We start from the raw sequence: 72,089 nt of genomic DNA, 5'->3' as shown, positions 1-72,089 counted from the left end.
ATGTGTTAATTCCATTTGAAATTCATACTCCCCCTATGGAAGATAGTTCTAAATTCGGGTACACCCTGTTAGTCCAAAACACTGTCAGTCAGTCCGAATTTTTAGGGTTAGGGTTCCTAACCCTGACCTTAACCCTAAACTTAACCCTAACCCTAAAATTCGAACTAACGGTGGTTCGGATTGACAGTGTTTCAGACTGACGGGGAGACCGCCCCCACATTCTTCCACAGGGGTAGTGTGGATTTTTAAATGTAATAGCCCAATATGTGGATCCTGGGTTTGTCCTCTGAAAGTCAATTTGACCAAAATTCCTTCCCACAATTCAATGTGACCTTATGTGATCTTATCCAAATCAAGGACCAATAGAAAACCTAAGAAATTGAACATGTAAATATTTCACAAATAAAGTCACTAATCATATCTAAGGTTTTGACAGAACTGAAGTGGTATTATGCTGTGTCAACATAAGCCGATCATTTATTACAACTAAATTGTTAAACCATTTGATCATTTCAACTCACTTGACACAATCTGCTCCATGTCGAAAAAGGAGGCATTTTTGACAATTGAGTTACTATAATTATTACCTAAGATATAAACATTATAAGCTATCATGTACTAAAAACACTAAAGGTCTATATACATGGTTGTGTGATTGCGGTTTTTGTGATGTTTATTTTCTTATTTTTTACTTCTTATTTTTCCCTTCATCTCAATTTCAAATTTGCCGCCTTTGGCCTCCATGGACCAGATTGTGTCACAATTTAGAAAAATGCTGTTGAAATATTTGAATAGTAATTGCTTCAAAACTGGATTCCTACTATTTCACTCACCTTAGATCATGCAGGCCTTCCCCCGGGGCTTTCCTACAATGCATAAGTTTGTTTCCTGCATTCTACTATGGGCTACAGCATAACACCCACCTGAGCCCCAGTGCAGTGATGTGTACTAATGCTGGTTTCATACTTTCTGCCACTTGCCGCTGAGCAGCATGACTCTGAAAGCCACTGTTGCCGCTCAGCACTGCTCTAAAAGGGGTACCACTCCCAGTTGACTTGAATTCAACTCGCAGCTTGGGCAAAGCTGTGAAGTGATTTCTTATGGAGTCACCCATTCAGGTATAAACTTCATTTGAAATTCACACTCCCATAAGATCAAGGTCATGTCTTCAGTACTGGGTGGGTGGATTTCAATTGGAATAGCACATATTGAAAGTGCCACCCAACTGGTGTTTTTTCTCTTTTATTTAGTTTAACGCAGGTACCGTATTCATTCCATTAACCGCCCAGGGCTCTTTAAAAGTAATTTTGGGTGGGCACTTATTTTTTATATTGTGTACCTAATATATATGTAAAAAATGGCCCAGAATATGGACTTTGTGTGTAGATGGCTGTGTTTGATACATGCACATGGATCATGAGTAGTTAAGTCGCTGGGTGGGTGCTTATAGGGGCATGGGCATTTAATGGAACGAATATGGTAATCCAAATACCAGGCAGGTTATTTTGAGACCAGTAACCTTTTTGGAATTAAACAGTCTATACAATGATTCCACTTTGATGTTGCAACTATAATATTACGGGTAAATTGATATATGGATGTTAATACAATAAGCCAAAAAATTAAGGTACCAGTTGTGTTCACCCCTGTATATCCTAAATAAAGACAAATATGATTAAAACAAGCAGCCAATACCTGTACTCTTTAGCTCTGATTTAAGACCTTATTTGTTGAAATTGGTTGAGAATTAAAGAAACGGTGATCTAAAACCTAATGAAGAAACAAAATCAAAAGTTGCACTTTTGTGTTCTAATCAATGAAAGCACGACGCTAGATTGACCATGCTAATCATTGGAAGCACGGCGCTTGGCAAACGCATTGTGTATAAATCAATAGGGTATAATATGGAGCAAACTGCAGCTTTTAAATTGGCATCTTCCTTGATTTTTTGGATCGTCGTGTGTTTTATTTCTTGAACAATTTCAACAAATGGGGTCTTAAATTCGAGCTAAAAGATGTAGCTATTGGCTGCTGGTTCCAATTATGACATATCTGACTTTGTTTAGGATATACAAGGGGTGAACAAATAGATAGTGATACATTATTGTTATCTTAATATGTTTGTGCCATGTAGTATATGTTACTTGTTGAAGAATAGCGTCTGCGTAAATTGTCCAAACGCATCACGTCACACAATGCGATGATTACAAAGCATACTTATGTACTACGTCAGGAGGCATGGTCATACTTTATCAATAACTTGCATTTGCGTCTGCATTAGGTGCATATTTAAAATGCATTCTCTTTGATTGAATTAAACACTTCGTGTCTATTAATGAGGTCATGAATTCATGATAAATTTTAATTAAAACTATTGCATTTAGACATTCATATGCATTGAATACACAGACACATAAAATTTTATAAAATGCTATTTCATTTAGATTATGGTGCTGGTAGCAATAAAATCATGGTAGTTCCAATTGTGCAGAAATTCACTACAGGTCGAATTGTGGATCGCTATAAGAACTTTTTGATTTATTACAAAGAGGGCAATATCATGTACTGTATATGTGGGAATTTTTGCGCTTTTTGCAGTTTGAACAGGTAGCACCAAATTTGTTTACAATATTTATTTATACACATAGTACTTTATGTGAATATATTTGGAAACACAAATTAAACATCCACTAATATGTCCAGAATTGATCAAATCACAAAAAAGTTAACCCCAGCAAAAATATAACTTTATGCAGTATTGGACTATGATGTCTATATTTAATATGATGTTATATATAGATGTATGTATTATATTTTATAGATACAAAATTATATTATATTTCTTGTAGATATATTTTGTACAAGTACATCTCTGTTTCACTATAAACCATATTGTGCCTAATAAACACCCAGGGCATCATAAAATTTGTCAAAAGGCAGAATCAATTTTCAATGAAAAAGGCTTGGAAAAATTACATCAGCAAGTACATTTTTATGCAAGAATGTGATTTACTTAAATTAGTTTTTTATATACATTCTACTATATATATACAGTAAGCCAAATAATTAAGGTACCAGTTACGTTCACCCTCTGTATATCCTGAATAAAGGCAGATCTGTCATAATTGGACCAGCAGCCAATAGCTACATCTTTTAGCTCGAATTTAAGACCTCATTTGTTGAAATTGTTCAAGAAATAGAGACACAACGATCCAAAAACCCAAGGAAGATGCAAATGAAAAAGTTGCAGTTTGCCACATTGCATGCCCTATATTGATTTGTACACAAAGCGTTCCCAAACAAGAGAAGTAGCGCCGTGCTTTCATTGATTAGCACGAAAAACTAGCGTTGTGCTTTCATTGATTAAAACACACAAGTGCAACTTTTTATTTAGTATCTTCATTAGGTTTAAGATCACCGTTTCTTTAATTCTCAACCAATTTCAACAAATAAGGTCTTAATCAGAGTTAAAGAGTACAGGCATCGGTTGCTTGTTTTAATTTTGACACATTTGTCATTATTTAGGATATACAGGAGTGAACACAACTGGTACCTTAATTCTTTTGCTTACTGTAGTTTGGCAATGAACTGGATGTAAGTTGAGATTTTGTTATTGGACATGCCAATGCCAGTTTGAAGCTTAATACTCAAATATCTGCATTTCTGTCACTTTTTTATTTGGGTTTTTTATTAGGGCAGGGGCATTTATTAGGCATAATAATGAGGCATAATACAGTAGTCCGTCATACAGTATAATGTATCAGTCTATGTGTGTTGTAGAGAAAAAGTTTATTTAAATGAAAACTGAATTTGCTGTGATAAATTTGATCAAATATAAATAGTCAGCTGAACAAATTAGAGGGAAAAGAATGGGAAGAAAACAGAAAACCTTGATGCCTATGTACAAGATGTTGTACAGCCTCTTTCTCATAAAAATGGTACTGTTTTGCTGCAACTAGACGGGGTCCATTTCACTAAACTTTGTGAAGCTTCATAGGTCTCGAAATTGTTCGTAACCTACTACTACTGACAGTACCCTTCATAAGTAATACTATAATAGGGATTTATTACAGGGACTCTTCGTAAAGTTAATCTAGTATTAGGTATTTGTAACTTTATGAATGGTTACTTGAGCTATGAAGGGTTAAAGGTCAAGTGAAATGGACCCCAGACATATTTTGAACTATAATTGTATAGTATTTAGACTATCCATGAACAAGTCCCACCATTGATATGATCCTCAGGGAAGGTGTTTTTGGAATACATTTTGGTGGGTCTGTGTGTACATGTATGGCTATTCCAGTTAAATCCATACACCCCCTGTGGAAGACATGACCATAATCTACACAGGGAGTGTGAATTTTAAATGGGGTTACCTGAATGGGTGACTCCATTTGAAATCTACACACCCTGTGTGGCAGAATAAGGTCATGACTTTCATAAGGGGGGTAAGGTTTTCAACTTCAATAGCCCTTAAATCGAATACAAGAAGGTGTAAGTGTATAATCATGACAAAAGTGCATGTTACAGCTTCTTGCAGCCAAGTATCAAATAGTGACCCTTCCAGATGATCGAAGGTTGGTGAGAATAAAACCCTTGCAAAATGAATGCGAAGATAACCCATAATGTGATCCTATGGTGCTACTATACATGTATGTATATGACACTCTCAAGGCTAGGCCATAGTCTAGTGGGCATTTGTCTGTTGCGACAGACGCAGAAGCTTATTTCTGCCAGCGCCTTCCACAGCAGCTACAACATTTTCCGAAGCGTCGTCCGTCAGCCGCATAGATGTGGAAAAGACGAACAAAGATAATTACTTGAGAATCTGTGTGCTGAACTGAAAATGTGATGTCTGTTGCAACGAAAGAAACTATAGCCTGGCCTGTACAGTCCAACTTCTCTGATTTGGCCATGATGGGGCCAAGCTTTGGCCGGATAAGTGAAAAATCTGAAAAAGTGAATGATGAATGGCATCCCTTGAATTTAGTAGCCTCTGAGCACTATTGGGCTTTAGCCTGGCTTTGGCCAAATGTTATAAATAAATAAATAAAATATGTATGCAAGAAGTACTAACATTGAAACTGCAAATAATTACTCTAAATGGGGTCATAACACTAAAAGATAGTATATGAAAGTATAAGAAGCAGAATATATTTTTTCAGTCGTAAAAATCTCTGGTAATTATAGAACTATGCACAAAACATGATGACTAATAAATAATACATTTATGTGATTTGTTGGTGAAATATTAGTATCAGGTGTGACTGACTTTATTTCAGGTATTGTTATAATGGGCTATGCCAGTTGAAATCCATACATCCCTATAAAAGGCATGACTGTAATCTTTCACACACGGGGTGTGAATTTCAAATGGGTTTACAGGCTGGATTTACCTTTTGCTGGCCCCTGGGCACGTTCATGATTCCCCCCCACCCCCAGCTCTTCTGGAGAAATACCAATATATTTTGATTTGTGTAAATCAGATTACCGTATTGGTCCGAGTATAGTCCCACCCGTTTTTTATGTGAACATTTTTCACAATTGGGGGTGGGATTATACTCAATTTCAAAAAAAAAAAAAAAAAAAGTTTATTTTTTCCGGTTTGGGAGTGTCCTGGACCTAGACCTACATGCTAGGATCATTCATGGTTGACCTAAAAAAAAAAAAAAAAAAAAAAATCAAAAAAAAAAAAACACAATGTCCGACTATGATTTATTTCAAAAAAAACAATGCATAGAAAAAAAAAAAAAAAAGTTAAAAGGGGGTTAAAAATTTTTTTTTATAAATACAAAATATCTTGAATATTTTTTTTTTTTTTTTTTTTTTTTTTTTTTTTTTTTTTTTTTTTAGGTCAACCATGAATGATCCTAGCATCTAGGTCTAGGTCCAGGACACTCAAAGTCAAAAAAAAAAACTTTAAAATTTTTTTTTTTTTTTAATTCTGAAATTTTTCGAAAATGGGGTGGGATTATACTCGACGGGGACTATACTCGGACTAATCACGGTAATTCTTATTTTGTTCTTGATGCTTATTTCTGTAGTAAAAGCAATATATTGATTAAATTTATATAATAACTTTCAAAGAAATAAAGATATTACCGTACTGACGCGAGTATAGTCCCACCTTCGAGTAAAGTCCCACCCCAAATTTTCAAAAATTTCAGAAATTAAAAAATTCAAATTCAATGCATTTTGAAATCATTAATAGAGTATGACATGAATACAAATTATCAATTTTCATATTAAAAATACAAAACATCTTGATTTTTTATTTTTTTAGGTCAACCATGAATGATCCTAGCATTTAGGTCTAGCTCCTGGGACACTCCAAAGCCGAAAAAATAAATAACTTTTTTGTTGAAATTCGAGTATAGTCCCACCCCCCAATTTTGAAAAATGTTCACCCAAAAACGGAGTGGGACTATACTCGCGTTATTACTGGCAAATTGAAATGCAATAAGTGCATCAGGTTGGGAAACACACAAAACACATGTCCCATTGTCCCTAACCTTACGCCACCTCACCCACCGTGTAATCCCTATGGCGTTACTCAAAATATTGCCCCCCCCCCCTAAAGATCATGGCTCCTGGGCCTGGGCCTACTGCGTGCTAGCCCTGGTAACTCCACCCCTTGTGTGGGAGATAGTCATGTCTTTTATAAGGGGTGTATGGATTTTAACTGGAATAGCCCAGCCCAATACTATAGTGTCTTGGTCAAGTTTCCTGAAATAGACAACTTACATAATTTTGAAACTTTCTTGTTGCTATTATGACAAACCTTGTCTGGAAGTGAATTATAAGATGATTCTTATCATAACATTGAAATGTCTGGAATTTCTTTTATGCAGGTCTAAATAAATGCAAATCTGTGTTTTTATAACTCCCTCAGTGTGTTTGTTGCCAGACATACAGTGTTCGCACCATCATGGGGGCGGGGGCAAATGCAGCAATTTTGCGCACAATTTGTTGGGTTTTTTTTTCTGATGCTGCCATTATTTTGGGAGTGCCCATCCCACGCACACACACACTGGGCAGACATGATACCTGACTTAATATTCTTGTTTTTTTTTCTCCCTAAACTTGAAGACCTTATTTTTTTCTCAAGTCAGGCCTTATATTAAGTATGCCTGGACCAGGAGCTAAAATGAGCTTCTGGTCCCAAAGGTGGCTCCCGATCCTATAGTTTGTTGTAATATATTGGACACACCAGGAGCCAAAACTTGGCAACCATAGGGTAAAAAAAGCCTGGGTACCTGGTTAATATAAGCCTTGTCTCAAGTGCAATCTGTGCAGCAAATGCTGCAACATATTACTGCCTGGACATTATTACATAGTATCCGTCCAACCATTGGCGTAACCGGGACTTTTTCAGAGGGAGGGGCGAGGGGGGAAAGGCTACTTGAAGATGGGCAAAATTTGATGAAAGTTGTCAAAAATGAGCTACAGTATAAGGCATAAAAATCTTAAATATCACAGTGGCCAACATCTCATGGGGGACTTTTCACAGGGGCAAACTGTCACCTTCCACCCCCCCTTGCTATCCCATTGCATCCTACTGCCATCATCAACCCAATAGCAGCAATTTAGCCCCAGTTAAAATATATTTCCCTTGTATCTTCAGGTACTGAAAAAGGGAGTGTACCTTTAATCAGGGTTAACTCTCTCCATGCTGTGTGTCAACTCAGATGTTTCAAATTTTGTTTTTTAAATTTCGGAAATGTAAATTTTAAGACCATATTTGGAATTGGCATGAAAAATGCATCAAAATGAGTACAAACAAGCCTAGTATTGGTTCAGAGATTTTTGAGAGCTCTTGATATTTTGAGAAACTATATCAAAATTTGGACTTCATGTTGAAGCCTATGGCCAGCATGCAGAGCATTAAGTACATATTTGAAATCATTGCATGAGTCACTCGGTATAGTAATGTAGTTTCCGTTAACGAAATCTGTTATGTTACTAAACACTTGGTTTAGCTTCATATAGCGTAATTTCCTAAATTGGACCAACAAATTAATATGAGTATGCGAATGGCATTCAACCTTTTCAAACTGTCTCAATTTAATTATAATAGACATTTGCCAACTTTATGAAGCTACTTTCATGCACTGGCCCATTTTCATCAAACTCAAACCCTGTAAAGAAGCTGGAAGACCCCCCCACCACCACCACATCGCCCCACCCACCCAACAGGCACACAAGGTATGAATGTTCACTGTTGTATTGCATTTTACACAGAGAAGCGGCATTGTAAATATAGAAATAGGTCCTACAAAGACTCAACAAAGGCCCAAAACATGGTCATACCTAATTGTCACAAAGTCCCTGTTTTAAAGCACAAAAGGTCCCAGCCATTGGTGATCACAAGTACACATACAATAATGCACTCCCATCCACCCACTCCACAATGCCAAGGGAATGGCCTTTGGGGCTTGAGCCCCCAGGTTTCCCGGTGGTTTCAGTTTGTATTTAAAGGTATGACCGTTCCAGGATTTGAAAATGACCCCTATTTCACGGGGAATCGAGGACATTTGCAGCAATTTTACCCCCTATTTTGCGTGAAATCAAGGAAAATTTGCCCCCAAATTCCTCCACTATTTTTATCATTTTGAGGACGCATTTTCATTTCACCCACTTATCACGAGGAATCGAGGACATTTTTCCGAAATAAATACCCCTATTTTTACCATTTCAAGGACGCTTTTGAATTTTTTCCCCCTATTTCATGGTGAAATGAGGACAATTTTTATCGGAAAAAATATCCTATTAATTTTTGTGTGGAACTACTAAAAAAACAGACAGAAAAATACAAAAAAACAAAAAATGTAGCGGTAAAACGCGGACGAAAGTCCTACAAATACACCCTATTTTTCATTTCAAGGACAATTTTGCTCTAAAACACCCCAAATTTGGACAAACGTGAACTATTTTGTCCTCGAAAATTCCGCGGACATTTCTTGAAAAGTACCCCTAATTGGAACCATCATGCGTACACATCGTCAGTGAAGACTGAACCCACTGGGCCAGATTTATGCCAAAATCGTATAAAGACCAGCTTACTTTGGGGACATTTCAGCCACTTGGCCTCCTGGGGGGGGGGGGGGGGAAGGTTTGTGGTATGCCTAAGCACATGTATAAAGTCATTAAGAGCCTTTACAGAACTTGTCTATTCTTGGACCAGTTTAGAGCTTCACAGCTTATAAGATTATATAGGTTAAGGTTAAGGCTAGGTTTGCAGACGTATCTCAAACATTTCTTTAATAGCGATGTTATTTAAAAAAATTGTCAGGTTCACTATCAGATTCCTATATTGCTGCCACCCCCATAGTCGTGGTGCCAAGAATTTTTTTCAGGGGGGGCATTGGGGAAAAGTGAATTTCGGGGGCAAAATCAACAAATTTTGCTCAAAATTGCCGCAAAAAGTGGACATTTTCGTAAATTTTGGGTTATTACTGGGGATGCAAGAGTTCTGACTGGGGGAAATTTCTCCCCAATTTAGGCAATTTATAAACAATTTTAATTTTGTTACACTTCACTGGGATCACTGATTGTGCCTTTAAGTTGTATCTTCCCCCTGTAGCAATGTATCCAAGTTATAGTCTCCATTTAGCAGGAGTCTCCTTGCTAATTTCCTGTCATTTCTTGTCTTAAGTCGTCTAGCCCGGACTCAGGATATCATTAGCACTTGACGCATGACTGACTTCCTCTCACTGATATCTCAAAATATCATCTTCAACACAAAATTATAGAGAAATGATCACAGCAAAATTATGAATAATATGGTAGGCCTTATGCAAGTGTTGAAAATACCAGCTTGAAAAAAATATATCACACCTGTACATATCTCCCCCTTTGCCCTGTTGCCTCTCCCATACTAAAACCCCAAAATTACGAAAATGTAATCTTTTGCGGCAATTTTTCGCAACATTAGTTGATACTCCCTGAAATTCACTTTGCCCTCAATGCCCCCCCCCATAAAAAAAATCCTGGCACCACAACTGCCAATGCTGCATTTTGAGTCTTATTTTTAAAAAGTGAGTATATTTTCAAGTGAAACTAATGGTAATGGCAAATTAATGGATACCCTTGCTCAAGGATTTGTTGTTTAATCTTGAACTTGATAATTTTAATACCGGTACCAATGATTGAGACATTATGAGAGTCATAACGCAGTGTATTTATTTTCCACTTACTGGGTGAAAAATCAATAAAATAATGAAATGTCCAAAGCTAACATTAAATAGGGCACCTCCACCTTGAAAAATAGCTAAGGAAATATTTCACCTAAAAATGCACATGTAAAAGTTCCAAATCAGGTAGCACCCTCTAAATTTCATTCAAATGTTAAAACAGTTTGCATGTTTTTTTTCCACTAAAATGTACAAAATAAGGCCCTTAAAAATAAAACAAATTTTGTTCTCAGAATCAGCCTAATGCATGTGTATGTTCCATTTTGGTAAAATGTTTTTCCCAATAGGCCTATCTGGAGATCCTATTATGGTACAGTGATGTAAAGGGTAGAGCCAATTTCTCAACTTTATTTGATTTTTAGAGCAAAATACTAATTAAATAGCTGATTTGCATAATTTATGCATATGGTCAGGTTTTTATTTTTTCCTATGGGGGCTATCATTTTCATCAGAGGGGGGGGGGGGAGGAGGTCCCGGCATTAATAAAATTTCAACCCCTTTTTCACCAACAAAATTTGTATGACCCCCACCACTGATACACTACCCCTAAACAGGCTAAAATTGTATTGAAATCAGTCTTTTTGAATAAAATAAACACACTATCTGTGGTCATCTTGTGACTCCCTACATTTTGGTCATCAAAAATTTATGACCCCCTCCCCTTCTTCTTTCCAAAATATTTATGACCCCCCCCTCTATATTTGGAACCCCCTTCCACCTGGGGATCTGTATGTGGAACAATGACCTAATTTGAAAGGGGGTACGGTAGCAGGGCCAGAGGTCCTCAACCTAATTAGATTTTCAGAGCCACATATGCTAATTAAGTAGCATGATTTGCATGATTTATGCATATGGTTATGTTTTCTTTTTTCCCAATAACTGGAGAACTGTTTGGGATATAGTGACATAACCTGGTAGGGGGTATCAGATCTAGATATTCTCAACCTGATGAGCTTTTCAGAGGAAACTAGGCCAGGGGAAGAGTTATGACTGCTCCCCTACCCCGTGGCACTGACATGTCTGCACACCAATTGGTACTAGGATGAAAATGTACAAAACATGTATTAATAATAATTCTGGGTACGGGTGGAGAAAATCTGATTACTGTCCAAGCCCTGCTGTTACTGATGACATCAATATTAATTAATTTTATCCTGTGAATGTGGTCAAAGTGAGCGAATATCGTCAGAAATTGTTGTTTCCGATCAGTTTAATCTTCTTGGGGTACAAACCAGCTATACACTACTCAAAAAATATAAATTGAGGATCATCCAACACTGATGACTTCAATCCTAGTAATTGCATTCTTTCTTTTCTGTTCACACATGTTGACCAAAGTATTTTTCAGTGTCGTAGGACACACACATCCACACCAAACTGTGTGAGTGAGTTGCATTGGCAAATAATTTGTGTACACTTGGCTTTTCTCATGCAAGGAGCGAAAACAATTTATCTCCAGTGTCGTCAATCTGATCTATCTTGAAAAGGCTGAAAAGAACAAAATGGCTCATTTTGCCAAAAAAAGGAGGAGGACATAATTATACCAACTCATAGCTCGACCCATAAATATGGGCTCATGCAATCGATCCAATTTTATATCAAAATTGATTGCTTTTGAAAAAGAATTACTGGGCCACAATAAATAAATAATAAATTATGTATTTGGTGTATTTTGTCTGCTGAAAACCCACTCATCAATGTACCAAATTGGTTCGATACTCGTACATAACAGCAAACATTTTATTTAACATTTTGAACTTGCAACCTTTAAATAAAACCACAGTACAATCTTTAACGGAAATCCGAATTCAAATTCAATAAATCGTCCCACATTCTATAAATGCCATTTTGTGTGTAAGCAAACTGGCCCCAAGGATTCAAAAATGACAAAAATAGCAACTATTTGGCATCAAATGTAACTAATTTGGTTGTACATCCTCGGCTATATAATCCTGGAATTATGGAAAGCCTGCATGATGAGTGCTGCCAAATATGTACAAGCTTTTCAGTCAGGCCTGTATGCCGGATTTGTTTTGGCAAACTTCCAAAAAAATGGACCGTTTTTCAATAAAAATTGTGCTTGTACAGTTTTGTGAAAAAATTGGACCTTAAGTAGTTCTAAAAATTGCCCCTTTTTGTGACTTTTTGAATGCCTATCACCAAAAAGTGTACTTTTTTGTCAATTTAATATTTTCCCACTTTTGGACATTTTTATTGGAAAAATAGTGGAGCTTTTTCTTGGGGGGGGGGGGGTTGCCCCGCACCCCCCTTTCATACGGGCCTGGCTTCAGTCTAGGTTCTACTCTCTAAATGTAAAAGAGTGAAAATTTCACTCGGAACTTGGAGTGATTTCATTCTCACTCTATTCGAGTGGTTAGTCGCTCTTTTCGAGTGAAAAAAGCTTCTACTCGGTCAATCTAGATTCACTCCTTACAGAGTGATCCAAAATTACCGCTCAATTTCAGAGTGAAATCAGAATCACTCTTTGCGGAGTGAATCCACAGTTCGTACAGCCAATCAGGAAGCCGGATTTTCGCACGAAAACAATGTGATTATTCATTCGCTAATTAATCGTTGCAGCAATGGCGATGGAGTTGTCAGTAGTCAGGAATGGGCGAGGCAGTTTGGCGAAGAAATAGCCAATATTTTCGTCGGTAAGTATACTTTGAACTATTTTATTTATATGTTGAATCATTGCAGATTGTAATCGACAACTAAAATCTGATGTTACTGTCTCAAAGGTGATAATTGTACCCATGAAGCTTCTTCATTTGTTGAACACATTGATTCACATTGTCGGTCCGGCATTACGGTGGCACACTCATGGACTGCTATGCATACCTGGTACATGTATTACTTCATAAACCTGTAAATGATTGAGTGTACTTGTGTAATAATTGTAATGTTTGTTATACTGCGTCAGCCTTTTTATTGTTAGTATGTACCCGATCACATCTCCGAGTCCGATGAGCTAGTCATGCTATACATACCAGTAGCCACAGGATCACATGCAGCAAGGCCAGGCTATACCTAGCTAGGCTTAGGCCATAGGGCCAGGCCAAAGCATAGGCATGTTATCTCTGACCATGCAGTCTCTAATTTATCATGTTTATATACTGCAGCATGTTATATCTGCATGTGTGATGCCAAAAGTCACAGAGGACTATAGGCCTCTATGTCTGACCAGTCTCCAAAAGGCTTTACTATAGTACAGCACGCCTACCTGCATGTGTGATGCTAGGCCTATAGTCCCACGTCACTAAGCTTTTAAGCATGCCAAAATTACCATTTTAATCTTAATTAACATGTAAAAATACTTATTGTGTTGTAATTCCTTTGCTCACAAAAATACATGAATGAATGAACATTTTGTGCCTATTTCTGTGATTATTTTTTGTCAGTCTCATTCACTTCTTTATTTCAGAGCTATTAACTCAAAAAGAGTGGTTTTTCCACTCCTCTTTGGAGCTGTATGAGTGACCACTCCTTTTGGAGTGAAATTCACTCTCCCTAAAGAGTGATTTTATTCACTCTTTTTTTTTGACGAAGTGAATTTCACTCTAAAAGGAGTGGTCACTCATACAGCTCCAAGGAGGAGTGGAAAACCACTCTTTTTGAGCTGTTTTTCACTCTTTCACATTTAGAGAGTAATTGGGCTATTCTATTTAAAATCCAAACTACCCAGTGATGTTATTTTGCAAAGATCTTTCACAGGGGGAGTATGAATTTCAAATGGCATGAGCAAATTAGGCAACTTTCTTTGAAACTCACCTTCCCTCGGTAGAATATTTAGGTTAAATCTTTCTCAGAGGGTGTAAGAGATTCAAATAGAGCTACCTAATGTGTTCATCCCATTTCAAATTCATACTCCCCCTGTGGACGGTATTTCCAAAATCTTCCACAGGGGTAGTATGCATTTTAAATGGAATGGCCCATTGCCATCATTGGGCCAAAAAAAAAATTAATTTTAAGTGAAAAACATTGATTTTTTGAACAAATCTGTAAAAATCATCATTCAAAAAATAATTATTTCCTGATTTTTCAGGATTTAGGGTCGGTTGGTTGAGGGCAACACAACAATTTTTTTTTGGCCTTGTCTGCATGTGTAATACATTTACACCCACATATAACACTGGATGACAACAGCGCACAAATATCTAAAGATTGAAACAATATAAACCTATCAACAATTTACATATTTCTGATGGCAACACCAATTATTAAAATGTCATGGTTTGATGATGGAGTTAATTTGAACCACATTAGCGGAACAAGTTAGTTATTATTGATACCGTGTAGATTAATTTATAGGAAGTACATGTTATAAATGGGAGTAGCCAAACCTGTTTTGTAAACATGGTAATGGATGACATCACATTTTAATCCAATTTACTCCTTTATTTGGACAAAACATGTTTTCTTTTTAATCCGAAATATATTTTTAGTTTGTATCAGATTGTTTGGGGTGATAAATAATTTTTCCTTGGCATGAAGGACCATCTTTTAATTACTTGGTTATTTGTTTTTTTAGGCCTGCAATGGACTGTCTCGACTCAAGTTGAGAACACCTTGTTTGATTTTGCAGTGGCAGAATAGAATCGCGGCTTGCCTAATCACACGGGGTGTACACAACTGGGCGACTTCTTTGTACGCTGGTGACACAACCACCTAAATGCACTCAATTGAATCTGCCACTGCGAAATCAAACATATTTCATTAATCTCAACACACTATACCAATAGCATTCAACCTAACTTGGTGAACCAGGTAATTCTTGACCAAGCTTGAATATCTGTTGCGTTTATATAGCAAATAAACGAGGTAATTCTTGGCCAAGCTCTAACATATCTGTTGCGTTTTATTGTGGAGTGTGGAGCTATATGTACAAGTGTGCCCAGTAATCCAACTTAGCCATGAATTACCTACATGTATTATACATGGGTACGGCATGGGACCCGTACCCTTTTTAAGGCAGCCCATGGAGGGACAGTGAGTCACCCCTCCCCTTTCCATAGACTTGGGTGCAGTGCCCTGGGCAAGCACTGGGTATCCCCTTAGCCTCCCTGTCAGAGTTATGGCGAAGACCAACGACTGATCTAGCGAGCTAGCACAGCAGTTAGCATCGGTAGTGAAGGCGGATGAGTTACGACCTCCAAAGTCAACGGCAGTCCACTGGCGGATGAACAGAGGAGAAGGGAAATGGTGGTCATCCTTAGTCCACCATGTAGAAGGCTACAGTATTAGCCTAGAGGTAGAGGGTGGTCATGTAGTTTGGTGTGCTAGGCTCCCGGCTAGGCTATCGGTCGGAAGGTTGTAAGATCATGAGCTTTCTCCTCTATCCCACTCATTGTGGCCCTAAACGTGCAGACACCACAGCGGGTGCATAGCATGCCATGGTTCGGAGAGTCACGTAAAATGGTGGTCCCATGTACCAGAAGAGCAACATCTGGACATGTAGAAGTTGCAGGCCTTTTCGTAAAGAGCAGGGTATCAGCCCGGGCCTGTTGTCTGTCACACTCAGCATATCGACCTGTGGCGCGCTTTGAGGAATCTGAGTATTCAGAAAGCGTGATTATAAATGGCGTTTTATTATTATTATTACCCCTATTAAATAAGTGACCACATCCCAGAATATAAGTGACAATTCATACATGCACACACAAAAAAACTTTGCAGAATTTCTAAATTTTTATATATATTTATTATACAATTCTCTTTACATGAAAATAATATATTATTTGCAATCATAGCACCGTAAGACAAGCATCATTTTGACAAAAACAAGTATTCGGTTTTAATAATCTTCATAAACAGTATACTTCCTACAGAAAAATTGCCATTCATTACTGAAGAGCCATTTGGCTATTCCAATTGAAATCCATACTCCCCCTATGGAAGACATGACCTTAATCTCCCACACAGGGAGTGTAGATTTCAAAATGGTATCTAACCCATTCAGGTAAACCCATTTGAAATTCATACTCCCTATGTGGAAAATTAAGGTCCTGTGTTCCACAGGGGGTGTATGGATTTAAACTGTAATAGCCCATTTCCCCTACAGATTGTACACTACACATTTCAAATTATAACTGCAACCACAAACACCAGTGACCATTCTCTATTGTTATATGCATAGTCGTGCTGAAAGTCGATCAATTATGTTGAAATCAACATAATTCAGAAATACACTTTTTGATTTGAAATTAATTTTCTTGGTCAAATAAAAAACAATAATATAATTTTTTTCAGTGATGTCGGATAAAAACATGGGACTTGAATATATACCATTTACAAAAAAAAATCCTGGTGTTAAAAGTGTCTTTTAGTGTAAGATTTTTAATTTTTATACTATAGGCCTCAACTTCGCCCGTGAGCTTTTTTTGGAATTAACTTTTTAGCTTTTAAAACTAATATAGTTTGTTAAAGAAAGATTTTTCCCACCTCTATAAGGCACATCATGTGGGTCTATATATTATTATTTTACTCCCTTTAGCCTATATGTTACACTATTTGGTCCATGAAAATTGAGCTACTATAATTATTACATTATACAAACATTAGGCTATCATATAGACTACACTATTCAATGGCTTTCTTGTGCTACATGTATATGAAATGTGGTGGGCGATTTAAAATGCACATGCCCAGAACAAACTACGATGTGTACGCACACTATAGACGAATCCAACGAGCCAAGTCAGGGTCAGGATTTGGTCGGCCATATTTGGTTCCCCGCATGCACCAAACAGGTGTTGTGAGTGCCCAATTGGGTGGATTAAACCCGCTTAAAATTTGATGTTAGATTCTTTTGTGTTGTAAACTGTCATCATTCTTTTGTCTACGGACTCTACGTGTAACACAGGTGATAGAATGCAGTTTAAAATACCCTTCAAGGCTGCATCATTTCACATTTTAGGTGAGATAGCTGGGACCCCGTCACGGCTATGGCTGCCATTGAGGAGTAGGAATGCGTGAAATTGGATTCGTCTATAGGGCATTTCCATTTCCACCTTGAATGCACCAAAAAATCCACATGATTTTGAAACATTTGGATAATGTGCTTTTACAACTTGAATTATGTATTTTTTATCGGACATTGGTCAGTCCATGGAAGGCAATTTCTTTAAAGCATAGCAAAGTTCCTTCCTAGTTCTATTTTCAGTAATGTGTAAGGTCTAATGAATGTTCGATGATGTACATGTTACGTAGAATATCTGATACATGTAGATAAACATTACTGGAAATAGAATGGGAATATAATGTAGATTAACGTAGAATCCTAGATATGTTACATCAAATATATTACATCCACTAAAAAGTCTGTAGGTCCTTTACACTTTCTGCGTTATAGTTTATATGGATTGTACATACCCAGCAAAGAAACTAACGTTTTAAACCGTTACAAACATGTTATAAACTCATTTTAGTTTTGGTCAAAGCATTTTAATAACATTTAAATGTTGGGTTATATGTAATGGTCATGATGATGGTTTAAAAAATGTTTTATAATGTCCAAAAAACACTACAACAACAATGTCAAAATGCTTTGTGGCAAACATTTTTGCAAAATATTTTGTCAAGACTGAAAATAACATTATGTTAGAACGTTTGCAGCAAGCTTACACAACTGTTTTTGAATATAATTAAAACTTTAACCCTTTATACACCCTTTATATAACCTGACATTAAAAAAGTTTTCTACAAAACCATTTTGTGATTGCTGGGTAGGTATTTCCATAAAATCCAATCTCTTAAAACTAAAACAAGTTGTGAACAAAAATAAAATCTTATCTTACGATTCTATAAATTTTTGAAAGACACTGTCTCTGGTTTAAATACAATCTAAGAACAATATAAAAATGGGATAGAAAACTTCAAATCACTGTGTCGATGCCTCATAAGGCCAAACAAAATTGTTTGCTTGTCCACCACTGACCGACCCTAATCTGAAAAATCTGGATTTTTTTTTGTTTTACTGTACAAATAAATACTGTTTTTTTACAATTTCTACACACTTCTAAACTGTTTTAAAAACATGAATGAAGTAGTATACAGTAGAGAAATATCCCAATTCACAACTATTTGGGCTATTTAAAAGCTATTGAAGGTATACAATCATGTTTTGAGTATGACCTTTAAAAAAATCCCGACCGACCTACCCAATTCTGAAAAAGTTGTGGAGGACAAGCGAACAATCTATTTCTTTTGACCTAACCCACAATGCAACAATCTTATCAAGATCTATACAAGTATGCCCTGTGTCTTTGTATTTTATTGTCATTTGTAAAGTACAAGACCGCTGATATGTGGGCTTTTTTAGCCAAATTGGATATAGGCTACATACAGCTTTATAGTTCACCCATGCAGTTTAGATCCCTTGAATTTCTACTACCAGTAATCTATGCCATTTAAGGTGGTTATGGAGGCATTATAAAAGTGCTCTAAACATGTTTTAAACAGATTGATTGAGTAGAGCAAAGTACACTGACCAATATACCTTTTGTTTGGAGTCAATCGGACATACGGTTTTCAAAATATATCAATTTATATTTTCTTTGTATCTTATTGTTTTTATTAATAATCAATCAAGTTAATGAGCTAAAATGACTGGAGAAGCTCATTTACATATAATTTTTGCCAATATTTTGCTAAAAATCCATGCATAAATGTTCAGGGTACTTTTATTTTGCCCTGAAACATAAGCTCTAATGTATTATATGTCTAGCCGCCCTCTTATTTGCATAATTGCATTTATGCAAATTAGCTCATTAATTATGCAAATTAGAGGGCGGCTTCACTATATAATACATTGACCAAGTTTCAGGGCAAAAGTATGCAAAATAAAAGTACCCTGAACATTTATGCATTGATTTTTAGCAAATTATTGGCAAAAATTTAAGAAATAAAGGGTAATGCATTATCCTTTACACGAAAATAATGTGTCAGAGGCAGTAAAAAGCGTAAATAATGGGTGAGGCGCGGCCGAACCCATTATTTAAACGCTTTTACTGCCGAGGACATATTATTTGCGCATGTAAAGGATAATGCTGCACCCTTTATTTCTATTCTATTACCACAAAATAGTGCGATTTTAAGAGAAAGTATCATATTTTTGCCCAAATATTTAAAGTTGTTTACTTCAAGGTGGAGCGCCTACGCGTAGCCAAAGCGTAAGTGATAGCGAGTATTGCAGAACGCGTAACCAAGCGTAATGCTTTGCGTAGAATGCGTAACAACGCTAATATACAGCATCGCAATTTGCTGTGCGCTGTGATGCGAGAAGAACATAAAGTTTGTTGCCCTGGTCACTTTATTGCTAATTAATGGTCTTTCACGTGACGCGTTTCAACAAATCACAGTGCGCGATTTGGAATAATGGGTCGTGGGGGTAATAGAATACATATTAATGAGCCTTTCCAGTCTTTTTAGTTCATTAACTATATTGATTATTGACAAAAACAATAGGATACAAAGAAAATATAAATTGATGTATTTTGGAAACCGTATGTCCGATTTGCTCCAAACAAAAGGCATATACTCAATTAATCTGTTTAAAACAAGATTAAAGCATTTTCTAATTTCTAGAAAATGCATCCAATACCACCTTAAGGCTAACCTGCTTAGGCACTGCCTTGTAAGGGTATTACAAAATGTATATGTTTGGTGAAAAAAAAATTCATACAGGTTTGCTGCTTTCTTAGTTTTGAGAATTTTGCTCTGAAACTTGGCCAAAAAGTCAACTGTATTCAAATTTGCTTAACTTTTTGTTTGCGCTGAGTCAGTCTGTTTTAGATATTCTATTACCAGCATCTAGACACTCAGCATATGAACTTACATTCAAGTATATTGATTATTGCAACTGGTATTAAGAAGAATTAAATCCAAAGAATTGAAACATTAATATTCTATGAAAACGATCTGATTTGGCTAAAACAAAAACAACTTATTTGAAACACGCTGGGAGCAGAATTAAATCGAGTATTAAGTATTTTCCATCCTTTTGTAGTCAAACATATTATTGTGGCCTTAAAAACTTCTTGTAATACTGTGCATAAAATTTGTCTCAATAAAATCAACTAGCACCTCAAAATTTCTTAAAAAATAAAACTTTAGTGTGGTTACAGAATTAAACCAAAAGTGAATAATTTGATGGGTGATCTCTCAACAATCTTAGCAAAAACAGTAATTATTTTTTCCTTCAACTTTGCTAGTTTGGGAAAAAACAAAACAAATATACACATGATTGTCCTACCTTCAGAGATGCCACTTGCTTGTTGAAAAAAAAAATCAGGAAGTTGCGAAGCGTATAGCCACTCATTCATTGCCAAAAAAATCCTGAATATTTGGCTAAAAATGGCAAAAATCAGGAATTCCTGATAAATCAGGAAAAGTGGCATCTATGTACACCTTTTTTAAAAGTTTTATGCAACACATTTGGATAGTTTGATTTTATAGTGGAATGTTCCATCTGAAATCCATACACCCCTTATGGAAGACATGACCTTAATTTCCCACACAGGGGGTATAGATTTCAAATGGAAGCACCCATTTGAAATCTTCATTCCCTATGTGGAAGATTAAAAATTATGTCTTCCATAGGGGGTGTATGGATTTCAACTGGAATATCCCAATAATCCTAGCACAACTGGCACGTCTATAAGTGGTTCAGAAAATTTATTGATTGATTGATTCTTGAAAAAAATGTTAATACCACATTTGATCTTTTATCAGACTATCACACAAAATATAATATTTTGCAGATTTCCATTTACAAATTAAGCGTACTGCTAACCGTCCAGCGCGTATTATTTTGCACAAGGTCCTATGCACACGCTTGATGTCGCACGGGTATACGCGAAGGTTATAACGCTTAAAAAGGACCATTACAATACTTTTGTATCATGTACAATTATGAAAATAACCTATATAACAATCTGTGGTTAACTATCTAAACGTTACATAAATCCTGCATCGTTTTTATGTTTACTCCTAGGATTCATCTCCATGAAGACTAAGTCATGACTGTATCCCCCTGCATCAGAGTTTCTCCTTGTCCTCGCTGGGTTTATCATCCCCCGCACCTGTATAGAAGACCAGTATATGACAACGTGTGGAAGAAGGAAAAATAGAGGGGAGGAAAACAACCACAAAACACACATAAGTGTTGCCAATTAATACAAGTGAATGTAAATTAATTCAAATTGGGATATTCCAGTTGAAATACATACACTACGTCCTGTAGAAGACATGACGTTTATCTCCCACACAGGGGGTGTAGATTTCAAATGGAGTCACCCATTCAGGTAAACCCATTTGAAATTCATGGAAGTTTAAGGTTTTGTCTTCCATAGGGGGTGTATGGATTGCAACTAGAGTATAGTCCATTATTATGCAAAATACCATCACCATGTTGGTGGCTGGTTGCGCCACTTGTCAACCAGGCTCGAAAATTCAGTGAGAATCCATTCTCACAGAGATTCTTCTATAATAACTGATTTCTGTGAATCTAAAGAGACTTTCACAGATTTTTTGAGCCCGCTGGGGGAGAATCTTAAGATTCACAAACAAATGATGTTGCCAGAATTGCCAGAATCCAATTCTCTTGACCACTAATTGAATATTGTGCTTTTGAATATGTTTGCAACACAGTCGATTCTAAAGAAAAAGGTGCCAAAAAAAGGTTCTTCAATTCAAATTGTTGTTAGTCCCTTAAAAGGATTCTTGACAATTTAAAATGGTTAGAACAGGGCTAACAGGACTGTAGCAAGGTTGGCAAAGACAAACAAAATATAGTTATCTGTCAAAATTGGAATAATAAAATCAAAATATTTAGGATTTAAGGAGGATTAATTTTAGGGTTAGGATTAGGATTATGTTAGGGTTAGGGTGTGAAGTTAAGAATTACAGCTGTATTAAGGATTAGGGTTTATAACTAAGTTATTGGGTTTTTAATCTAATGACCCTTTGGCCTATTGACCAGTAATTCAGGGGGGGGGGGAGTTCTCAAAATTAAATTAAACAAAATCATAGGAAAATATATCTGAAATTATACCAATTTTTGGAAATTATTTGCAAATTTTGCTAAAAAAATGATAAAAGTTGGCATTTGTTCAAGAAAATTTTGAAGAAAAAAAACCCACTCTCTTAAAACAAATTTTCCTGAAATTAAGGGCCACCAATAAACCAAAATGGCTGAAAATGCATCCCAGAAACTGCTGCATCCCTGTACCTTCATTTCCACTACCCCCGGCCTGTAATCTAAACAACAATGACAACAAAAACACAGCGTAAAAAAAATCAAAACTGAGTTAAAGATTGCTACCTATTTGACTCAATTTGCTACATCAATTCAAACAATATGTATTTAGTTTTCATAATTAAAAAAGCCATGCAATATTTGAAGCATTATAATTGTCATAAAGATGTGCAGTGTGCTAATCCATTTAAAGTCCCCGCTCCCCCTGTAGAAGATTATGGAAATATCAATTCAAATGGAATTAGCACATTAAGGGGGTACTACACCCCTGGCCAATTTTGTGCCTATATTTGCATTTTTCTCAAAAACTATAGCACATTGGTGACAGGTAAGATATTTATATTATAGGGGCAAGGACTACAACTACTGTACTGAAAATTCAGCAACTCAAAGCAAGTAGTTATTGATTTATTGATCAAATAATTGTTTTCCCTCATTTTTTACTGTAACTCCACAACTGTTGTCTGTGCTGAAATAAAATTTCCAGTGCAGTAGTTGTAGTCCTTGCCCCAATAATTAATATACATATCTTACTTCTCCCCAATGCGCTATAATTTTTGAGAAAAAATGCAAAAATAAGCACAAAATTGGCAGGGTGTAATACTTCTAACCAACTCTATTTGAACCTCACCTAGCCTTCCTCTGCAGAAGATTCAGGTTGAACCTTTCACAGATGGTGTATGAAATTCAAATGGAGCTGCCTTAATGTGTTCATTCCATTTGAAATTCATACTCCCCCTGTAAAAGTATTTCTAACATATTCCACAAGGGTAGTGAGGATTTCAAATGGAATAACCAATTTAGGTTTAAATTAGCTATTGTGTTAGCGTCAGCAAGTCTGTGCAGGTACGGAATATTTGTGAACAGATTATGCACCAGGTTAAATTCGGGGGTACTCAGTACAAATGACCATACGGGGACGTGCCGAAAACATGGGTAGCATTTTCAGCCTTCTGGTATATCAATGGCCCCTTTTTCAAAGCCTATTTTGGTATATGAATGGGTCCTTTTTTCAAAATGTTCTCAATTTTTTTCGGAAAACGGCCCAATTTTTCCTTAATCTAGCCAAAATTCTAGGAAAATTTGTAAAAACTAAGACAATTTTGGGTAAATTCGGCCGAAATATTTTGGTATATTTTGGTATATCAATGGGTCCAAATTTCTTGAAAAATTTATGGGTCTACTTCCAAAATCTCAGCGGCACGTCCCTACCAAAACCAAACTTGAGTACCCCCCGGGGTTAAATTAAACTCACCAAATACTCTTTTTACCCTAACACCAGTAAATACCACACAATACCACTACTAGGATAGCCACTGAGCATGCATGCAATGCATCCCACCTGTGGCGGCATTCACTTTGCCCCCTCGAAAAAATTCCTGGCGCCGCCACTGTATTCCACATGATGCTGTGAGTCGTGGCGCAATCACCCTCAGTCCTATTTAGGTACAGAATGGCTGTGGCAGAGTGAATATCACCCCCTGATTGTGTGCTTGACATGTGAGGGGTCTTCTAAGGTTCAAATTGTGGGGGTACCATGTGACTTCTTTGTTCATCTTTTCTCCTTATGGCAAAAGCCATGGACAAGAAAACAGTGTTAGAGTTAAGATTCACAGTTTTGTGCGCGGGTTTTGTGAAAATAAACAAAATGTACAACCCCTATGTGCAGATGCTTTGTTTAAAGATGCACACATGATCGCATTATGTGGCACATTTTTCAACTTCATATATTTTCAAAAGATTGATAACATTCTATGTAAACTGGGACTTGTAACTAGTATTGTTTCATAGCTGACAAGTTCTACAGGTATAGCTGATCAGAAATCTTCAGAAATTAGTTCAGAGAGATGTAAACAAAAACAAAGCAACCAATCACACACTGGCAACAGTGCAAGACATGAGCATATGGCGCACACCGACACCGCCTGGCTAATAATTATTTGGTGCAGCAGAGACACTAAAATGAATACACGGGATCGATACACGTGAATTGCTATGCACGATTTTGATATCAGACGAAAATCTTCGGATACCGGGTTAGAAAATGATGAATATCTCCCGTAAATGATTTTTTCTCAAGAAACCAGATGTGGTCTCATACACTTGAAAATACGTGTTGAACAGATATGATAGTCGCTAGAATGCGCTTTGAAAATTGGCCGTGCGCTTTGAACTCAAAATCTAACCAAAACTCTAATTTTATATTGCGTTGGTCAAGTATGGACTACAGCGTGTAGTACAGCTGCACTCACTACTAGGCAGTATAAAAGTCGATGACCATTGACCTCAATGGGGTATACAAGCTTATTCACGCACAACCAAGATCAATTACTAATTATTCGTCTCAAAGAGCTTCAAAGGTCTGAACCAAATGGCCAATCGTGGCTGTGGATTCAACCTACCATGGCGATTTCTGCCATGAAGATATAGGGTCGATGACACTGTGTGGCGTAGATCATAGTATGATTGTTTATTTCTATACTATAATAATCATAAGCTCTGTCTGTGTGTCCGGCTATGCGTTTCGTCGCGCTTTGCCGCATCGATGTGATATTTGGGACATGGGTAGGTGCCAGGAAAAGCATGTTGACCGTGTGGTTTGGAAGGTCATCGGAGGTCATTGGAGGTCAAGGTCAAAGGTCAAAATTTTGAACTTTGGCCGATCGGGCCCCTACATGACCTTTGACCTCGGTTGACCTCAATTTTGTTCTGCGCATATATTCCCCTTGTATAAAGGATTCCACCCACCAAGTTTGAGCCCGATAGGACAAAGTTTGAAATCCATGACCTTTGACCTTTGACCTCGGATGACCTCCATATAATGCTTTTCATGCTCTCCTCATACGAAGGATTCGACCCACCACGTTTGAGCCCGATCGGACAAAGTTTGAAATTTGACCCTCCGTAATGACCTTTGACCTCGGTTGACCTCGATTTTATTTCGGGCATATATTCCCCTCGTATCAAGGATTCCACCCACCAAGTTTGGGCCCGATCGGACACAGTTTGAAATTTTGACCTCTGACCTTGACCTCCGATGACCTTCAAAACCACATGGCCAACATGCTTTTCCCGATACCTATCTATATGCAAAATTTCAGCGCGATGCGTCGAAGCACGGCGAAACGCATAGCCGGACACACAGACACACAGACAGAGCTTATGATTATTATAGTATAGACTAGTGCACCTGCGGCTATGAGAGCCCAGATGCTGTGAGAGCACTGGCATGATAGCGATACTGTTTGACCCCAGATGACCTTTGAACTTGGTTGACCTATTTTCATGCTCCCCTCAGTCATACAAAGGATTCCACCTATCAAGTTTAAGCCCAATAGGGCAAAGTTTAAATTTAGCCCCTACATGACCTTTGACCTCGGTTGACCTCAATTTTGTTTTGCGCATATATTCCCCTCATATCAAGGATTGCACCCAGCAAGTTTGAACCCGATAGGACAAAGTTTGAAATCCATGACCTTTGACCTTTGACCTCCGATGACCTCCATATAATGTTTTTCATGCTCCCCTCATACAAAGGTTTCGACCCACCAAGTTTGAGCCCGATCGGACAAAGTTTGAAATTTGACCCCTCCGTAATGACCTTTGACCTCGGTTGACCTCGATTTTATTTCGGTCATATATTCCCCTCGTATCAAGGATTCCACCCACCAAGTTTGAGCCCGATCGGACAAAGTTTGAAATTGTGACCTTTGACCTTGACCTCCGATGACCTTGAAAACCACATGGCCAACATGCTTTTCCCGATTATGTGAAATTTCAGCGTGATGCGTCGAAGCACGGCGAAACGCATAGCCGGACAGACAGATAGATAGACAGATACAGCCCACTTATTATTTTAGTAGTATAGATAGATATGTTTCTTGCAAAACATTTAATTAGGTTTTGTTCAAATTTGAAAACCTGCACGATTTTGAAAATGAAAGCTTGCATGTAAGATGATGCTCAGTACTTTTGAATATCTTTTTTTTTCGTTAATGTTGATATAAATGTTGCATAAAGAGAATTCCCGCTGGCTTACAAATTTCTCAAACACATTGACGTTTTTGGAACATTTCCAAGAAATTGTAATACAAAATTTATATAAAAAATAGTTTTCAAAAATTACACCTAAACTCAAAATTGTAAGCACTTGATCATGTTGATCATTGTCATTCTGGGCTCAAATGTTCTTCGGAAAGTCAGAGTTAAAATATAACATATTTGCACAACGTAAAGAATTATAGTTGGAAAGCTTCAAATTGCAGAAATCAAAGTTTCTCAGATAAACTGTTATTCATCTTTAGTGAAAGCATGAAACATAACACTGTCAGATTATAAAATAGATAATGTGGACTAAATTTAATGAGATACACAAACTTTAAGAAGCGTTGAGCGAGTATGAAAAAAGTGCCTGTTGATCAAACTGCATTAATGTGCGCATTACGTAATCGTTAATTTCTTCGCAACCAGTCAACCGAATCAAAACAAAATTTCGTATATACTGAACAATAAAATAGGCTATGTGCTACATTTGAAATTTTTTGATTCCGATGTCTGTTTCTCGACTTACGTTCAATTTTATTCACTCTGTAATTTTTTATGGGACACCCTGTATGTTCAATTTGAGTATCATCACCCTCATAACAAAACTGCCTTAAAAAGTCATTATCTCTTTTGATGCATTCCACAAGTTAATGAGGAATGCGGCTGGAAATTTGATCAATTAATGGGTTTATTATACTCAGAAAATCAAAATTGCAAATGAGAAACATGTAATGACTTAGGCAGTTTTGATATGAGGGTGACAGTATGCTACTGCTTGTTGGTGACTTTTACATGACCACCCTCTGATCTACAGAGGGTGGGGGAAAGGAATCTGCTTTCTTGCCCCCCCCCCCCCGCTATAAATGTTCAATTTGCTGCTAGTTGGTGACTTTTAGTACACATCGACAAAGCCAAGATAGAGATGCACGTATCTGTAAAATAGTATTAGTCTACTACTAGGCCCAAAGATATTATACCCAAAGATAACTGACTTAAAATTGCACCATACATGTACATATGTAATGCTGTGGCAAATCCTCCAGTCTATCTACCTCCAGTCAGCAGCACTAGCTTTGAACTTCAGCGTGTTCTGTGTTAGCTTAGCGTTACTTGATATGTGTATAATACTTTTTCGTACACAATCAAAGTGGCGCATGTGTATATACATGCAAGAAGCGACGCTAAGCCAACGCAGCACACGCTGGTCGAACTTCAAAGTTAATGCCGCTAACTGGAGGTAGTGATATAGACTATGGTGATATAATCTGGAGGAACATTAAGTTACTTCCATGAGCCACAAGCATGGCGGAGTTGGTAATCTTTGATTTTTACTTCATTGACTCGGCCTTTAGTCTATAATTATTAGGCCATATAGTTTTATAGTCTACATTGTTATAAAAGTGTCAGTGTGCTAAATGTATCAAAATCTGTATACCAATCATAACATTTCCAAGTCAGCACTATTAAGGTTGTATGTTCCCTTTGTTTCGGTGAACCATTTATCGGTTGCTTCCATTGAAATCTGGAAAAATTGCACATTCAAAACTTTGTGATTCTTAAATTACACTTTTTAAAGCAACGAAAAAGCAAATAAAAATAAAAATTCTCTTAAAATAGCACATTCATTTGTTAATTGGCAACACTAAAACATAAACATCAAACATAATATATTAGCCATCACCTTAAAATAGTTTACATGCAGTACTGGTACATATACATGTATGCGGGAACCAATAACATGGATATACCCTAAATGATTTATTTCAAAGAATTCAGCAAGAAATCAAAATAATGACCCTGTTTTTACCTCTCAGAGGGGGAGGTTCTCAGTGGAAAGGTAGGTAGGTACGGGGATGTGCGGCAGATCATTTTCAGGTGTTTTAGTCCGGGGTTTTGGTTTAATAATACATTTTTCAGGAGGTAAATGTATAAAATGTACATAAGAAAGTCAAAATTAAACACAAAAGTTTTAGTCACCTTTCCATGAAAAACCCTTCACACTTACTGTTTTTCTTTTTCTTTCTTTTTTTGTGGGGGGCTAATAAATCCACTTTTAGCATGGAAGTAAATTCATTCAGGAAAACAATCCTGGCTATGTGCGGGCAAACAAGAAAGTTCAGGTATGGGTGGAACCTAAGAGTAGCGTACCGGGGGGGGCAAAGGGGTCAGCTTCCCCTCCCCAAGAACCTTTTAGATTTTTAGGCCTTACACTGTATTTGTACTTTTTAAGCCCATTTTGACCATTTTTATACACAATTTTGACCCATCCAAAGTTGCCTTGCCTCCCCCGCTAAAATTAAGTCCAGGCTACACCACTGGAACCTAAGAATCAACTTTCATTGGTTTAAGTTGTATATTTATTAGTATTCAATTGATGCAAATGGGAACATACATAAACACCCTGAAGAAAACCCCCAAAGCAATTGGTGCAAAAATTAAACATGATAAAGTGTCAGATGTGAAGCCTTCACCTCGTCTGAGAAACCCTTAAATATCCAAAATGTGAGTCACCTTGGTCTATTTTCTCTTTGATAGCAGTGGCATATATGCACCATCAATCTGATCAGGACTCCAATTCCACAAGAATCTACCAAGATGCATTGCACCATTGTCATGGTATTGAGTGTAGTCCTACATTGTACAATGAATTTCAATTTATTTGAATGAGCCTACTGATGAACCTATAGACGCAAAGATTATAAGACGTTGTTTCTTTGTAAAACAATGAAGTGTTTTAAAAAGGACATGCACACATGTAATTCAAGCGTACATTGTACCCTCAACCACAGCTACAGTCAGGGGCTGTGATGCACCCCCCTCAAGAAAATGTCAATCCGAGATCCACTTTTGTCTGTAAAAACATTGAAAATCAGCCCTTTTTTTATGGAAAATTCACAAAAGGTCCACCTTTTTCGGTAAAAACATTGAAATCAGTCCCTTTTAGAAGGAAAATTTTACTTTTTAGCCTCAACACCCCCTAATAGATCTTAGATTTTGGCCTGCCCTCAACAGTAACCCTTGTAAAGGGTTTATACACTCCCAATCCACACATACCTGAATTAAGTAATCATAAGGAGGGCATGTGGAGAACAGATCTGGGTAGTTAACAGGGGATGTGGTAGTAAAGGGGGTAGAGGTACTTCAATAGGTTTTCAGCAGTATGTGCGACTTGAGCTGCAAAAGCCTAATCCATTACTAAACCTATGGATAATTTGCATATTTCACATTTATACTACCTATAATTTTCACTGGTAGTGCAATGCATGAAAAAATAGAATGTTGAGTTTTCTCACAATGGAGAAGCACATTATGTATGCTATTATGTGAGTATCTACCCTGGGTGATGGCTAATATTTTGAGAGCATTTCATGCAGGGTTATGAGCAAAGATAACAATAACAGTAACAATAACAGCAATAGCAATAACAATAATAATGTGGTATACTTTGTTATAGTTCTACGAGCTACATGATGCATACAATTATCACAAAGCAACAGACAATTTGGATATTCTTGTAACATTTGTACACTTAAAAAGCAGCAACAATTGATGCCAAAATTACATTAAGAAATTTGCTCCTTTCATTATTTGATCTCATTTAATTCAATAATGACAAAAAAGATAAAATTACAGTACTTAGGCCAAAAAAAAAGGTTTGTCTCAAAGCTTGCACGAGCGTTTGTAAAATCCCACGAATTGACAAAAAACAAATGCGGAAATTTTTTTTTATTTCAAATTTTTTTTTTTATAGTTTTTCCAGAAAAAATCGTTGAAAATCAGACTTTTTTTCTCAAAATACCATGAAAAAAAGTCGGGAATAAAAAAAATAAAAAAAAAAAATCGCATTTCGCATTTGTTTTTAAATTTCTCGTTTTGTAAAAATTATTAGTTAAAAATTGATATGATATAACATAATAACAATTTGATTTGAAAAAAAACAAACAAAAAAAAACTATTCCTCACAAAACACCAAATAAGAGCATTGGCTATTCTAGTTGAAATCCATACAACCCCTATGAAAGACACAACCTTATTCTCCCACACAGGGAGTGTAGATTTCAAATGGAGTCGCCAATTCATCAGGTAACTCAATTTGAAATTAATGTTCCATGTGTGGAAAATTAAGGTTATAAAATGTGTACATCCATATCAAAGCGATGCACTTGTCGGCTGCAACTTGTGTCTCATTTCATATTATAGCTAGGAAAAAATACCAGACTCATCTCAAGTGTAGGTCACTTCAAATCTTCCCAAGTCGCACATTTTAGGAATACAGAGAACATACCTTAACCATGTGGCTTAGGGATGATTGAAAGTGACTTCCACTTGAGATGAATCTGGTATTTGCTCCTAGCTATTATGTGAAATGAGACACATTTAGCAACCGACAAATTCATCGCTTTGATATCTTCCATATAGGGTGTATGGATTTGGAATATTCCTAGCTTACTTTGCCTGAAAAAAAAGAAGTTTTTTTTGTCATAATCACTCAAATCACACACAGCTCAAATATTTATAAGAGCAAACCTACTCTCTTCCTTTCATTTATATAACTTAAAACTATACAGCAGTATTGATCCTTACCACTCCAGTTGCGATTATAGCTCCAATAATGGCGCCCCCTAGTACATCGCTCCAATGATGCTTATAATCTGAGATGCGTGAGAAACATGTGTATACGGCCAACATGAGGGTGACAAACTGGATGAGGGGCCTCAGATAGGTGGTATCCCTCCATGTCCATCTCTTCTGAAGATACAACTATAAGGGAAAATAGTACAAACAGTCAGTATATCTAATAATTCTTAAATTAGTGATGCCAGCACTGGTGGCTGCCATTACTGATATAACAGGAAGTCAGCATAAGTCTTCCCATACTTTTGAATGGGAAAGCAGTATGATTGACCATTTTAAAACCAAATTATGCAACTTTTTCCTCAGTTTGTGAGCTTAGAAGAGGATTTTTGGTAGAAAGCCCCCAGTTGTATAATATATACTAGCTACATAACTTTTACAAACATTAAGCTTTTCACAATTATAGTCACTCAAAATATAAATATATACATGTGACATGATCAAGGGGAATGAGTCATGTGTCGACCCTGGTCGAAAATGAGTTTTACATAAGTTTCTAAAAAAGACATTTAGAGTTTTCAGTTTTCATGTTGATATGACTTTTCTTTACAAAGTTACGTCAATTTATCAATCGCTGAAAACAATATAAAACAAAAGAATTTTCACACTTTCTTTGCTAATATCTCAAAATCAATATTAGCTACATCCAACTCATTTCCCTTGATCATGATATTGATGGTTATGGCTTGTCTCAAAAGGATCTGCACAGTGCACATCAGGGTCCACCCCACCTCCCCCCCTCCTTTCCTCACATGTCCAAATTATACAGTAATAGTCAAGTCTGGATATTAATTAATACAGGTTATGGACAGATCATAAATTATACACCATTTTAGAAACTAAAACCAAAATACAAGATAATCTTTCACTATAAAACCTTTGCATCCCTTATTTAAAAGTAACTTCCCCTCAAATAGTCCCTTCTTCAACATGCTAAAATTACATGCAAGTTTCAAAGTGATATCATATAATTCCCTCCATAGCAACTAATATGTACCTATAGATACCTACTTATATAATCCCAAACATGGTTATTTTTAGCAGATTCCCTTGGTGACTAATCCAGGAAAATCAACTCAATCAGTTAGCTTATTACAAAGTTATGAAGCAAATGACCTGGTGTTTGTTGGGGAAAATGATTTTGTTATAATGCAAATTTTTTTTTTAGCTTTGTAGTATTTTTTTTTCCATTTTTATTCACCTGTACTTGGGCCTGATGGAATGGAAAAATCTGTTAGACTATTGTTTAGAAACTCAAATGTCAGGCATTAAGTGAATTGGTGTGTAATTTGACTTCATTGTTACGTTTGGGGCATCATGCTTCTCAATAATAGGTCAACCACACTTATGTCTGTCATGATAATGTATGACATAATAATGTCATTCTGGTCTATATTAATGTGACATTAAAAAAATAGACCCCACCCCTCACTCTTCTCCTCTCGCTTTCTTCGCTTTCTTCTCTTTCAAGTCTTTCCCCCTCCCCAACTCTCACTTGTGTCATCTTTCGAATTATGTAGATATCTGAATTTTATTGGATGTTGTATTTCAAGTCTCTATTCTGCAAAGTTTCCCTTTACCTTTCTCCCCTCTCACTGTTTTAGCAGTAGGCCTATGATCAATGCGGAAAAATAAAAATAAACTGAATAAACTCCTCCCTGCTCTACTTGCCCTCCTCTCCTCTCCTATCCCATCCCCTCAACCCGATCATCTCCTCCTCCCATTATCCCCATGCACTCTCTCCTCTCCCCTACTTCGCAATTTACAATCTTTAACAGTCTGGTCAATGAATGAAAAATAATATACATATAGATTTGAGTCTTGCAATTATAGGCATACCGTATTGTTTGTAATAAACGCTCCCCCTCTAATAAACGCCCCCCTCCAATTTTTCTGTGAAAAATTTACAAAAATGTGAACATTTCCATGACATATCGTGTAGGTAAGCTTAAAACTTGCATCAGTCATGTCAGTCACGATCGCTAAATTATGGACAAAACCTATTATGACTCAATTCCCATCCATTTCACTGCCTAATTATGGTAGAATTTCACTAATTCCATGCACTTACACTTACAGGTGTAATTTTGTTGTAGTCCCCACGAAAATATCATTTTCCATGGGCGCCGCCATCATGTATAGTGTGAATCCCTCCTTTTAATAGGAGCACCATCGGGAAATTGAACATGATTTTTAAGCTTTTTTCCACTGACAATTCACTTCCAATAAACGCCCCCCTTTTGAAAAAATGCAACGCCCCCGGGGCGTTTATTACAAACAATACGGTATATGTAGGTGTATAGAGGCGGAAGTGCCTATACACCAAATGCAAGTCAATTGAAGAAATACAACTTATCACTAATTTAAGACCGTAAAATTTAGACACTTCTTTTGTCTAGATTAGCACCAACCCTCTCATCTCAGGTTTTCATGTCAGAAGTCAACAAACCGAAAACAAAAATTCTCTATGTTCAACTTTTTATAACAATGAGATCTGAAATCGAAAATGAAAACAGGAACCGAAACCAAAAAGATAAAAAGACCCTATTAAGTACACAATTCGTATTAAATGCATATTTTCTTCATGACATACCAGGTGAAATGTTAGGCCTAACATATACCTTAAATGGTCTAGATATGTATTGTTAGCGTACAGCGAGCACAAAATTTTGCATGTACTTAAATGTTTCCATACTGTTTTTTCAAAGCCATTTTAGAGCGTTTCATTAAAAAGGTATACCATAAATGTGTACCTAAAATTGCTCCCTGCCCCCTCTCAACTTCCTTAAAATTGCTTCCCCCTTTTGGCCTAATTGCCAAAAAATTCTACATCCCCCAAATTTTACCTCCCCACCCCAGCCCCCGCACTTTGTGCATCTGCGGGTATTCATGCTTGTCGGTGAACTTTAAAAACATTCCCTTTTAGGGGAAAAACACCCCTTTTTTAAGCAATTTCGCGAATTACTTGCCCTTCGACAATACCCCTATTTTCCCTAAAACGCGAATGATATTTCTAATATACCCTTTTCTGGCAGAAACGCGTAGGCTGCTCAATGAAAATGCCCCTTTTTTTCAATTTCGCGAACAGTCAACACATGGTTTGAAAAAACACCCCTTTTTTTGTGTGTTTCGTGAATCGCGTTTCTTCATCTGAAAACACCCCTTATTTCGCGAAATTTTCGACGAGCATGAATATCCGTGGATGAACGGAGTGCGGGGGCCGGGCTCCCCACCCAAGGACTCATAATTATTGCACAGTTTTTGTCCTCCTTTACCAAAATTCCATGATTGTGACTTCAATATTGTAGGGTAAGAATTTTGTTCCACTGTGCGGGTAGGGAATCAATCTTGATTCTTGCAGAGTAAATCATTTGATTCTTGCCAATCAACTTCTGTGTATACTGCATACATGTAGGTCTGCAAGAATCAACATTGATTCATGTAAGTTATTGATTCATGCAACCAAGAATTGATTCTTGTATTTTCGCCAAAATTCGGACAATAATGTATTATAAATATAAATTTATTCAATTCAGAAGTACGCCTAATTGAAAGTTGAAGTGAGAGATTTTGTGTACACTTTCAATGGCATGTGCAGTTCTACTATGGTACTGCAGAACATGATGGGATACACCTTTCAGCTGCTGTGCTATCGACCCATGTTACACAAAATAGCAAATCAGTACAGGGAAGAAATGCATTGTGGGAAGTCTGTTCCAGCTTCAGACAATATTTTTAACACAAAAATTAAAATGTGTTTTTCCTCAACTAAACATGACTCATGTTATTGTGTTTATCTGCAGAGCATGATGGGATACACCTATCAGCTGCTGTGCTATCGACCCATGTTACACAATCACTTGGCTCTTCATTCAACATATTTTGATTTGGACATGGTTGAGAACAGATGCTATTCCATTTGAAATACATACCCCATTACCCCAGGGGGTCACTCCCATTGTGGCCTGTACACCATCCGCGATAATAAAAACGCGTAAAAAGGGTAGTTTTTCGTGGGTAGGCACGATACGCGCGTAACGCGTTGCCGTTTAGGATGTCAAAAACATGAAATATTGGAAAAAAGGGTAGCAAAATTACAATTGCTAATACACGGAAATGAAATTTAGGGTATGAAATTTGATGCAAGGAATAAAATCCCTGTTTACGGTGTGAAAACACCTGTTTACGGTATTGTTTTAGCCAATGGTTAAATCCTTGTTTAGGGTGCTTTTCAAAAGTTGATTGTGGATGGTGTACAGGCCACAATGGGGTGACACCTCGCCCATTACTCCCCTGTAGAAGATTTAGCTACTAGTAAACTCCTCAATAAATGGATCATGGGTTTCATCGAGTACCTTCCATTCAAAATATTTGCTCCAGATGTGGAAGATAAATGGGACTCCCAAAATTGTTGCTCTTTAGCTTAAATTTGGAAAAAATTAGAAGTTCTTAGCTCCACAGTCTGTAATTTGAGGGATCTGGAATGAGCGTTTTGAGTGTTTTTGTGGGACATGAGAGCACATCAGACATATTGAATTACATTCTGAATATGAAGAATGTCTTTCTGATATCAAATAATTTTCATTTTTGAAATTCACAATATAATATAAATTTTATGACAAATTATTAAAATTTGATATTTTTCACATTTCTGATATAAGTCTTATAAGACCTCATTAGTGGTGTTTTGGGAAAAAAATCCACATCTTCAATACGAAAGGTCAAAATTTTCAATTGATCGTCGGCTTTTCATCCCACCTACATACACTTTAAGTATAAATCATCAGATTTATAAAGTTTACTTCGAGTACTGTTAAATATCAAAAATATCAATTTTTAATGATTTGCCATAAAATGTGTATTAAAATTAAAAAAAAAAAAAAATCAAAATTATTTGATATCAGAAGGACATTCTTCGTATTCAGAATGCAATTTGTCTGAAGTGCTCTAATGTCCCACAATAAATACTGTCCAAACGTTCATACCCCAGCCCTTAAGTTAACACATGTAAATATGATGAGTTGTTCTGATCATTGACTGTATTACCGCATAGGCGAGGGAGTTGATGATTATAGTGTTTTGGAATGTATATACCGCCTTTTTTGTTTTTTAAACATGACAACAGAATAACAAATTAACTGTTCAGTGCCAGAAGTGGGTAAGTGCAATTAGCTGCCATGTGTAGATGACTAATGTACTGTGTACTGACTATGCCAAATGTTCACATGGCAGCTATTGCACTTACCCACTTCTAGCACTGAGCAGTCGAAATAATAAAATTAACATGATTAATATCAGGAATGAAGAAGCTACTGAACTGGTTAATTGGAACCCAGAAAAAACAAAGGACATCCAGGGATCTAAGACCTTTATTTCAAAAGTACACAGAATATATATTTTGGTTCATCTCAAGTTTGGTAGTGACGTATTGCGTATTTCGCTCGCCGCAGTATCAAGTCGCGCGTGTTAAGTTAAACACACTGAGTGTACACGCACGGGTACATGGGCGGTTTGTTGACACGCTTGTGGCGCAACCGCGAAGTAGCATTGACGTCACTATACCAAACTTGAGGTGAACCAAATTATAGCAGCAGATATTGAGACCAGCATGCAGGACAGGTAGTTTCGGTTTTGGTGAGCTATGTCAAACAGCTTTCAAGCAGTGCTGTACGGTGCGACCATTTTAGTCGCATTGGTGACTAGATTTTTTCTGATACAACTAAACCTTCAATCCCTGGCGCCAATGGTGACCAACTGTTGAAGCCTTTGATCGCCAGCAAATAGGATAGGATAGGTCAAAAGTTTTGATTGTTTTTAGGTACTCAAGATGGCGTCAAAGTCAACAAGAACTTTGGATTTGATGAGCTTTTTGGGAACAAGGAGAAGGATGAAACAATAAAATCAGGGAATCCAATCAGCTATGATACTATTATGAAGCTAGTAGTACTAGTGGTGTTAAGTGTAAGGTCACAGTGGTGTAAGGTCATGGAAATGAAAATGGAAGTAAGCCTAAAAAACTTAAAATTGAACGTAGATTTAAACCATTGTGGCAGAATTACTTCGACTCAAGCGGGTGGAGTACGATGAGTTGGCGCCTCCGGTTTTTTTTTTACTTGGGAGCAAAATTTGGGTGCCTAAATTGATAAAGTTAGGAGCCATTGGCTCCTCAATCAGTTTTTGCACCGTACAGCACTGTACTCAAGTTTGGTTTGGATAAGGAGGTGGCGCTTGAAGAAGTTTAAGCATGGAGGACAAATTAAGGACTAATATTTTGTAATTTGAGTTGAGTATAATTAGGCTAGCATTTACTAAACACAGTTGTTTGATGTAGAATTGGCTTCATTATTAACTAAATGCAAACTATAGATGGCACTATTTATCCTAAATCATATTTCTTTATTTGCAAGGGGTAGGTGATTAATACTGCCATTAAAACAGCTGGAATAGGTGAAACAAGCAACAAGGAAATTTTATAAACATATTTTATCAAACAATAAAAGCAATTATTTGTATTAAAAGCTTGAAACAGTAATTTCCAGTAACTAAATAGCACCACCAATTTTGTCATTAATAGATACATTTTATATACGAAAAAGCTATAAAAATGCTATAAAAATGAATAATTTTGTAAAAGAGGGGAAATTAAAGTTGAGAATGACTCAAAAGCATCTGTATACAATAGCATATAATAATAATAATAATAATACTTTATTTTTTTATAGCGCAATACATCAAGCGATCAGAAAGCGCTTTACAGCAATAAAACAAAGATATAAATGTACAAGATTTTTAGGATTAAAAGACATAAAAACAATATTTTAAAAGGCAATATATATATAAAAATAACAGAATTAGCAAAAAGATACACAAATAAATCAAATAAAAGACCTGAAACAAAATATATTGCAAGGGGGAAATGCATGAAGCAATGGAGAACACGACCGACAAATGCAATACCGTAATCACTCGACAGTTAGCATATGTGCCTTCTATCGAGGGCCTCTGAAAACGTGCAAAAATTTAAAAAATTGAACAGCGCCATCCGCCATTGTCCACAAAAGTGTAAAGGGTTTTGAGCAATCATCGATACACGCAGCTATATACGAACAAGTAAACCTGTCAATTTGTGTCTCAACCTCATCAGCTCAGTTGGCAAAGCGCCGGACTTTGGTACAAATTCACCAAGAGAGCGCGAGTTCGAGACTCGTTATGAACGTTTCCATTACTTTTTATTTGTTTCAATTGTTTTGTTGTTGTTGTTTGTTTGTTTATTTTTAGTTGTTGTTTTTTATATGATATCACATTTAGCTGTTTAAGCCTAAAATTTGGTTGTACATGATGTTTTGTTTGAAAAACTAATAAATGATCCCATCAAACAACAGTGTAAAAATGCAAAATGTCTAGTATATTTGGTTTTAAAGTTATGAAGTTTTGCGATGTCTATACATGTATTTCATTGTTTTTTACATAATTTTGCCTTTAATCTCAATTTCAAGTTTGCCACCATTCAGCCTCCATGGACCAGATTGTGTCACATTTAACAACACGGCGGTCCTCGAACCACAAGTCTCGCCTGCTTTTGCGACTGCCTGCTTTTGCGATTACTTTTGGTAGAGGTAAATGAATTTGGCGGTTATCGGCTGGGCACGATTATCTGGCCGATGGTGACTGTACCCACCAAGTATCATGCCCATGCAACAGTTTTTACTAATTTGACCTCAGATGACCCCTGGTGACCCTGAAATGGCCTTCCAAAAATGTGGCTCTAAATGTTGACTGTACCCAGCAAGTTTCATGCCTATCCGGCAGTTTTTACTAATTTGACCTCAGATGACCCCTGTGGTGGTCTCGAAATGACATTCCGAAAATTTGGCTTTAAATGTTAACTGTATGCACCAAGTTTCATGCCCATCCGAAAAATTTTCGACAGTTTTTACTAATTTGACCTCAGATGACCCCTGGTGACACCGAAATGACCTTCCAAAAATTTGGCTTTAAATGTTGATGGTACCCAATAAGTTTCAAGCCCATCCGACAGTTATTACTAATTTGACCTGAGATGACCCCTGGTGACCTCAAAATGACCTTCCAAAAATTTGGTTTTAAATGTTGACTGCACCCACTAAGTTTCATGTCCATATGACAGTTTTTACTAATTTGACCTCAGATGACCCCTGGTGACCCCGAAATGACCTTCCAAAAATTTGGCTTTAAATGTTGACTCTACCCACCAAGTTTCATGCCCATATGACAGATTTTACTAATTTGACTTCAGATGACCTATGGTGACCCCAAAATGACCTTCCAAAAATTTGGCTTTAAATGTTGACTGTACCCACCAAGTTTCATGCCCATCCGAAAATTTTTACTAATTTGACCTCAGATGACCCCTGGTGACCTCGAAATGACCTTCCAAAAATTTGGCTTTAAATGTTGACTGTACCCACCAAGTTTCATGCCCAACGACAGTTTTTTACTAATTTGACCTCAGATGACCCCTGGTGACCTTGAAATGACCTTCCAAAAATTTGGCTTTAAATGTTGACTGTACCCACCAAGTTTCATGCCCATACGACAGTTTTACTCATTTGACGTCGGATGACCTCGAAATGACCTTCCAAAAATTTGGCTATAAATGTTGACTGCACCTACCAAGTTTCATGGCCATACGACAGTTTTTACTAATTTGACCTCAGATGACCCCTAGATGACCTCAGTGACCTTGACCCACTAACCAATACAAACCGGTTCTGTCTCGGGTCAAGATGCACCCACCCACCAAGTTTGAGGAACGTGCGACTCCTAGTCTCTGAGAAAATAGGCGGAAGGCAAACTTTAACCAAAACTTTAACCAAATTTGTCACACACAACCCCCCCTACATACATACACACAGAAAAGTGATTATATAGTCTCCTGCCTTATCAGGCGAGACAAAAATTGACAGAAATTTTAGAATTTTCCCCTAAATATCTGATAGAATTAAACAAATTTGGCTACAGTGAGGCAATGATTGAGCTAATTTCCGAATGAATTTTAGAAAATTTTGAAAATAAGACCCATACCAAAATTGGCCAAAACAAAGGAGTCATTCAAAATGGTCGAAAATGGTCGAAAATGCAACCAATGTTTGCCAGTCATTTGTACTGAGCACATGTCAACACCTGCTATCCATACAAATTAAATTAAATTAATTAAAATAGGAAGCCAAAATACTTCCTCCAAATTGCTAATCATCCATGTGTGTTTATTGACTAATTCATGATGATAAGTGCATGGTATGAGTATAAGATTTCAATTTAAAGCAAATCCTCTGTCTTTTAAATTCAAAACCTCATTTTAAACTAACTTAAGAGACTAAGTTACGAGCCTTTTTCAATTACACAAGAAAATGCATCACATATTTTTTGTGGAACCTGAGAGCATATCAGACATATATTGAATTGCATCTTGAATATGAGGAATGTCCTTACGTATATCAAATAATTTAGATTATTTGAAATTTGAGATATAATACACATTTTATGGCAAATGAAAAACTATTGATATTTTTTTTAACTTAACAGTCCTCAAAGTAAATTGTATAAATCTAAAGTTTGTACAGCTTATTTAAGGCAGAAATTATTCAGATTTTGCCCAGGGGGGGCACTCAAGTATGATAGTGTATGCATGTGTGACCAATTTTTTTTGAAACACCCCTTAAAAGAGTTTTACCCTACCAGCAAATTTAGTCCCTTTATAGAATTGACTCCCTAATGAGTTTTTGGACTCATAATTGTACCCTTTTTGGACTCGTAATTTCCAAAAATTTGAAAATTTTGAGAATTTAAAAAACTACCCTTATTCTTAAAAATCAGTGTTTTTTGACCCTAAATGTGTCACATACTTAACTTGCCTTGCCTAAAAACCACCCCTTTTTACATGTTTTTGGTCACACATGCATACAGACCATTTATGTGAGTGCCCCCCACCCACCCCGGATTTTGGTACTCTGCAGTCTGCACATCAATAAAGTCCCTACTCACCCTTGCGTAAATTAGCGGTCGCCAGTCATGCATTACACAACACACAACTAGTGTAAGCGTTGCACCCAACTCATATAAGCCGAACAAACATTAATGCTATGTACTTAAAGTGCATGAAGCTGGGATGAAAAGCTGTCCATCATATGAAAATTGTGACCTTTTGTATTGCAGAAAAGTAATATGAAAGGACAAAATTTTCAATTGATGATCAGCTTTTCATCCCAGCTACATAAACTTAATTTTAGTTCATTAGATTTATAAAGTTAACTTCAAGGAGTGTTAAATATCAAAAATATCAAATTTTAATAATTTGCCATAAAATTTGTATTATATCGCAAATTAAAAAAAAAAAATCAAAATTATTTGATATCAGAAGGATATTCCTGGTATTCATCAGAATGCAATTAAATATGTCTGATGTGCTCCACAGATCCACAAAAAATACTGTGCAAACGTTGCTATCTGATTCCTTAAGGCTTTCTGGTTCTCAACCCTTGATTTATTTTGAAATATTTTAAACAGGGAAAACAGGAACCTCATTAAGCATGAGTATTTTAATTAGGTGTTATTTTTCCCAAATCATTTTATAAATAGAGATGACAAGATCAGTGTACATTTTTGCAGTTGATGATCTGAGTATGTAGCTTAAGGGGTGGGGTATGAATGTTTGGACAGTATTTATTGTGGGACATTAGAGCACATCAGACATATCGAATTGCATTCTGAATACGAAGAATGTCCTTCTGATATCGAATAATTTTGATTTTTTGAAATTCGATGATTTATACTTAAAGTGTATGTAGGTGGGATGAAAAGCCGATGATCAATCGAAAATTTTGACCTTTCGTATTGAAGATATGGATTTTTTTCTCAAAACACCAAAAAAAATTAGGTCTTTTTGGGAAAAAAATCCATATCTTCAATATGAAAGGTCAAAATTTTCAATTGATTGTCAGCTTTTCCTCCCAGCTACATACACTTTAAGAATTTATCATTAGATTTATAAAATTTACTTCGAGGACTGTTATATATCAAAAATGTGAAAAATTTTAATAATTTGTCATAAAATTTGTATTATATCGTGAATTTCAAAAATTGAAAATTATTTGATATCAGAAAGACATTCTTCGTATTCAGAATGCAATTCGATATGTCTGCTGTGCTCTCATGTCCCACAAAAAATACTGTCAAAACTCTCATTCCAGATCCCTTATACACTTCTGTCCAATTTTGAGCCTATTTTTGCATTTTTCTCAAAAATTAGAGCGCATTGGTGACAAGTAAGATATGTATCTACCAAAAAAACGTTGACAACGTAAAGAAATCAGCAAGTTTAAAAAAACCCACCTCGGCTCACTTTTTGAAACTTGGTCCCATTTGTAAAAGGGATTGATTTAAACATATAAATTTTAAACATATCCAGAATTAGTGTTATGTGTCTTTAATGTGCAGATGCGATATTAATTTGTAAGATTTCTGGAACGACCTGAAAGGTTATTATCTTGTTCTTGCATGGTAAGCCAATATCCTATTATTTATAATAATCATGATTAAAGATTAAATTAAACGAATAACAAGTAGGCTTGTAATCTTGTTGGAAACGCTGTATTCTGTTGAAATAAAATAAAAACACTGATTTGCTGTTGGTGTTCAAAATGGGACCAAGTTTCAAAAAGTGAGCCGAGGTGGGTTTTTAAAACTTGCTGATTTCTTTATGTTGTCAACGCTTTTGTGGTAGATTTCTTTTCTTTTTATGAATGTAGCCAAGCAGCTCCAAGCTTAGAAAGTCATCAGGTTACGAAGTGCTCCATAAAACGAAAAATAGATGTTTGAAGTTGCTATTCTTGATTCATGACAATAAATAGGCCCTAATTAAACAAAACTTTATCAGTTTATCGCTTATTTTTAAAACTTGCTCGCCACGCTGCGACTGTAATGTTAAGAGGCGATACAATGATCAATATACATTTTAATACTAGTATACTTTAATTATACAAGGCAACGTAAATATGTAAAGAAAATATAAATATGAACAACACACACCCAATGTTGACAATGCAGAGAGACACAGAGAGTAAGTCCGATTTAGGCCTACTTCAAGTCGGAACTGGTAAATGCGCATATATTTAAGCCTATACTAAATGCCCCGACTAGGCAAGATAATCGTGTTTTAATGTTTGTGGTTCTTTGCAGCCCTGCGGGGCAATCTACTTGGCTATCCGAATTTCGCGGATTGTGGTTCTTTAGTTGGATATCAATTAGTTGGATATCAATATTGAGCGGCAGTTGTTGGCGATCTTTCGCGGATTGTGGTCTTAATTTGTTGGATATCCATATTTCGCGGTTTGTGGTTCTTTATAATCGATAGGCCTGCGGGCAATCTAGTTGGATATCCAAATTTCGCGGTTTGTGGTTCTTTATAGCCCTGTGGGGAATTCTAGTTGGATATCAATATTCAGCGGCAGTTGTTGGCGATCTTTCGCGGTTTGCGATTTTAATTTGTGAGAATTTATAATATTTATTCCAAATATAATTTCAGTCTGAGCTGTGAACAGAGCAACTGATAAATGTGTTTTAAATGACGAAGATGTCATGATAGTCAGGCATGGTGAAAGCATTTGGATGGTGAAAGTAGGCCCTAGGCCTAGGCCTAAATGTGTATAAAAAATCAAACATGTTTGTTTGATGAAAAAAAATATAATATCACAACAGCAATGGATGTTCGAAATGGTGTTATTCTTGATTTGTGACAATAAATTGGTTAATAAAACGTTAAAAAAAAAGTGGTGGGAAGTTTCGAACTTGAGCAAAAATTCATAAATGGATTAGAAGTCCATGGCCTTAACCACTTCGCCACGGGGACGTCCCGATACAACGACGTGTGACAGTGGAGTATTTATTAATATAAATGTATGCTGTGGTCCGGAAAGAATAAAAGAATTGTGAAAAACTTGATTTTTTGGCGAATGGGATCCAGAATTTGTATGTAGGGTATCTAGGAAAATGCTAGGGTATATTTGAAAGTGAATCTCAAAAAGTAGTGCGCCAGTGACAGCCATGTATGGCTGTAGCAGTGACGAAAGATTCTGGATATCAATATGATTAGCTATGATTTGCCACTAATTTTGGCTATGAAATACCGCGTGAAATGAAGCAATAATGTTTGTTTATTATCAAACAATCGGATTGACTCTAACATTGGTGTAACTTTTTGAATTAATGAGTTATTAAAATATTACACTTTGGACAGTAAATAAGATTTAGCATGGTTTTAGATATATTTTGTACCCAGCGAAAAATATCATAGAACAATAGCGCTTTTGTTTCGTAAATATAGTCCCGCTGATGCATCTGTTTATTCTTCGTTTTGAGTCGTTTTTTTTAAAACTTGCTGGTCATGCTACGGTAGCATGACCAGCAAGTTTTAAAAAAACGACTCAAAACGCCAACTAGTACGGTTTCACCGTATTTTGTACGGTAAAACGTGAAAAATACGGTAGTACGGTCACCTCCAAAAAAATACGGAATTCCAGAATTTAGACCTAAATAATAAAATGTTGTGTCTTAAAAAGATAAACAGTTGGAAGATTAGACTACCGACTGAATTACTGGTATCATTTAACCACTTTCTTGGTCTGTTAAAGTGGTTGACTACATCGTTTTTCTCTCAACTTTCGATCATGCATGCACATTAAAAAATTATTATATAATAGGCCTACAAGATGCTTTCCGAAATAATTTTCTTCTGACTTGCAGATTTTACATGCACATTAATATTTTTTATTAACCACCTAATGCTATGTCTTCTGAAGGTATTTAGTTTAGCTCTTTGGTGCAAAAGAATAAGCCTACAAGAAGGTTTCCGACCTCCTTTTACTTCCGACTTTCGCACCATGCATGCTCATTAAAGAAATATTTAATAGGCCTACAAGATGCTTTCCGAAATAATTTTCTTCTGACTTGCAGATTTTACATGCACATTAATATTTTTTATTAACCACCTAAATGCTATGTCTTCTGAAGGTATTTAGTTAACTATTTAGCTCTTTTGGTGCAAAAGAATAAGCCTACAAGAAGGTTTCCGACCTCCTTTTACTTCCGACTTTCGCACCATGCATGCTCATTATAGAAATATTTAATAGGCCTACAAGATGGTTTCCGAAATAATTTTATTCTGACTTGCAGATTTTTCATGTACATAAATATTTTTTTAGCCACCTACATGTAATGCTATGTCTTCTGAAGGTATTCAGTTAAATATTTAGCTCTATTGGCACAAAAGAATAAGCCTACAAGAAAGTTTCCAACCTCCTTTTACTTCCGACTTTCGCATCATGCATGCACATTAAAGAAATATTTAATAGGCCTACCAGATGGTTTCCGAAATAATTTTCTTCTGACTTGCAGATTTTTCATGCACATTAATATTTTTTATTAGCCACCTAATGCTATGTCTTCTGAAGGTATTTATTTAACTATTTAGCTCTATTGGTGCAAAAGAATAAGCCTAAAGAAGGTTTCCCACCTCCTTTTACTTCCGACTTTCGCACGATGCATGCACATTAAAGAAATATTTATAGGCCTATACAAGATGGTTTCTGAAAGAATTTTTTCCCGACTTGGTGGATTTTTCATGCACATTAATATTTTTTATTAAGCATCTTCATCTAACTGCTACACACCATGCTATGTCTTCTGGAAGTATTTAGTTAACTATTTAGGTCTGCAAAAGGATAAGCCTGCAAGATGCTTTCCGACTTCGTTTTCTCAATGGTGCACCCAGGCCAGTGGCACATTAATATTTTTAATATTTTTCTTTACCCATGCATAGATAACTGCTATACCCAGTACAGTCTTCTAATTGACATTGGCATTAAACTGTTTAATTTTTTTTTTGAAAACATGAACAAAATCCGATGTTACATGTAGGCCTACCGACTGATACTATGATGATTCAGATGATGATCAATGATTTTCTGAACTTGAAAGATTTAACAAAGCATACTTCTAACAACATTAGAAGTAACAAAACCCAATGTTTCAAGAAATATGTCAATTTGTTTGGTTTACATACTTTACCCAATTTCGTGAGGTCAAAGGTCACATACAAGGTCAAAGGTTGACTGAGGTCACCAAATCTCTTAATAATTAATTTTTAATTGTGCATCACATATCCGACAATCAGCTTGATCAGTCATGTAATTAAGGAAATATGACAACTTTAAGATGGCCGCTTTCCATGTAAAGTATAGCAAAGTAGCACTTTCAATGAGTGATAACTCGTAAAGGAAGCATCTTTCTGTATTGATTTATTACTTTGATGGAATGGTTCTTTGGTATTGCCAAATTTGTTTGCAAATTCGTAAGGTGGTCCCCTGGACCCCGGCCGTTACGTGCTTCGTCGCACAAGTGCTCCCTCGCAATTATGTGTTCTACTTTTGGGGTTTCTGGGGTTGGCATGTATGCAAACGGTACATTTTTTTTAAATACAGTTTTATGGTGCAAAATACGGATTTTTGTTCTTCTGAGTACGGAAATCTGGATTTCAAAGTTGGCATCTACCGCATGACTCTAATATTATAGGGGCAAGGACTACAACTACTGCAGTGGAAATTTTAGTTCAATACAGACAACAGTTGTGAAGTTACAGTCAAAAATGAGGGAAAACCAATATTTGATCAATAAATCAATAACTGCTTGTCTTGAGTTGCTGAATTTTCAGTGCAGTAGTTGTAGTCCTTGCCCCTATAATATACATATCTTAATACTTGTCACCAATGCGCTATAATTTTTGAGAAAAATGCAAAAATAGGCACAAAATTTCCCGGGGTGTAGTTCCCCCCTAATATTAGGCCTACCCACACAATAATAGTCCACTAATGACCAAACAGCTGCACACATTATATCTATCACAAATAAAGTTCAAGTAAAACTATAAAACTAAGTGTTATGTGAACTGTTTACTCAACCAATATTCTAGCATGGTTAACCCAATGTCCATTTTTTATGTCGAGCATATCTATAGGCATTGACAGCTGAAATCTAGGAGATAACTCTCATGAAACTTGGCCAGGCACAAGTGATCTGGTGGAGGGGGTCGCCGTAGATAGCTGGTCAGGGTATTTTACAGGACAGCCCTTACCTAAAAAACTAGCATTCCCTAGCCACTCACTAGGCATTCCATTGAATGGTAAAGAACCGGTAATGAATGCCTAAATGGTGAATGCTTCCAATACTATAACATTGAGTTAATAGGCGGTTGTTAGCACTCAACCGCCTGTTTGCTAGCCCTCAACCGCTTATAGCGGTTCATAAGTGGTTCATAAGCCCTCCTCAGAGGCGAAATATGTAAATGAGCTAAGCACTCGAACCACCAAAGAGGCATTCGAACCACCAAAGAGGCATTCAAACCGCCTAGCATTTAAACCACCTAGGAAGCATTCGAACCGCTTGGGAAGCATTCCAACCGCCTAGGAAGCATTCCAACCGCTAGGAAGCATTCCAACCGCTAGGAAGCATTCCAACCGCCTACAGGTTAGCACTCGAACCACTTATTTAGCCCTCAACCGCTACTAGTGGTTCGTAAGTGGTTCATAAGCCCTCCTCAGAGGCGAAATATGTAAATGAGCTAGGCCCTCGAACCACTTAGTGGCATTCCAACCGCCTATGAAGCACTCCAACCGCCAATGAAATTTCCAATCGCCTCAGAAGCATTCCAACCGCCTATAGGCATTCCAACCGCTTATAGGTATTCCAACCACTTACAGGTGAAGCACTTGAACCACTATATACTAGAGTGACGAATAGGAATATATATAATATAATGCACTGCAGAAAATTGCACATGGTAAGCCCAGAATGTACTCCATTTTTTATCCATTGTGACAGACGCAGAGGCATTTTAGTTCAGTACATCGTCTGTCTTTGTCGAGTCTATGATATTTTTAGTGTAGACACTAGCGGAGATCAGCTTAGAATTCAGTATTGACATAAGTTGAGTGAACGCAAAGATGTAACATCTGGTGGCTAAATCACATCCGATGGATAAATCACTGCGTCTTTTGTCTATGGAAAAAGTGAGTAAATTTGAGGCTTGGGCCTTCCAATTCAAATGCAAACTATGCTTCAATGAATTCCCATCACATAAAGGTAGTTGCTTTAGCCCTCTAATCACACGGTTGTATTAGCCCTTGAACGAATATATCAGAATCAAAGGATACAATTATTATTGTCTCAATTAACACGCAAACTATATGCAAACGCCAGAGAGCTGGCCACTGCTATGGTTGTTATATAGTTTATCTTTTTTATTCTTTGATGTAATTATCCAAATTGACTCCTGGAAACAAATTAAATAATTCTTATCAACAACTGTGGAGGTCTAAACTATTCCCTTCATAATAAATGAAGTCAAAAGTGAAAAAAAAAAGACATTTTCCCATTATTTTGTGCCATATGAGTGCTTTTTAGTGCATTTGTGCGTGGTATAAATGCACACAATTATTATTAATGTAATAATAATGCCCCAATATGCTAACTAGCTCCTCCTTCCTAACACTAGACCATTCCATATTTCAAGAAACTGCCTACGTAAAACCTATATTCAAAGTTACATCTAGTCATATTTAAGCTTACCTATACTTACACCATCCATATTGTGGCATATTATTGCACACAAAGATAAATATACATGGATCCCATACATGTATGATGTTGTCCACATAATATGGCATTGTCATGTAACATCCCAAATGTAAAGAGTGAAAAATAAGGCCTATAATAAAGCTGGAAACATGAAAGGATTAAGAAACCATCATCTCTGCATTCACACCAGTTCAAAATGGCAGTTAGAAATATATTCCCATCATGCACCTGTTTGACCCTTGGGTCAACCACTAAGGAATGCTAGTCAAGGCTATTAGCAGAATGCCTTATTGAATGGAATGCCTATTACTTAGAAATTTTTTAACCGAATGCCTAATACTTAGAAATTTTTCAGTGGAATGCCTATTACTTTAAAAATTTTTTTAACCTAATGCCTAATACTTAGAAATTTTTCAGTGGAATGCCTATTACTTAAGAATTTTTTTAACCGAATGCCTATGACTTATCCGAATGCCACTGAGTGCCTATAGCAAACTGCCTAATCCTAGAACCACTTAGTTATGAATGCTTAGGAATGCCTAAGTTAATAGTATTGAACTTTATTGAGGGCTTAATGAGTAAATAGGCATTCGGAAGCATTCTTGTGAGGCATTCGGAATGCCTGTGAACCAGCTCTATAGGCATTCATTAGCTGCTGAGTGCTAGTGACCACCTAGTACCGCTATCCTTGGCACTCGAGGGCTTGGCGAATACCTACAGAATGCCAAATAGGCATTCATGTTTGGTAAGGGAGGGAAGTGTAGCCGACAATCACTGATCAGGCGTTACCCTGATTAGAACTGACTGTAACGAGGTCTTTTATGGTTCATCTGCCCAGCCATTATCAGATAAACCACGGGGAGAGCGGAGATTTGGTTGGTCGGGGTATTTTACAGGACAGGCAAGTGTAGCCGACAATCGGGCGTTACCCTGATCGGAACCGACTGTAATGAGGTCTTTTATCATGGATCATCAGCCCAGCCATTACCAGATGAACCAAGGGGAGAGCGGAGATTTTTTTTGGTCCAGCGGGAATTGAACCCGGGACCTCTCGCACCCTCTCGCACCAAAGGCAAAGACCTTAACCAGTGTGCCATGCTGCTTTCTGCCTTTAAAGTGAATTGAAAGGAAAGAATGGGAGGGAGAAAGAAATTAAAGAAGGTGACTTCATCAGAGAAAAGTTGTTTTTCAACCCTGGGTTTGAACCAGTGACCCCTCGAGTGCCAAACACCAGACCAGGCATAGCAACCCATGCCTGATGTCATCGGCCGGCCAATGGAAGTGTACTGTGTGATATATCTAGTTTAGAAGTATGATGCAAGCGGATCATATGTGGAATCATGGATGTATAGCCTTGCAGTTGCTTCATGCTGTATTGTTTTGTATGGTCTAGAAGTGTAAGGATTAATAGAATAATTTCATTCAAACAATGTACTATGTTTAATAGAAGCCTGCAAATAAATGTTGATGAGTTTCATACTCCCCAACAATTGCCCATTTCAGTTTTTGAAAAATAATTTTATCTTGTATTATTATGATATGCCAAATAACAAAACATTAGAATTGAAAACAAAATAGGAAAATGAAAGAGAGGAAAGGAAAGGAGCGTAGCGCATGGGAATTGCATTAAATTAAGATTTGATTTGATTTTATCACTGCCTTTACTCAGAACCGCAATACCTAGATGGAAATATGCAATATAAATTACTAGTACTCATTGCAAATGCAATGAAGTGTGATGACATGGAGGGCACCATATAAATATTTCCAGTTTTTATACAGCTAAATAACTGTGACGTACTGATTTTTAAAAAGGCCCATTCAGTGATCCTAGCGCAAGCTTAAATATTGAAAAATTTTGAAAATGGTTTAAGTGAAGGATAAGTCATTCAAATTGTCATTTGGTATTTTCGAAATTAAAAATTTGGCAAAAAACAAAGAAAACCGCAGTATTGATGAAGTTGAAGCCCCATTCAAATACATGTAGCTAATTTATATATTGTCAGTATTACAGATTCATCTATAAAATGCCTTATTTTGTCTCAAATACACAGATTTCGGCTGAACCACTGGCAGGCTATGTTAGCACATCTATGACAATGACAAAGGTACCAAAATCTGAATTTTGATGATTTTTATGATCGTCCGGATGAGCAAATCACTGATATGGGGCTTTAAATGATACATTAAATCTCTAGCAATTTTTAAAATCCCACACTATGCATTGAAATTGCACTTATAGGTCATATCTTAATAGTTATACTTTTTATGATTATTAAAATATGACCTATAAGTGCAATTTCAAATTGAAATTGATGACAGCATCCAACGATTGTGGCAACATGAGCTACACCCCTATGGAAGACATGGCTTCAATCTCCCACACAAGGGGTGTAAATTTCTAATGGAGTCATCCATTCAGGTAACCCCATTTGAAATTCACACTCCCTGTGTGGAGGATTAAGGTCATGCCTTCCATCGGGGGTGTATGGATTTAAACAGAAATAGCCCTATGATGAGCACCTGGTATTACGGACAGTCATGTAAAGTTACCATTTCAAACATTGTGTTCCCTTGGTAACCAAATGTCCAAAATAATTACACTACATTTTAAAAATAGTCGATCATGCATCCGATAAGCTCAGGTATTTATTAGCTTAGCAACAGTTGCCATATTTTCATCCCACGCAGCAACAGGTTGCCATATGTACAAAATTAAATAATATCCTAATTTTTTTTTTCAAAACTGACAATTGCTATCTTTAAACTTGCGGAAACATGTTGTAACACTTTTTACAGCATTATCATCATGATATACTGTAAAAAGTAATGGCACAAACTAAAAGTGACCTTCTGTAAAAGTCCCACAAGCAAATAAGTGCATGTACCCTTAATTCCTGTTGGGATTTTCAGTGGAGGGAGCTCTCTATTTGTACATGAAGTTTACCCTAGCGGGGCAAATATGTGCCATTGGGTGAATCTTTATGACAGTATATATAATGTGGTATATCGACAGGAGACATTTTTGCCAGGCAGGATCGTAAATAGAGAAATAGCAATCTGCCCTGGGATGATTTTTTTTCACAATTTGGGTTTGTTGCAAATTTGTGATGTTAATGTTTGAAATATATATAACTGGCATCTTGTATTTTTTCAGACATTTTTCAAGGTCATTCCTACTCTCAACATTGTCAATAATAAAGGCAAATATCCCAATCTGGTTTCCAATTTTATAATACCATAACTTCCAAAACTCAATATCTTTGCTTAGGAATGTCCAATTTCATTGGGGGAAAATGGTGTTGTGGAGCAAAATATCTCTATATTTAAGATATAAAAATTGATAACCTGCCCAAAAGTGCCTCTTTTTGATATACCACGTCACATATAAAGAAAAAAATTCCTCAAACTACTGTTTTCTTTTTTCTTTTTTTCTTTTTTAAGCGTAGAATTAGTTCCCATCCTTTCCATCAGCGATTCAGCATCCATGTTATCACTTTTTCTTTAGTTGGTTGACACCCTTTTAAGGGTGTCAACCTTAAAAGGTTGTCAGGAACTTTGCTGTCTGACAAAGTGATAACCACATGTGGTTGACATGGAAACCATACATACTGATGCACCCAAACAAAACTGATGAGCTTATGTTATGTGTAATATCACCTTGAATATGACTTCTGCAAACTGACCTACAACTTGAATACCAACATTATAACAGTGTTGTAGTCGAGTCCTCGTCATCTGAGTCCGAGTCCGAGTCCGAGTCCTTGGTGTCCGAGTCCAAGTCCGAGTCCGAGTCAGAGTCCCTGCCAATTTCTGATGTCCGAGTCCGAGTCCGAGTCCGAGTCCTCAATGTTCGAGTCCGAGTCCGAGTCCGAGTCCTTATGTATCAAATTCAAGCCCCGGGGTTTTCACCAATACTTTATCAACGTAGGCCTATATTTAACCAGAATTTCAGTTCTATATTATTTTCTTGTAAATACATAATTTGCTAGTCCCACCTAGCATGCCTAGAATTGTTTTGGGGCTGTGCAATAATTATGCAGAGCATGGGGAGGGTTGAAATTGCAAAAACTGCTTATCCCTTCTCGCCCTGCCAAAAATTGCTTGCCCCCCTCCCGGCTTGCCATAAATCTTTGCAACCCCCTTTGCACATGCCATATGATCCCAATTATTGAAAAACCTTGGTTTAGATAAATATAAATGGTTTAGATATATAAATGTGAGCGCAGCGAGCAGGGAAATTTGCATATATATGCGTTTCCGTACTGTTTTCTATAAGCGTTTTAGAGCGTTTTATTTGAAAGGTGCCCCATATGTGCCAAAAATTGCTTATTCCCCCCTCTCGGTTTGCCAAAAATTGCTTCCACCCTCCCTTTTGATCGGCAAAAAAAATTCTTACCCCCAATTTTACCTTTCCCCAATGCTCATAATTTTTGCTCAGCCCCTTAGGTAGCATACCTTGGAAACAGTATAATCACAGACTCGCAGTAACTTATTAAGCTTGTGTTTTTAAAAAAGAGGCAAAAGATGCAATATAATGACAATCAAAATAGGCCTATGACGTCACTACCAAACTTCAGGTGCCAAACGAAGGGGTGTTGGATCTGGCTGCCTATGCAGTATTATTCCGGGGTGACATAGCGTGGGTCATCATACTGGGGGGGGAGCGACCATGATGGGGGGTCTGATTGGGGGAGGGCACAAGACATTTTCGGCACTTTTCCTATGGGATTTTCTAAATGTTGCCATCGATCGGACTGAGGGGCATGTGCCCCCCCTGTGCCCCTATGACGCTACGCCACTGTGTAAAGGTAGTACGAGTATGTGCGGAGGTCCACATTTGCACTATGCTCCAGTTCATTGAGCCCAACGCTCTGAAAATTGCAACTCTTTAGTTCAAATTTGGAAACATTTTGAATTTGTTAGCTCCAAAGCCTATAATTTCACCCAATTTTAGTTCACAGACCTCCACAAAAATTTTGAAATTTCAGTTCATCAAGCCCCTATTTTGCCCCCAAATCAGTTTTTAATTCCCAAAGTTTGGCGCCGCACACCCCTACCAAAATTTAACTTGAGTGCGCCAGGGTATTATTATTCATGTACATTCTAGACTTGCGTCTAACAAAGCAGTCATGTCAAAACAAATGATTATGATTAAAATAAATTTAACCAATTAAAGATATAACTGAAAGCAATCTTGCTTTTTGGTTGTACATTTATTTACAAGCGGAAGTTTACAATGAACGAAAATAAAAGACCTAAAAAGACCCTATTTTGCGGACTCAAGAGGACTCGGAGCCGAGTCCCGAGTCCGAGTCCAAGTCCGAGTCCTTAGCTCCCGAGTCCAAGTCCGAGTCCTTGAAAAAAGGACTCGAGTCCGGACTCGAGTCCGAGTCCGAGTCCCGAGTCCTCCAACACTGCATTATAAGTAGGGTGGCCACAATGCTAGGCTATTGTGTGTATCCATGCCTACAGTACAACTTGAAATGCACCAGAATCTGCAGCAGTTGGAAAATTTGAGCGCATTTTGAATTCCATAATTATATTATTTTGTCTCCCAGTAACTTCTGTGCAAACCTGACTATATAATGACTACCTTAAGTTTATAGAAAATATTTTGCTTGTATTGACGGTCCATACAGCATTTTTGTATGGTCACACATAAAAAAATTGTGCACAAAATCGGTTTTTTTGTCATCAAATAAAACTATTTTCCCAAAGATGTACAATTATGCTGTACGATTTTTACAATCTTCACCCTTCACCTTGCAAAGAATGTTAGATATGAGAATTATAACTTTATCTCCCGGGGGGGTACTCAAGTTTGGTTTTGGTAGGGACGTGCCGCTGAGATTTTGGAAGTAGACCCATAAATATACCAATTTTTCAAGAAATTTGGACCCATTGATATACCAAAAAGTCAAAATTTTAAATCGAATTTACCCAAAATTGTCTTAGTTTATACTAATTTTGGGAAAATGTTGGGAAAATTTTGAAAATTTTGGCTAGATTAAGGAAAAATTGGGCTGTTTTCCGAAAAAATTGAGAACATTTTGAAAAAAGGACCCATTCATATACCAAAATAGGCTTTGAAAAAGGGGTCATTGATATACCAGAAGGCTGAAAATGCTACCCATGTTTGCGTGCACGTCCCAGTATGGTCATTTGTACTGAGTACCCCCCCTGGGCTTTATCTATGGACTGATGTTGTGGATCAAAGGAATAAGCTAAAAGATTGATGATGTCCTATATTAAAATGACCCCCCCATCTGTAACAAAACTAAAAGTGGAGCAAGAGCAGAGGAGAAATATAATCAACGTTAATCCTCCACCATGTAAATTTGTTTATCAGACTTCATCGATCTTAAAGGGGCACTTTGTGATCCACATCCCCACCCCCCTACTTACATGTAAATGATACTTGTAATAAGTGTATACCATAGGATTACATGCCCGGGGGGGGGCACTTAACACAAATGACCATACGGGTATGCTCCCCCGGAAAGACCCCTTTTTGGATTTTGCAGCTCCGAAAGACCCCTATATTTGACCAAAATAGAGCTCCGAAAGACCCTTGATTTTGATAATTTCAGTTCTAAAAGACCCCAAATTTACTCATTCCTCATATATTTTTTTTTCAGGCGATTGTCAACCAAAAAGCCAAGAAAGAACCTTAATTTTGACTGTGCATTATAAACTTTCTTTATAATTCATTTAATTTGTATTTTCCAGGTGTCGACAGCCCGAAATTACAACATAGTGGGGGTGGTATATACTCGAAAATACTTGTATATGTATAATAACGCATAACTTGCAAATTCAATGTCAATATCCACTGAAATTTGGAAACAAGGTTTTTTTTGTGAATGCCATAAAAAGAGGATGCTACACTCTCAAAATACCTCTTTAATAAGCACTTTTTTTTATTAACTTTAAATTAAAATACTTACTGCAAGGAATAACATGAAGTATACTGATAATGCAGCATGGCCTGATGGGAATGATCGTCTGAAAACAAAAGAGAAAAGAAATGAAAACAATGAATAAAAATGCAAATATTAATCAATGTTTATAGACAAATTTTCAAGTTAATATATCTGCACATATACCGTAAAGATTTGCCTAATGGCGCACATATATGAGCTCCTTAATAGGGTAAATTTCATGTGTAAATGGGAGCACCCTCCCATTACTGGTGGACACACGATAATTCGCCCAATAAAGACTTAGTCCCCAGCCAGGTCCAAAAATTGCTTAAGTACAGGCCCATAATTCTTTTGTTGTCCATTTACCTATATAATAATAGCAGTCAGATTTTGGGATGGATGTATACACAGTGATTTGATTATAACAGAAACACATAATCATTATTTGCCTTTATTATGGATGAGTAACATGATGACAAGTTGGATATCCAACACAATAAAATAGCTTCTGGCATTTATTTATAGAGACCTTAGTCAATGGACTAAATCTACAGAACTTATCCATAGCAAATCATGGCAAACTCTTTGAGCTGTGTGAAGGATCAAGAATATTGTTGGGCCAACTACCGAGTAACCATGCACCGAGTTATGTCTGAAAATCTCAACAACAATTATGAGTCTGTACCCTTATTTGCTGGTGGAATTTTTAACGAGAAAACACCTAATATTCCATAAGGGAGCCCATTTGCGCAATTAGATGAATCTTTATGGTACTTTATTTTTAATACATGACTAAACAGAGCTTTCATGGTTAGGGTTGGTCCCCAGGGTTGGTCATTAACAGGGGGTTATAGCTAGCCACCCATCCAACCGAGGACAAACAAAAAATTTGTTTAGCCTAATACATGTTTGTATGCCAGAAAAAAAGAAACAAATAAACAGAAATACCAACCTTGCTTCATATATTCTATGTTCATCTGTGCCTGTACACACATCATCAGTCACATAAAAATCCAAATAACCATCCGAGCAATTCGCTGCATTCCAATCCGGCTGGCATACAGAGAAAAAATGCGGCCTCAGACGTCCCACTGAATTGTTTGCGACGTCAAATGTGATTTGCGTGATCAAGGTACCAAAGAGAAAGAATGTTGCATATTTTAAGAGGTTATAGAGGAGTGGAGGGATTGTCATGCCGCCGCAACATTTATTCATTGTGTCCGGTGGTAGATAATCTGCATCTTGGCGTTTGCGGTATGTGAAGATGACAAGCTCTGTGAGAATTATCTGCAAGAAAAATATAAAAATTGAATGACTAATAGGGCAATTTCACGAAAGGTCATTACCGATTCATTCCAATAAGCACCCAGGGCACTTTACAAAGTCATTTTGGGTGGGCGCTTATTTTTTACCTGGTTTACCTAATTTTTTCGCAAGGGCAATTATTAGACAAATTTACCTATGTTATAATCAGTGGTGTACCCAGGGTTGGTAGCGCCCGGCGCAAGAAACAAAATTGGCGCCCCTACCTCCCACCCGAGAATATATTAGACGCAGGCAATGGCGCAGCTAGGGGCTAAGGATATATAATGCCCCCCTATTGTTGAAACCATTGCACGCGGAGCGCGTGGAAATTTGGACAAATAAGGTCTATATTAACTACTGTAATTAATTTTGGTTACTAGAAGTTGAATATCGGTCTTTAATGTTTGGTTACCAAGTTATGAGCAATTTATCAATGGCTGTAAAGAACATAAAACAAAAGAATTTGAATATTGTTTTTGCCAATATCGCAAAAACAATATTAGCGAAATCCGACTCATTCCCCTTGATCATGTCACATATCAAGAGCTATCTTAAGAACCACTGAACCAAATTACTAGACTTGTTTGTACTCAGTTTAATGCATTTTTTATGCTGATTCCAGGTATGGTCATAAAAATGTACAAATTTAAAATGTAAACTTTTCGTCTGCAGTCGACACAGGCGTGGAGAGAGTTAATACTATGATTTCAAAACAACTTACGGTTATTAACGGTAATGCAATTCCTACAGAATACAAGACAGTTGAAGGTATTGATGAATCATTGTATGGATACATGAGAGATTGGTCATTGCAGAAGAAGCCTCGCATAAAAACTGGCAGATCCACACCTGGTAGACGGAACACTGCTACTGGTATCATTACTGAATGAAAATGAATTAATACAAGACAATTAGACAAATGAAAACACAAGATTGACAAAAATTATAGGAGCGATTGCCGAATAGGGTGCAACTCGAATAGTCTTATTACAAGACTGCCCTACCCCAACCCAGGGGTGTCTATTCTTCCAGAAAATTGAAATTATTCCCTCACCCTACCGCACTGTGTCACACCCGTCCCCAGATTCTTCCCCAACTGAAAACCCAAAAATGGACCAAAAAGGGGGAGGCACTCTCATATATTGACATCGTCATGCGCCCATGAAAAGACCCCGTTATTTTTGGCAAATCCTACACCCAATGACCCTGTTTTTTTCAGTAGCCTACACCATGCCTACACTGAATGGCCCCTTTCTTTTCCGCGCGCTTCACACACACACATTTTGAGCAAAATAAATGAGTTTTGTCTATGTTGTACTGTAAAATTGGGTAAAAAGCTATTTTTGATTGTCAATGATGTGAAATTTTAGGTGCTCCCATACAATAATCACTCCCTTTTGACATTGCCAACACCGAATGACCCCCTTTTTTCTGAAAATTTCCACACTGATGGACCCCTAGTTTCATACGCTGGTGAGCACAGGTATGTCACTTTCATATTCGAGTGCCTCCCCCAGGTGCTATCTACATGTAATTTTCCTTATGTTCTTGTTCCCTCCCTTCCCTGACTGAACATAGGTGTGTTGCAAGTTGTTCTATTCTGTCTTCCCTAAAAACATCAAATTCTTTCCTAGATGGTACAGTCTGGACACTGAACCATTGCATCTAAGGACTAATGGTTCAAAGGGAAGACAGGCTGGTAAACACCTCTACATGTAGGCTCTTTAGCTGTGATTTATTATTTGCAGGGGTGTGAGAGTTCAGCTTTTTTGTTTTGATTTTCAGCTTTTTTTGTACCAGTACACTTGCTCTGTATAAAAGTATAGGATCTTCCCAAATTGCAGCTTTTTGCTAGGTGTTTTGAGCTTTTTGCCATCTGATTTTTGCGTTGTCAGCTCTTTTATATATACTGCGCCAAGAAAGTATCCTTACACTTGGAAAAATAATCACAATTTCAAACCTGAACCATATTGGAATCAATTTGTTTTTGAAATAGATGCACTAACTAATTCTGCACATTATGACACCACATTGAATCCAATGTGACATCCAGAAGTAAAGTTACAAGCAATTGAATAGACAAAGGTCCAGTTTTAAAAGTAACAAATTCCCCTACAAGGCGTAAAGAGATTCCAACAAGCGCAACAAAGAGACTACACAGTTTCTTCAATGAAACTTTATTTAAAGCAGTATTTATTTCAGTTTTTACTTCTCTGTACTTTACATGACTTGCATTTTATTTGTCAGCTCTTTTGTTTCAGTTTTCTTTTGTTCCTTTTGTTTTAAATTAAAGGCAAACACAAATTAGCCATTTACCACTCTCAAACCAAATGTCTAGTCCGTGGAGTTTTGAATAGGCCAGTGTGTCACTTTTAGAACAGGACCTTCGTCTAATCAAATGCTTGTAACTTTGCTTCTTGAAGTCACATTTGATTCAATGGGGTGTCAAAATGTGCCGGATTAGATAGCGCATATATTTAAAAAACAAATTTACCCCAATATGGTTCAGTTTTGAAATTGTGATTATTTTTCCAAGTGTAAGGATACTTTCTTGGCGCAGTATATGTGGTGACTCGCATGCCCCTGATTTATAAAGCCTTAGAATTAAAATTCTTCTGTTGCAGAGTTCAGAGATTGCCACTGAACTATTGCATCTAGGGAAGAATAATCAAGGAATTGGATCTGAAGCTGAGGTTTAAAAGGGAAGATAAACTTGGACTTAGAGCTGTTAACTAATTGATGGTTCTTCCCTTAGAATCCCAAATGCTTCCCTAGATAGGCAGATGTCCAAACTAAAAAGAAAATGGATTTTGTATGAAATGCAAAGCAGAGTCCCTTAATCTTAGTGTGCAAACTGTGCATTATTACCTATAGACCACTTGGCATGTGACGTCATTGCCCGGCAGTATGCGCGCGCATTATGGCAATTTCCATTGTTCCTTGCCCTGCAGTGTGCGTACACATCATAGTCTGCTAAGGGCACGTGCATTTTAAATCGCCCGCCACATTTCATATAGTACAGGAAAGCCATTGAACAGTGTAGCGGCTCATTCGAGCATATCGATAGACAAGTCCCTCGCCTTTGTTGATAAACAGTGATGTCAAGTGGTCTATAGTATGACCACTAGTCACTATTGCCCAGGCAGGGAATTACTGACCCAACTTTTCCCTGTTTTATGTAAAAGTCCATGGTTTCCCTCAAATAATTATTTTTGGGATGGGAATGGGTAAAAGCCAAGGACCACTACATGTATGCTAATGTTATGTACCCATTATAATTCTTCCCTAAATGACACTTGATGAATTCACCCACCCTGTAGAGCAGTCACTGCCAGCCAGTGACCATCTATTTCATTCCAAAAATAACATAAAACATAATAATACATGTTCCAGTTTATACATTTTCCCCCAAATTTGTTAATTTTATTTTTACTCTTCCTTGAATCCTGTTGACTTTCTTATGTTTTTCCCCTCTCTTTTTTTTCTTTTTCAAAATGCAAAATTCTTCCCCAAAGGGGTAAAATTATTCCCTCCCCTTTGGGGGCGATTAACGGAAGAATAAACGCTCAACCATAAACCCTAACCCTAAACCCCGGGCCCTAAACTCGATCTGTAAACGAGGACTGGACTCAAATCTAGCAAGTTGCACCCTATTCAGTAATTGCACCAAATTATAATTTTAAAAGACTTCAAAAAATCAGACCCTCAAGACTAAGCAAGGGATTTTGGGTAATTTTGTGCCTCATGTATCCAGACGCATTTTTCGGGGCAAGTAATCGGGTACCGAGATTGCAAGTTAAGTTTTTTTTTTTTTTTTGGGGGGGTCAGTTCCTTTTTAAAACGATCCGATATTCATAGCTATCACAAAAGAAACAGTAATAAGTATAATCAAACAAGAAATAAGAAAGTATTCACTGATCATTCAATCAGGACTACCGGCTCACTGTTATGGAATTCCCTGAACGATATTCACCTTAAAGTAGCAAACTCAATAAAACATTTTCGAAACAAATATAAAACACAGCTAATCTCATTTTATAACTAGTTTGGAGCCCCGTTTTTGTTCTTGTGTGATAGGCTTAATATACTCTGTTTGTTTGTTATTGTATTAATTTAGTTCTGTAAGGAGATGGTCAATGCTGGCCTTATTGGCCTTTCGATCATCTCCTCCATAATTGTCTTGTTTTATTTTATTTTTTTGATGTTGAATTTCTTTGTATTTTGTTGTTTTTTATTATGGAAATAAAGATTCATTCATTCATTCATTCATTCATTCAATATGGATACAAATTCAATGCATTTTGAAATCATTAATAGAGTATCAAACAAATTATCACTTTGCATATAATTAAAACACTCCACATTTTTAAAGGGGCATTTCATCCCCCCACTTTTCTCAAAAAAAGTTGAGATTTTTATATCACTGGAAACCTCTGGCTACATAATGTTTATGTACAAAATATTTCTTTCAGAATAATTTGTTTTGCAAAGCTATCGTGAAATTTGAATTTCGTTCTGGTGCACCAGAATGAAATTACAACGCATTGTCTATGGAGCAGCGTAATACACATAATCATGCATAACTCGCAAACGCAAAATTGGAATCAACTGAAATTTTGGGAATAGGCTTTTTCGTGGATACATTGTATGTACTGAAAAATGTCATAAAAAGAGGATGCTAGGATCACGAAACACTCCTTTAATTCAACCATGAATGATCCTACAATGTAGCATTTAGCTCTAGATCCAGGGACACTCCGAAACCAAAAAAAACAAAACATTTTTTTTATTATTTCGGGTACCCGGGCAGGGAATTTTAATATTTATAATCTCGGGCAGGTACCCGCGAGCCCGACCGAAAATCCAGCTGGCTTAATCAAGACTATAGCATAAAGTTGGACCATATCAATAGTCTTACAGTGTCTGCAGTAAGTGCTTAGCAGTAGCAAAAAAAATGCTACACAATTTTTCATCATTTGCTACACAATGTTGAAATTTTGTAGCAATTTTGTACCATCCACTCCCAAATTTGGTGAGCATTTTTGCTACACAAATAAAATGTGAGTGGACGCGGCGAATCAGCCGTAAACTCGGCAAATTGTATTCTGAGTTAAAGTGTAAAATGTATGTGAAGGTCGTATTCGTGGGTGTATCAATTCGTTGCGACAAGTATATCTTATCAAACGCTGTTTAAATCAATCAATGATACTACTGCTGAAGAGGATAATAAGCTTCTACCTATTTCTATAGAATAGTTCTTGCCTTTGTTTGCTTTGGCTAAATCCTGTTCAAGTGGTAGATAACAAAGCATTGTATTTTGTCTAGGTATGTATAATCAACAATGAACAATGAGAGGATATTTCTGAACCTCCTTGACTTGGGGATGATTTGAAATGACTGCCAATTATGACTGTTGGATATTTATTACCAGAAATGTAGAAAAAGAGACACATGTAGAACCGATAAAAAATACAATTTTGTCGAAGGAACAGAGTTCAACAAATCATAACCCCGCTTTTGGATATCGTTTGAAGTCAAATGATATACCATTTTAAAGCTTATTTTTAAGTTTACACGAAATAAAACAAAATTGACTGGGGCCGACTTTACGGCTGATTCGCCGCGTCCAGTCACATATTGCTTAAAATGCGGACCCTGTCAATGTCACAAAAGATGTAGCAAAAGATTGTTAATGTTATGGTCCCCAGTAGTACGTTTATCCCTCATTACAAAACTTAGTAGACATTTTTTACAATTGATCCATAAAAGAGGTGTGCACATATCCAGGGACTGTCTTTTGGAATTTACAGGAGGGCATTAAATAGCTCTTCTGGAGCCTTCAAGGAGAGCTGTTTAGAGCAATTACAATAGAATGTAAGGAGAGAATGGTCGAGTAAGGAGAGCTAAAATCACTCAAGCCTATATCAGATTTTAGGAGAGCAGTAGAGAGTGATTGCTATCGCTCTCCTCAAAAGGTAGTCCCTGCATATCATCATCATCATGTCCCATGTCATGGGTATTCATAGTAAAAAAAAACCCATAAATTATCAATTCACACTATTATCAATTCAAAGTTGTTATCAAATTCAGTTTTACTCAAGAACTCTAGCTTCGAATTTGCACACGATAGTTACGCATTTGATGCTAGCTACTTTTTTCGGTCGGACAGCGGTGCAATTTTTTACACCGGAGGTTATTTATTCTGTTAATGTTGAAATTTGGATGAAAGTTATTTTGATGAGTCAACTGTATCTTTTGATCAAGATTTGCGTATTTTGGACAGTCTAAAATTTAGCTGAAGTGTAATTTTAGCAACATTTTTGATGCAATCGCCTGTCGTGATCGGCTGTGTTTACTTCTGAACTTCAATTGCTCTACACGGTGTCATGCTTCAGCGAATCTGACTAGATTTTGAATGCAATGGTCTCTAGCCTAGAATGTGAAGCTATCAGTGAGCAAATTCTTGGCTAGAGTTCTCCAGCAAATCCAGTTCCAATAATTGGAACAGCTCCGACCGCGAGTTCCAAGGAGCTATGTGTATGTGTCACCCAGTCCGAATAATCAGACCCAGAACAAAATATTAATTTCTGACATGATCCTGTTCTGGGTCTGAACTGTTTTCATTCGAAATCTTGATGGCAAATAGGACAAAAGAAGCACATGGTCCTACTTCACAGTTTTTTAATCCCCTACTCATGTTGCATGAATCACTCTGATACTATAGTGGACCATCCTTTTGATACTTGAGTATTTGGACAAGCGGAACAGTTTTGACAGGCCCTTTGTGTACCTCTCTGTTTGTAAACAAACGAGGAGGTCGAAATCGTCCTCCTCGCCGAATACGAAAGTCAGCGTAATAGTACGGCACTGTGTGTCACCGTGATTTAGTGTGCATTCACCATATTCGCAATTTCGCATGCATATACATAGTCTTGGAATGAACTTTTCGCTGCTCTTAAAAATCGCTCAAAAATCATCTTTTTAAATATTTTTTGGACAAAAGCTGATGCATAGAATAATTAAGTTGAGCAATCACAGATGACATGTACACCAGTGAGACACAATTTTCTAAAGTGAGTATTTTACTAGATATACTAATGCAAACTTGCCAAAATTAAACCTTGGAGACACCCAATGGGAGTATCTACAACTACATTACAACTCCTCAAACGTTACTACAACTATAATCGAATTAAGTATTTCTTGGCCAAACTGGAACACGCGAGTTGCGTCCATGTACTATGTAGTGTACTAAGCGTGTACGCAGTGTAAGGCGCGTGTATACTTTCTTCTGTATCGCGCTATATTCGCGTGTGTTTATCGCGGAGCCACAAGCGTTCACAGTGTTCCAGTTTGGCCAAGAAATACTTCATTCGATTATAGATAAAATCACTATGTAACTTTTTTGTAAATTGTATGTAAGGCTAATGGAACTCGATTGTTAGTTTCCTATTGACCTCCCGCATCACCTTTTCAATTTGATCAAAACTTTCATTATTTTTATTAAAAAGTCAATTATCTGAAAATTGAGATGGAACTAATCAAAATTGAAACTCTCAAAATGTCTGACATACCCTGCTGATCATAATCAGCAGTTTTTCTTAGTTGTAGGGGTAGATGATGTGGTAAATAATGGAAATTTACGGATTACCTCATCATGTTTCTGGTGATTGCAAATTTCTTTTCATTTTAATTTTAAAAAATAAAATCTTTTCTCAATCTGTTGCAAAATGTCTGTAATGATGATCTAAGCATTAATACCTGTTTTGAAATGGCCTTTCATCAACAATATATACTTTGGTACTGGTGGGGTACCTAAATTTGGAGGAAGCTGTTCATAAAATCATTGATTTTGTTGACATAATGGATAATGAAAAGAGACCGAATAATGAATAATGAAATAGCGACCTCGTCCTTTTTTTCAAACATCCAATCGGAAACTAATAATCGAGTTCCATTGGCCTAAGCTTAAAAGCTACACATGAAAAGCTTAACACAGGAAATTAATACTTACGAAGTAATAATGCCAGTGCATCCAACACTATAAAACCACACTTTGCTGCTCCTGATCCAGCCATGATCATAAATTCTTGTGCACAAATTTACAGAAAGGTCCTTCTGTTTGTATCCTGCCAGCAGAACTGTTCAGTTTGGTTGTGCTTTTGCTTGTTTACACACCGGCCGGCTTGCTGGGTACTGAATGAATCACTCACTGTTGACTCAAAGGGCATCACAAGTTTAGTTGCCAGATAAACTACCTTTATGTCCGCCCAATGCACGCAATAAAAATGGAACTGGTAGAGAAATGCGCCCTAATTGGGCGTAAGCCTGACGTTTTCAACCAATTACGCCCACGTAAGTTGCTGGAGAAAAAGTTCAGTTGGGAGCAAAGGGAGGGCTCACTTCAATGTCAACAACGGTGGCAGGGTGGCGCCACGGCACCAATGACACCATGCACCCAAAGTATTCTAAACTCTTCAAAACAAGTTTATAAACTTTCCAAAACGGCTTTATATCAGAAACATTTGAAATTTATTTCCATATTGTTTCATATCAATACAAACATTGTTCTTTCCTGTCAAAAATGACACAAAATTTTTAACCATAACTTATTCCATGGTTGAGTAATAAATTGTCTTTGAGACAAGGTCTTAACAAAATGTGCCAAATCTGATTATCTGTGCCATTTGCATCAGTAAACATGAATAAGGAATATTTATGAGCCCTGGGGGAGGGTAAAATTGGGGGGGGCAAGACATTTTTGGCGAGCGAAGGGGGGCAAGCAATTTTTGGCAAGCCGAGAGGGGGGGCAAGCGATTTTTGGCACACATTCACGGGGCGCCCTTTTAATAAAACACTCTAAAAAGGCTTAAGAAAACAGTACGGAAACGCTTAAATATGCAAATTTTCATGCTCGCTGCGCACGTAACATACATATAGACCATTTACAGTTTGCAAATTGGGATCCCAAAAATTTGGCATGTTCAAAGGGGGGGCAAAGATTTTTTGGCGGGCCGAGAGGGGGCAAGCGATTTTTGGCGGGCGAGAGGGGGGCAAGCGATTTTTGGCAAGCCAGCCCGGAGGGGGCTAATAATTATTGCACAGCCCCTAATAACGGTTTCAAAGTGCTGCCAGTCAACATGATGTACTGCAAACAACTTTTCATTCATGCATTAAACAACTCGTTCATTCATTCAAAACAATAAGATGAGCGCAGACAATGGTCAGTTTGGCACATTTTCTTTGAGACCTCTCTGTCTTTCAAAGAAAGTTACTCAGCCGTGGAATAAGTTATTGTCACAAATGAGGTGTCATTGTTGACATGAAAGAACAATGGTTTCACCGCTATGAAACAATGTGGAGATAGATTTCAACAATTTCTGATATACAGTTTCCAAACTTTATTTGAGGAGATATGCACCCACTTTACTGCAATGGTGGTGCCAGGTAGCTCCAGGTAAAACTGTGCGGTGTTTGTTTGTTTAAACGGTCGCCCTGTGTGGAGACACGCTTGGGTCCTGATGGGACCAGGCTCAAACAATATGCTCAAGCCAGGCTAAAAAGCCTATTTAAGGCAGCTGTGTACTCTCAGACATGCATGTAGTAAAAGTGCCATAACTTTGTAATTATTCACGCAAGACATATAAAAGTATACATTTTTATAAAGGCAATACATCAATGAATCTTAATATATAATACAGATTTGGTGTAAAAACAACAATTATGAAGAAAATCACAAAAAAGTGAGTTTTTGGCAATTTTTGTTCGGTACATCATAACAAAAATACTCTTTCCAAAATTTGTTGTTTTGGTTTTTTCTTAATCTTAAGACACCATTCCAAAAACGGTTTTTTTAGTTTTTTGATATTGTCCTTATTTTTTGAGATATTGACCATATAAGGCATCAAAATGGACTTTTTAAAATTCACAAACGCCTATTTGCACAAAATGATGCCTAAAATCGGAAATAGACCAAAATATAAAAAAATGAGAAAACTGTTTCTTAAGTCGATCATGCTTTTTATGATGAGCAAAATTGCTTACCTATAGATGCTGTATTTATTGAGTTATCGTGTACCTAATTCGTCATTTTACCGAGAAAATGAACATTGAAATAAAGGCCGTTGAAGTTTAAAGTAGTCACATTTTGCACTTTGATCGAAGCTCACAGGAGAATGCGGCAGTTCTCGTTTTTCTACCTTACATTACGTAAACATCGGGTAAATCCACAGCCCCTTGAGAAGTTTGGGCGAAATCTATTCATATCTTGATGTTTAAATCGGGGGAAAGAACTTGAAAAAATTCACATTTTATCAGCTAAAACGGAGCCATTTGACCGCTAGGTTTTTATGAAATCATTGATTCCGTGGTGCTTCCATAAGATGCGCCACGCATGCAGATAAGCGTTATGTCGCGTAGCGTATCTGTGCGTTAACAAATTAGCGCGTTTACAAAACGCGACGCGTTGTTAACGCCGCGTATACCCGATGGTACAACAAAGATTTTCTTTCCTTTTAAATTGCGGAAACGAGTGAAATAGTGAAATAAAATCCATAAAATAGAGCAGTTGGAGTTAACAAATCTGGATTTTCTTTCCTTGTATTTATAAAAAACATAACAAAGTAAATACATTTCAAAAAAGCTCAATTTCGAAAGAAACAATGTTTAGAGTACACAGCAGCGTTAAGGGATCTGGAATGAGCGTTTTAAGCATTTCGACAGTATTTTTTGTGGGACATAAGTGCACATCAGACATATCAGTCGAATTGCATTCTGAATACGCAGAATGTCTTTCTGATATCAAATAATTTTAATTTTTTGAAATTCACGATATAATACAAATTTTATAACAAATTATTAAAATTTGATATTTTTCACATTTTTGATATAACAGTCCTCTAAGTAAATTTTATAAATCTAATGATATATTCTTAAAGTGTATGTAGCTGGGAGAAAAAGCCGATGATCAATTGAAAATTTTGACCTTTCATAGCCTTTTCATATTGAAGATATGGATTTTTTCCCCCAAGACCTAATTATTTTTGATGTTTTGGGGAAAAAATCCATATCTTCAATACGAAAGGTCAAAATTTTCAATTGATCGTCGGCTTTTCATCCCATCTACATACACTTCAAGTTTACTTCGAGTACTGTTAAATATCAAAAATATCAATTTTAATGATTTGCCATAAAATGTGTATTACATTGCAAATTTCAAAAAATCAAAATTATTTGATATCAGAAGGACATTCTTCGTATTCAGAATGCAATTCGATATGTCTGATGTGCTCTAATGTCCCACAATAAATACTGTCCAAACGTTCATACCCCATCCCTTAAGCATGCTGGCCTGTATGGAAAGAGAAGGTCGGGCCAGTGTAAGGGCTGAAAGGACATGAGCAAAGAACTTTTTGGTTTTACAAAGAACCCAATTGGTATTCCATGGGGTACTTTGTAGAACAAAAAAAAGTTCTTTTCCAAGAAAATGGCTTGAAGAACTTAAAAGAACCATTAATTAAAAAAGGAAAACCCTGAAATGGTTCTAAATAGAACAGAAAAGTTTCTGCAGCCAAGATGGTTAAAAGCGCATTTCGTGATCCACAGCATCACCCCCCACAAAATTTCTTGCAGAATAATTCGTTTAGCAAAGACAGTGGCGGATTTAGGGGGGGGGGCGCAGCCGGCGCGCGCCCCCTCTATTTTTTGACTAGCCAAGGGCGCCGGCCTAACTTAGAAATACAAAAATGAAAGAAATAAAAAAAATTGAACAAATTCGCCATGAACAGCAAACACTGGGCCAAAGTTTTTTCGGGGGTAACCCCTTAACACCAATTTTTAGTCAAATCGACCAAAAGGCGCCCCTCTATCAAAAATTCCTGGATCCGCCCCTGAAAGATATCGTGAAATTTGAATTTCGTTCTGGTATACCAGAACGAAATTACAACACTTTGTCTAGATGGAGCAGTGCAATACACATAATCATGCATAACTCGTAAACGCAAAATCAGAATCAAATGAAAATTTGGGAACCTTTTTTGTGGATATCTACTGAAAAATGTCATAAAATGAGGATGCTAGGATCACAAAATACTCCTGTAAGTTCTTTAGTACCAAAACAGGGAGGTGTAAACTCCATTTCACTTTCCTTAAATTTGTGATGAATCCCCGAATTAATTAATTATATAAAGCTTACAAGTTCTTTATAGAACCTTTTAAAGTTCTTTATAGAACCTTATCATTGCTTAGGGTGCTGTATACAGGACAAAAAAGGTGAGAGTGCATCATAATTGTTGGCATTTGGTGAGAGAATGTCATCACAGTCATTATGGGTGAGAGAGACTTTTGGACCTAAGTAGGGCCAAGGGGAGGGCACTTCAATATGGAATGGACAGGTGTTGAGCTGACACTTTCCACAACCTCGGTAAGAGCAAAATGTCATGGGTCATTCAGTGAGAACATCATGATTTTTAGCATTCAGTGAGAAAGCATGTCATTTTGGGTGAGGTAGATTGTTTGGACCCAAGTAGACGTCCTATGGGGAGCCTGGGCACTCAATATGGTTGGATATAGGTCGCAGTTCCCTCAGACCGCGATATCCATACAAGAGAGGCGAGTAGCGCAGATACCGAGGTTCGCAGCGAAGAGAAGAAGACATGTATAGCGCCAACATCAAGACGTGCAGCCCGAGGGCCTCAGAACTCGGATTGCTTGTGGATATGGTAGCAGCAAAGTCAAGACCTCATATTTGCTTGTGTATTAGCTTGTATTATGGGTAGGGGCCAAGGTTCTATATTAGAATTAGTTTTAAATGCCTTTGTTATTTAAAAATAAGTTCCGGTAAAAAAAATCAGTGATACCGTCAAATGGAAAGATATGGGGTCTTTGGGTGACTAACAGCCCTACATAAGCGTTTTTATGGCTGTTTAGGGGGTTACCCGAGAAAAAGAAGATAGAGAAGCGACACTTCGTACAATTAACGTGCAAACGGCCTATACCGATGCGAGGACAGAAAATGTGTCTCTTGTGCTAGTCTCGGGCGCGGGCCAGACTGTATGCGGTATGAACGACGAGTGTCTGGACCACATAATTAACTGGTTGTGTAGGAGACTATAACGAGAGTCACATTTTCTGTCCTCTGCTGTCCTCTGGAGTGTCGCGGGCTTGGGGTTACTTGTATACAATGATGCCATCCTCGAGCAGGCCCTCGCATTGAACCTAAAACACAGACTTATTTCATGGGAAATACCAACTCGAATCACTAACTTTTCCTTGAAATCTTCAAAAGATACTTTCACTGCTTTGAATAAAGATAATTATTGCTGTGTGAAATAAAGAATGCACACCATTTTTGGCATGGCAAAACTAAGGGGGGGGATATTTTTTGCAAAAGGGAAGGGATTTGTGGCAAGTCAAAGGGGGGGGGGAGATATTTTTGACACAATTATGGGGTGGGATGGTGGGATATATATCCAGTTTTTAGACAGACTTGTGTAAAGTCTTTGAGCTTCAAAAAAAGGGGCTTTTGGTATTTTACACTATTTACATGATCAGGGTGAAGTTTAGTGGGAAACGGGCTCCTTTACCTTTTCCCTTCTTGATTTTCTCATTTTTTGTCAGTGGGGCACTTTCTCTTTCAATTTTTGTCAGGAGAGGTCCCCAAATGGCTACGCTACATTTCCTACACATAAGTAACAAAATAGAAACAAATTACACAACTTGGTTGTTTTTGAGGCTATATACATCCTGTCACTGTATTTTTCAAATACAAAACTTAAAACATGTTCAAAAATTCAAATCTGTGTGACTTGTATATCACAACAAAAGTATGGGCATTTACAATTGCAATAAATAATACAGCTAGCAACTGACTGTATTGAGACTAATTTTGTTACAAGAATCAATTTCTTTCATTGAATCATGCAGTAAGTGAAGCGACTCAGATGGTTTTTGATTCCCTCAAACTGGCACGAAATCTAGGCCCTGGATGCAAATTAAGTCGAATATGGAATATTTATAAATATATGGAAATTTTATAGTCAATTTATCAACTTTCTGTAAACCAAATGACTTGCTTTTATTATCAGTTGATACATGATGGCCCACAATTTTGAGTCGGGCTACCATGTGTGACAGCTCTAACATCTCAAAGAATGCATCAAAGCAAAACGTTTGAAGATCTGAATAAAGAGTTTAACTTCAACAATTCACTATTTTTCGCTCACCTGGAACGTTTCACTAGATTGACTAGCAGGTTATCCCAACCAGCGTTCGAAATAGGGCCGGTCAGCCGGCCATTGGCCTGTAACTTTTTGGCCTGGCCGGTAACTTTTCTGACTGGCATCTAGTTGCTGGCCCGGCTGGCCGGTAACTTTTTAAGGTCAAGCCCGGCTGGCCTGTAACTTTTTGAGGCATATTTCGAACACTGATCCCAACTAGGATCTATTTCTAGTCCTTGGTCCTAGAAATAGATCCCGATGCCGGGGGGGGGGCACTACATTGCAACACCCTATGACGTCAAAATCACATGACGTCATCAGAAAGGAATGTCTCGTTTGTGATGATCATAGTATCACAATCTGCTGAAGACACTAGTAGAGCTAGTGAAAATACCAGACTACAAAATAGTGTAGTGTTTGAATTAAACTCTTGATTAACTTTATCTACCACTACGCATGAATATCCACCCATATGTTAGAAGATCTGCAATCGGTATGTTGTGAATTTATTGACTCACTTTGATGCCGAAATCTCACTCCTGAAATTTATTTAATAATTAATATGTGTATGCAATATTTTATCTGTATCATAGTTGGATTACAAAATACAGCTTAAATAAAACCAAGTAAATCAAATCTGAAATTTTATATTCAAAATTGCAACTAAATAAAAGTTGGAATTCCTTTTGCTACAATGTCGTGGTTTTATCAAATTTCTACAAACATTTTGACTGCTCAGTGCCAGAAGTGGGTAAGTGCAATAGCTGTCATGTGTTGATGAGTGCAATATACTGTGTGTATTTTGCCAAATGTTCACTTTTGCACTTACCCACTTCTGGCACTGAGC

The 72,089-nt window shown here is 37.0% G+C and overlaps 2 protein-coding genes across 5 annotated transcripts in view; both read right to left on the bottom strand.

Annotated features, from left to right (window-relative positions):
- Positions 1-19,229: 19,229 nt before the first annotated feature.
- On the bottom strand, positions 19,230-65,212 carry LOC140146292 (phospholipid phosphatase 3-like). Of its 4 annotated transcripts, none has more exons than XM_072168086.1 (7): positions 65,041-65,212; positions 57,748-57,908; positions 56,674-57,008; positions 55,746-55,803; positions 31,078-31,254; positions 27,929-28,015; positions 21,159-21,274 (listed from the first exon to the last, which is right to left on the bottom strand). In XM_072168086.1, the coding sequence occupies exons 1-6, from the start codon at positions 65,108-65,110 to the stop codon at positions 27,932-27,934; spliced, it is 885 nt and encodes a 294-aa protein (XP_072024187.1). In that variant the 5' UTR covers positions 65,111-65,212; the 3' UTR covers positions 21,159-21,274; positions 27,929-27,931. The 4 variants fall into 4 exon arrangements, with proteins under 4 accessions (XP_072024186.1, XP_072024189.1, XP_072024187.1 ...); XM_072168087.1 differs by having other exon boundaries at positions 21,182-21,289; positions 27,931-28,015; XM_072168085.1 differs by lacking the exon at positions 27,929-28,015 and having other exon boundaries at positions 19,230-21,274.
- A 5,534-nt stretch (positions 65,213-70,746) lies between these two features.
- Positions 70,747-72,089, bottom strand: part of LOC140146282 (26S proteasome non-ATPase regulatory subunit 7-like) — a 15,842-nt gene continuing 14,499 nt past the window's right edge. Inside the window, exon 6 of the mRNA XM_072168074.1 lies at positions 70,747-72,089. This exon is cut by the window's right edge and continues 1,524 nt beyond it. The gene's annotated coding sequence lies outside the window, so the exon portion shown is untranslated.

The sequence above is a fragment of the Amphiura filiformis genome, chromosome 2, assembly GCF_039555335.1.
Source record: "Amphiura filiformis chromosome 2, Afil_fr2py, whole genome shotgun sequence".
NCBI classification, from domain to species: Eukaryota; Metazoa; Echinodermata; class Ophiuroidea; order Amphilepidida; family Amphiuridae; genus Amphiura; species Amphiura filiformis.
This window is presented reverse-complemented; position numbering and strand designations above follow the sequence as displayed.

Bases quoted from the DNA above. Each gene is read 5' to 3' on its own strand.
- LOC140146292 (XM_072168085.1), bottom strand. From the start codon at position 65,110: ATGATCATGGCTGGATCAGGAGCAGCAAAGTGTGGTTTTATAGTGTTG. The intron at 57,009-57,747 runs GTAAGTTGTTTT...TTTTTCTTGCAG, and splicing joins TTGCATTACCGTTAATAACC to ATAATTCTCACAGAGCTTGT. The intron at 55,804-56,673 runs GTTGGTATTTCT...TTTTGTTTTCAG, and splicing joins CATAGAATATATGAAGCAAG to ACGATCATTCCCATCAGGCC.